This window comes from Lolium rigidum, chromosome 3 (assembly GCF_022539505.1).
Source record: "Lolium rigidum isolate FL_2022 chromosome 3, APGP_CSIRO_Lrig_0.1, whole genome shotgun sequence".
Lineage (NCBI taxonomy): Eukaryota > Viridiplantae > Streptophyta > Magnoliopsida > Poales > Poaceae > Lolium > Lolium rigidum.
The window spans coordinates 2,693,771-2,763,608 of NC_061510.1; the positions used below are offsets into that span (position 1 = coordinate 2,693,771).

The 69,838-nt window shown below is 43.0% G+C and overlaps 1 protein-coding gene and 1 long non-coding RNA gene across 2 annotated transcripts; one reads left to right on the top strand and one right to left on the bottom strand.

The window, feature by feature from the left end:
• Positions 1 to 32,216: 32,216 nt before the first annotated feature.
• LOC124701096 (serine/threonine-protein kinase ATG1a-like) lies at positions 32,217 to 42,686 on the bottom strand. Its single transcript, XM_047233145.1, has 13 exons — positions 42,435 to 42,686; positions 42,181 to 42,310; positions 41,986 to 42,044; positions 41,120 to 41,184; positions 38,992 to 39,085; positions 38,836 to 38,916; positions 38,637 to 38,748; positions 38,399 to 38,453; positions 37,794 to 37,903; positions 37,380 to 37,720; positions 36,450 to 36,741; positions 36,260 to 36,330; positions 32,217 to 32,745 (listed from the first exon to the last, which is right to left on the bottom strand). The coding sequence occupies exons 1-13, from the start codon at positions 42,684 to 42,686 to the stop codon at positions 32,521 to 32,523; spliced, it is 1,887 nt and encodes a 628-aa protein (XP_047089101.1). The 3' UTR covers positions 32,217 to 32,520.
• On the top strand, positions 33,768 to 34,843 carry LOC124701097. Its single transcript, XR_007001917.1, has 3 exons — positions 33,768 to 34,107; positions 34,325 to 34,404; positions 34,730 to 34,843. It is a non-coding gene; the product is annotated as an uncharacterized LOC124701097 (long non-coding RNA).
• Positions 42,687 to 69,838: the final 27,152 nt, after the last annotated feature.

Below are 69,838 nucleotides of genomic sequence, written 5' to 3' on the forward strand. Positions count from 1 at the left end.
TAATGTATATGTGTATTAGATGGACGTTTCAACTAAAGAACTACTCTCTGCCCCCATAAAGTCATGGTAAAATTGTCAAAAAATTATTTCCAGAGGAAACATATAGTTTAAAAACCAACCGGGCCGTCGGTCCGACCGAAACAACCTACATCTAATCGTTTTGATACATTTGAGCTGTTGGGATTTACTCCCTCCATTTCTTTCTATAGTGCCTATAGATTTTTGGCACGGAAATTAGCGCAAGGGTATTTTTTACACAAGACCCCCTAGCTGAACGATTTGAGATCAGACTAAAATTAGGAAAATCGATAACTTCCTAACTTACCGTAACAAATCCCACAAATATGTCTGGTTGACTATCCATATATGTGCAGCCAGGTTTAATTAAGGAATCTAAGCAATCCTTGGGGCCATGCATTAGGAATCTCAATTAATTGTTTCCTATTTTGTATGAAATTTTTTCATGCATGTCATGTGGGAGTTGACCGGTGGAGGGGGCAATTGAAAAAAGCCAAGCTACAACCTTATATTATGAAACATATGCCAAAAATCTATAGGCACTATAGAAAAGTAACGAAGGGAGTAAAATAGGAAAATACTTTTAGAAACTCAAATGCTTATAGCATGCAAAGCTATACCAACAAGTACATGTAGGTGAGTAAGTCATTATAGGAACTATCCCTGAGAGGGATATGCCCTTGGGGACCCATCACCAAACTCACTCGCCAAAGAAGCGAATTCCAGGAAGGAGTCAGTCGGCAGCGACTGGGGTAGGATCTTCAGCGACTAATTCCCATGACTATGCCTTGGAGAGTAGGTTAGGATCCATCCGGTCTCTTAGCTTGTAACCATCTTAGTATTTATCCTTGTAAACACTAGCCGTGGATGCTCATATAAACCCCCTAGGTTCACAAAACACCATAGCTCGCAGCCGCTCTCTGTCGACTCGCCGAGCACGCCCGTTGTAAAAAAAACTTTGTAAATACAAGTATAGCATGACGTAAGCCTTTTACTCTCCGGAGTTGGCCCTAGGTAAAATCGTGCCCTCGTGCAATCTCACTCCGCAGATGGCTTCGCCCTCCTTGCCTCACAACAACAAAGTGCTACACCATGTAGCATCTGTCGTGGTCACATACACGACAATCCCCATGGGATCGAGGAATATAATAACACTATATCAAAAATTAACCCGCTCTCTATAATTTTAAATCATGATGATTAATTATTTAATTTGAATATGAGAAGTCAATATATAGTAGCATAATTTTACTGACATGTTTAAGACATGAACTAGAAATTTGTTTCAAGAGTAGTATAGTGTGATTTATCCATGAAATTTGTATGAGTTTGTTGTTAATAAATTGCATAATCAAGTATTTGCATCATAGTCATTAATTGGAATAACAAAAGATCGGAGAAAATAGAAACGAGTTGTGCTGATTTTTACTTTCAGCCTGTCTAAGTTTCATTCAGTGCTAATAAATTTCATTAGTTTAGCATATGTTGTCATATTTTTCAGGTCACCTTATAGCTAGGTTGTATTTTTAACTATAGTAAACTAATTCTACTCAATTAACTTCCAGTAACATCTAATTACGTACACTTACTCCTAGGAACGGGATGAGAGGCGAAATACATATAGTTCCCTAATGTTTATACTAAACTTTTTTTACTTATTTATTACCTACCTTGGCATATTTTACTAGTCCCATGTTTGGGGTTTACAAGTCCTCTATCAGAAAAAAAAATGATACCAACGCATACTTCATTTTCAAATTAATCACACAAATTTGAATGCATTTAATTAGTTTTTTATCCCAAAAGGGACAAAATACTATAGTAAGAACAGTTAACTATGTAACTATAGCACTTATATTAAGATACAACAGTATGCATTGTAGTCGTGGAATTTGTCGTTATAGATAGACTAACAACATCAGAAATTTATTTTGCAGCACACGTCATTTTCTTAAGTTTTACATTACAAGCGATGGTTAGAAAAATTCTAGTTCGCAATCGAATCTCTCTTAGAGTTAATGAAAACAATAAAGACAAAATCACACTTTGATTAATATGTGTCATTATATGTGGTATGGCGCATTTCATTATGCTTTCACATCCATGTTCGTATTAATATATACCTTGATAGAGTTCTACTTGTAATTGTGTAACAAATATCTCGGTAGATATTCTTAGAGTGAATGGTTGTCTAGGTTATATGTACCTATAGTTATATTAGTATAACATACAATATATTTGAATGTATATTGGTTCCTCCGTCCCAAAAACAATGTGTCAACTTTGTTTAGATTTGGATGTGTTTATACACTAAATCAGGTATATATACATATAATTTTGTTTGCCAAAGTTGACAGATCCTTTGTGAAACGGAGGGAGGATATGAGATGTACTTGTAGTGTCCTTAGATCATCAGCATTGCTAATTTCTTGGTTTTAATTTCCGATAGACCAAATAAGATTATCTTCTTGTAGGGGTTTCATAATGAGTTGTCAAAACGCTGCCAACTCACTATTGCTTGACACTTGGTACCGAACGATCGATTTGAACACCGACGAGGCGACGATGTAACTTGGGTAACAATATATATAGCTTGACTTTCAGACATTTGATACATGATGATAGTTTTGCAGACATCTTTTTCACAACAAAGCTTTGGAACCAACCGGGTGAATGATCGATGGCACGAGACGAAAGAGCCGAGAATGCCAGAATGGTTGAAAGGCGGTGGTTCTGCATGGATGCGACGCTACGCCGCGCGCCGGGTGCACAGGAACAGAAAGGAGAAGACTTTTTGCTGCTTTGCACACGGATGGAGCAAACTGACAGACCAGATGGTGTACGTACGGCGTGCCTGAAGAAGCGGGTGTCCGCCGCCGGAATGGCAACGGGTGTGGCGCTCTCCTTGCGTGCCCTGATCGGACTGATCCTCTTGGATAGTGGCTTTGTCGTGGACGCCGGTTCAAGTACAGGCGTGCTAGCTCGTGGGTCGTGCTATCATGAACCGGCCATGGCAAGCTAACGACAGTTTTAATGATGGATCGGTGGGATCGTGTTTGTCTCAACTCTTAAGACTACTCATAATGGGAGTAAGGCTGCTCATAGTGGGGAGTAACTTAGACTAGTAACATATGTCATGTTACTAGTCTAGGTTACTACCTTTATAGTGGGTAGTAGTAACTTATATGTGGTGTCATGCATTGTGTCATTTATTATGTTGTAGACTCATTTTGCTTTGGGGTGTGTGATGTTACGGTAACATAGTTAGTTACCACTTCCACTCTCTTTCTTCATTTATTCGCATGCCATATCACCAAAATGATTTGAGATGTGTGATGTTACTAGCTATGTTACTCCCACTATGAGCAGTCTAACATAGGTAGTAACATCACATATCTCAAGATATTTTAGTGACATAGCATGATAATAAATGATGAAAGAGAGTGAGGTGGTAACTACTACCTCCATACCGGATTAATGGGCAATTACGCACTTCAAGAAATAAGTTTAACTACTAATTTGGTCAATAAAATATAAGATATACATCACAAAAATTATATTAGTGGAAACATTTTTTGAATACGAATTCAATGGTATAATTTTTGTGGCATATATCTCATATTTTGTTGACTAAATTTGTAGTCAAATTTATTTCTTGAAGTGCGTAATTGCCCATTAATCCGGTATGGAGGGAGTAGCTATGTTATCATAACATCACACTTTTCAAGACAACATGAGTCTACAACATAATAAATATTAGTTTTTATGACACCACATAAATGTTACTCTCCACTATGTGCATGTTACTACTCTATGTTACTCCACACTATGACTAGTCTAACTGAACATGATCCCGTGAGGCTGCGGATTACCTATCCGCAGGAAACCTCCTAGGAGTCCTAGTCCTAGTAACATACTGCCCTTCATTGCAAATTAACTGCAGCAGCTTTGGTTAGATTTAGTTTAGGTAAGCATGTATATGCATTTTAGCACTAGGAGTATGTAGGTTTATTTTTTAGAAAACGAGGGTGAAACAAACCCGTCTAGGCATCAAAATGATCCACGTGAATTATTGAACAGGGCTTTATAAAAATAAAATACAAAGAACAACTTGGAGCCGCCTGCAACCTTCATGAAGGGGGTGGCCATGTTGGGGCATGTGCCCTGATCGCACACACTAGTAGAAAACCTCTCATCCATCTAAACCTTTCGTACCGGTTCCCTTACGAACCGGTACGAAAGGCGTTATTAATACCGGTTCCAGGGGTGGGACATTTATACCGGTTCGTTATGGACCTTTAATACCGGTTCGTAACACGAACCGGTATTAAAGGGTTTCTACCCAGTTTCCAGGCGGTGGTGGGGCCAGGTTTGCACCTTTAGTACCGGTTCGTGTAAGGAACCGGTACTAAAGGGTCTGTGCCCTATATGAGCGCGCGGCAGCGCCCGAGCTCCCTGCATATCTCATTCTCACTTCTCCTCTCACATTTCCAAATATTTTGCACCTCTCACACTCCAATAATCTTTATTTTTCTCCACCATTTTAACAAGATTAACGGCATACATCTATCCAAGGGTTAGCAATATCATCCTTCCTTCCGGCGTTCCTAATTTAGCTCAGTTCTTTGGTAGTTTTAACTCGTACTATTTTTGTAGTGCAAGCAAGGTGTTCGATGAAATGCCTAAGTTAGTGATTTTATTTTTTTATATGCAATTTGAACTGAAATTATGGTATGTTTTGTAGGTTTTAATTAGTATCATCCCCGTCCTTACCGCTGTACCGATCGCCAGCGTCGTCCCCTAGCCGGCACGGTACCACCTCGGTGAGCCCCTCTTCTTTTATAAAAAACAATTAGTTTTATGTGATGAACTTGAATATTAATTAAGTTGGTCACTCATATATCCATGATGTTGTGTATTTAATGATTTTTGATATACATATAAAATGCGAGATGAGTCGACAATGGATGTACGGTGACCAGGTGCCATCCCGAGTTCATTGCGGCATGCATTATTTTCTCAACGTGGCTGAGGCAAACGAGGCGGTCGAATGATTTCATGTATTGTCCATGTAGTTCCTGTAAGAATATGAAGGATTACTCTACCTCGAAGACCCTTCACGTCCACTGTCTGGAGAATGGTTTCATGCCCAGCTATAATTGTTGGACCAAGCACGGAGAAAGAGGGGTTATATTGGAAGACAACGAAGAAGAAGAGGATAGTGACAACTATCCTTTATTCACTGAAGACGGTGGTAGTAGAATGGGGGAAGACGAAGCTGAAGAAGAGCACATTTTCGATGAGCCGATTTTTGATGACCCGGATGACGATTTGGGTCGGGCCATTCTTGATGCAAAGATGAACTGCGGAAATGAAAAGGAGAGGTTGAAGTTGGAGAAAATGTTAGAGGATCACAACAAACTGTTGTACCCAAATTGCGAAAATGGTCGAGAAAAAGCTGGGTACCACGCTGGAATTGCTTTGCGATGGAAGGCGAGAGAATGGTACTTACGACAAGGGATTTGAAAAGTTGCTGAAAATAATAAAGAAGATGCTTCCGGGGAGAACGTGTTGCCCTCTAGCACGTACGAAGCAAAGAAGGTTGTCTGCCCTCTAGGATTAGAGGTGCGGAAGATACATGCATGCATCAATGACTGCATCCTCTACCGCGGGAGTACGAGAATTTGAATGCATGCCCGGTATGTAGTGCATTGAGGTATAAGATCGGGCGAGATGACCTCGGCGATGTTGAGGGTGAGTCCACCCCCGGGAAGAGGGTTCTGCGAAGGTGATGTGGTATGCTCCTATAATACCACGGTTGAAACGTTTGTTCCGGAACAAAGAGCATGCCAAGTTGTTGCGATGGCACAAAGAGGACCGTAAGAAAGATGTGATGCTTTGAGACACCCGCTGACGGGTCGCGGTGGAGAAAAATCGACGAGAGAGTTCAAGTCATTTTCGGATGACGCAAGGAACTTAAGATTTGGTCTAAGTACGAGATGGCTTTAATCCTTTCGGGGAGCGAGCTCCGATCATAGCACTCGGCCGGTGACTCTATGTATCTATAACCTTCCTCCTTGGTTGTGCATGAAGCGGAAGTTCATTATGATGCCAGTGCTCATCCAGGGCCCGAAGCAACCCGGCAACGACATTGATGTGTACCTGAGGCCATTGGTGTAAGAACTTTTAGAGTTGTGGCGTGACGAAGGTGTACCTATGTGGGATGAGCACGAACAAAAGGAATTTAACCTACGAGCGTTGTTATTTGTAACCATCAATGATTGGCCTGCTCTTGGTAACATTTCGGGGCGGTCAAACAAGGGATACAATGCATGCACACACTTGTTTAGGTGAGACTGACAATAATTATTTGGGAAACAAGAATGTGTACCTGGGGCATCGTCGATTTCTTCCAAAACAACATCACGTAAGAAAGAGAGGAAAGCATTTCAGAGGTGAGGCAGATAACCGAACGAAGCCTACCCGCCCTCTATCGGGGAAGTTATATATGATATGGTCAAGGATTTAAAAGTGATCTTTGGAAAGGGTCCCGGCGGACAATCTGTTCCGCATGATGTTGACGGACACGTACCCATGTTGAAGAAGAAGTCGATATTTTGGGAGCTACCCTACTTGGAAATTCTTAGAGGTTCACTCGCAATCGACGTGATGCACGTGACGAAAAATCTTTGCGTGAACCCTGCTAAACTTCTTGGGCGTGTATGGGAAGACAAAAGATACACCGGATGCACGGCGAGGACCAAGCAAAGTATCCACGAAGGAAACAACCTGAATCCGGAGAAGTATCAAGGTCCTGCCGGCTACGCTCTTACCAAAGAGGAGAAGGAGATCTTTTTGAAGTCTCGAGTAGCATCAAGGTCCCGTCCGGCTTCTCGTCGAATATAAAGGGAATAATAAACATGTCGGAGAAAAAGTTTCAAAACCTAAAGTCTCATGACTACCACGTGATTATGACACAATTACTTCCGGTTGCATTGAGGGGGCTTCTGCAGGAAAATGTTCGAGTACCCATTGTGAAGCTATGTGCGTTCCTCAATGCAATTTCTCGGAAGGTGATCAATCCACTTACTCTACAAAATTTACGGAAGGATGTGGTCCAATGTCTAGTCGGCTTCGAGTTGGTGTTCCCACCATCCTTCTTCAATATTATGACACATCTCCTAGTTCACCCGGTCGAAGAGATTGGCGTTCTCGGTCCTGTATTTCTACACAACATGTTCCCCTTTGAGAGATTCATGGGAGTCTTAAAGAAGTACGTTCATAACCGTGCTAGGCCGGAAGGAAGCATCTCCAAGGGCTATGGAACGGAGGAGGTCATTGAGTTTTGTGTTGACTTTATTCCCGACCTTAAGCCGATCGGTGTTCTCGAATCGCACTATGAGGGGAGATCGCATGGAAAAGGCACGCTAGGAAAGAAATCAGCAACGTGTATGGACGGACATTCTTTCACTCAAGCACACTACACGGTTCTACATAATTCCATCTTGGTGGCTCCGTACAAAGAGGAACACAAGGAGATCTTACGCTCTAAATACCCGGAGCAACGTGAAGATTGGATTGATGGAGAACACATGAAGACTTTCGGCGGTTGGTTGCAAACACGTCTCATGAATGTCACCGATGACGAGCAGTTGTACTTGTTGGCCAAGCAACCATCTTCTACTATATCGACTTTTCAAGGGTACGAGATTAATGGGAACACATTTTACACTTTCGCCCAAGACAAAAAGAGCACCAACCAAAACGAGTGGTGTCCGCTTTGATGCGGAAGATGGCAATGGGAACAAGGTCACATATTATGGGTACATAGAGGAGATATGGGAACTTGACTATGGACCTAATTTCAAGGTCCCTTTGTTCCGGTGCAAATGGTTCAACTCTGAAAGACGGGGTACGAGGTAGACCCGCGGTACGGAATGACTACGGTGGATTTCAAGAATCTAGGGTACGACACCGAACCATTCGTCCTAGCCGGTGAAGTGGCTCGGGTTTTTATGTGAAGGATATGTCTAGCAAACCGAAAAAAAGAAAAGAAAGGCAAGAGACACATCATACGATGAGCCAAAGCGACACATAGTTCTTTCAGGAAAAAGAAACATCGTGGGAGTAGAGGACAAGACAAACATGTCAGAAGATTATAATAAGTTTGACGATATTCCACCCTTCAAGGTAAAAATTGACCCAAGCATCATCTTAAACAATGAAGATTGTCCATGGTTGCGTCGCGAGTAAGAAGAAAGGGAAACGGGCGAAGAAAACTCGGAAGACTAGCTAGCTACATATAGGGATCATAACTTGTGTATCTCAATATGGAAATCACTTTTGTGTAATGATGTTACTTGTATGTAAGATATTAACTCTCCATCCATGTTGGCTTGTTGAGCTGCTTCCCATGGTGTATCGATGCTCCTTTTATAGGCGGAGCGTCCTTATCCCGTCGACTGACTTTAGTACCGGTTGCACCCACCAACCGGTACTAAAGGTTACCCACGCGTCCTTATCCCACCGACAGGGCGTCGTGGGCTACATACTTTATCTCATCGAGCAGGGCGTCCTTATCCTGCCGACAGCTTTAGTACCGATTGCAGACACCAACCGGTACTAAAGGTTTGCCTCTGTCTTCCCGCCTATTTTCTTCCCGCGCTTTCCACCGGTTCCCGCCTCTGTCTTCCCGCCTATTTTCTTCCCGCGCTTTCCACCGGTTCCCGCCTCCGTCCTCCCGCCATTTTTTCACTATATATATGTTGGCTTGGCCACCATTTACATATCACATCTAGACTCATATCCGCAAACCTCATCACCGGGTCACATGGCTTCCATCGTATCTCTAACCCTCTGGGAGGCGGAGGCGCTTTGCGCGTCGAACTACCCCTGCCCGCCGGGCTACCGCGTCCCTACCGGCTGGTTGCTGAGCGTCGGAGGCGTACCGGTCCCTCCTCGTCCCTCTAGGTGTGGCGCGCGAGATGGCCATCACGAACCACTACTACTTCGAGCTCACGCCGGAGCGGCGGAGGAATCCCCGGTGGCATCCCGACTACGGCCCGACTTGGGAAAGCTTCTTCATCAATCGGCATGAGAGGGCGCTCGCCGGGCACGAGGAGGGTGGCCCGCCTCCTTCGAACTTCAACGAGGCCGGCCGTCGGGCCGTGGTGGCGCGGCCGGACTCTCCGGGCGTCATGGCCTACCGTGGCCCCCGCCTGCGCTACCCTCGGTCCCGGCCCTCGCATGCTCACCCGCCGACATTCGAGTACCGCGACCCCGATGCCGGCGACGATGATGACGGCGACTACGGCGACTACGGTGGCGACTACTACGGGGCTAGGCACGAGTATGAGCCGAATGACTCCAACGGTCAAATCTGGCCATGTATCTTAATTTTCGGTTGAGCTATGTAATTTTAATTCGAGTTCAATCGTAATAAAATTTTATTCCCGCCCTTTCTTTCTCGCCTTTTTTCTCCCACGCGGCGTCGTGGCGGGAAAGTTTCCGCGCGACGTCGTACGTGGCGGGAAAGTTTCCCGCGCTGACGGCGTCGTGGCGGGAGTAAAGAAAAGAAATAGAAAATATATAGAAAATAAATAGAAAAAGAATTAGAAAAGAAATAGAAAAGAAATATAAAAAGGATATAGAAAAGAAATAGAAAAGAAAACAAACGGAAATAGAAAAAGAAATAGAAAACAAATAGAAAATAAAAAAGAAACAAAAAAGAAACAGAAAAGAAACAGAAAAGAAAAGAAAAAGAAACATAAAAGAAAAAGAAACAGAAAAGAAAGAACAAACAGAAAAGAAAAAAAAAATAGAAAAGAAACAACAAAAGAAAAGAAAACAGTAAAAGAAAAAAGAAAACAAAAAAACCCTTTTGTACCGGTTGGTACCACCAACCGGTACGAAAGGTCTTTCGTACCGGTTCGTATAACCAACCGGTACCAAAGGGGTTCCCTCTGTTTCACTTAGCCGCGCGGGCAAGAATTCCCCAAATCGCACGCATTTCTTCAGACGCACACGCGCGCGCCGTCCGTCGCCGTCGTGCACCACGCCGTCGCCGCCGTCCGTCGTGACCGCCAAGCCGCACCACGCCGTCGCCGCGTCCCCTGCACTCCGTCACCATCACCGGCCGCTCCTCCTCCGCCGGCAACCAGAGAGGTACGTCTCCCGCCTCCTCCGACATCGCCTCCCTTGTCCCCTCCTCCGGCGGCGCCTCCGCCGCGGCGGGCTGTCGCCGCCTTCGCCGCAGCAACCGCCGCCTCGCCTCCCTGGGCTTCAACCGCCGCCTACGCCACGCAGCAACGAAGGACGCGCGCGTCTGCGGGTAGTGGCGCGTGCCGGCGCCCTCTCAACCGCGGCCGCGCACCATGTATTCGACGAAATGCGGCCGTGGTGGAGGACCGCTGCGGCACCACCAAGGGGGTCGGCTCCGGCGACCATGATGGAGCCGGGGTTGCGGGAGCGGCCGGCGCCGTCGCGGCGCGGCTCGTAGCGAGAGCCGCAGGCCGCGCCGTCGTTGAAGAGCGCCATGCTCGGCGCCGCCGTGTTGGTGCCGTAGTCCTCGGCTGTACGGGTTGCCGTACCCGCACGCCCCGCCTGCATGACAAGGTAGTTGGGTTAGGTTTGTAGCGCAGGTGCCATCTACGTTCGCCGGTGGCTGGTGACTTACCCATTGTGCCGGAAGCGTCGCCGCCGCCGTAGAAGGTGGCGTGGGCGCTCTGCCACCCTCCGTAGCCGCCAGCCGCGGCGTGCCGGCGAGGAGGCGAGAGGGAGGAGAGGAGGAAGAAGAGAGCACCGAGCAAGCTGCCATTGCTCGGTCGAGAGCTTCTCGGTGAGCCGTGAGAGGGCGTCCTCGTAGTGTTGCTTGGATCTTCTCGAGGGCGTCTGTGGTGCCCAGCTGCGGCACCACCAAGGTTGATGCTGCTGCGTGCCGGGGAGTCGTCGTGGCGATGTTGAGTTTGTCATCGCCGGCGACCCGCACGTCTTGAACCGCTGGATGTTGTGTTATTGTCGCCGAGCTGTTCTATTGCTGCGATTGAAAAAACCAAATAGTGCATCGATCAGTTCACGGGATTCAGCGAAAAATAGTGAAATAATCCATCAATGTGTTGAAGATCGAACGGGAGCATGCTACTGCATGCCAATTGATGCATATATATTGATTATTTTCAGCATGTATGCATCGTTCATGGTCAATTTCCTTGTCCTTCCGCGTGAATGCATGCCCATTGATGACTTTTTCCGCGCGGGTGAAACCATGATTTCAACAATCTTCGATCGACAAAACTTCGTAGTCTTTTCCCCAATTGCTCGTTGATGGAGAGCAAAGTGCTAATAATGTGTTGTAGTATCAAGAGAAGAGACACAAAGAAGTAACTAAATCCATCAACCTTTTGTGCTCGAAAAAATAGAAAAGAATCCATTGAGAGAAGAGCGAGAGGAGGAGGGGGAACACCGTGTCGCGTGGCCGTGGCGGTCCGTTAGGGTTTTTTTGCTTTCTTCATTTCAATTGTTATCCATCTAGCAATCTGTTATATGATCATGACATGATGAATGAAATACAATTGCTTTCTTAATTTTGTAGTGACATTGAGGTATGGAGGACGGCACCTTCGTCCGAGATGGGGAGGGGGAAGAAGCGGTGCAGAAATTGATCTATGAGAGTGCCCGTGGTCCGGAACCCGACGATGGAGATGACAACGAGTTCCAAGACTTTCTGAATGATTTCGGCGAGGGACTGATACGTCCAATTTGCATCACTATTTTATATCATAATTTGCTGTTATTCATTGATATATTTCATATTGGGACACAATACTTATGTTATTTCATCTATTTTGCATGTTTCATGATTATTTGGAGATTGAGCACCGGAGCCGGGATTCTGTTTGGAAAAAGCACCGTCGGGATGCGATATTTCGGAAGATCAAGCTGTGGAAGGAAGTTTTACGATAAATCCTATTTTTCCGGATGACGGAGGAAGCCGAAGGGGGAGCCAGCTGGACCCAGGGTGGGCCCACACCATAGGGTGGCGCGGCCCATGGCCTGGCCGCGCCACCATGTGGTGTGGGGCCCCCTCGGCCTCTTTCGCCTCCTTTTCTTCGCGAAACCCTTCGTCCCGAAGACCTAAGCCACGAGAGGAATCCTCACGAAGGGTTACGGCCGCCTCTGCGGGGCGGAGAACACCAGAGAGAAAAGAGCTCTCCGGCGGGCAGGAATCCGCGGGGAAATTCCCTCCCGGAGGGGGAATCGACGCCATCGTCACCGCCATCGAGCTGGACATCATCTCCATCACCATCATCATCATCTCCACCATCATCACCGCCATCTCCTCCGCAGCACCTCATCACCGCTGTAGCAATTTGTGTTTGATCTTGATTGTTTGATAGGGAAACTCTCCGGTGCTGATTTCTACTTGTTGTTTATGCTATTGAGTGAAACCATTGAACCAAGGTCTATGTTCAGATTGTTATTCATCATCATATCACCTCCGATCATGTTCCATATGATGTCTCGTGAGTAGTTCGTTTAGTTCTTGAGGACATGGGTGAAGTCTAATTGTTAGTAGTGAACTATGGTTGAGTAATATTCAATGTTATGATATTTAAGTTGTGGTGTTATTCTTCTAGTGGTGTCGTGTGAACGTCGAATACACGACACTTCACCATTTATGGGCCTAGGGGAATGCATCTTGTACTCGTTTGCCAATTGCGGAGTTGCCGGAGTGACAGAAACCTAAACCCCCGTTGGTATATCGATGCAGGAGGGATCGCAGGATCTCGGAGTTTAAGGCTGTGGTTAGATTTATCTTAATTACTTTCTTGTAGTTGCGGATGCTTGCAAGGGGTATAATCACAAGTATGTATTAGTCCTAGGAAGGGCGGTACATTAGCACAGGTTCACCCACACAACACTTATCAAAACAATGAAGATTAATCGAGTTGTATGTAGTGAAAGCACTAGACTAAAATCCCGTGTGTCCTCGAGAACGTTTGGTCATTATAAGTAAACAAACCGGCTTGTCCTTTGTGCTAAAAAGGATTGGGCCACTCGCTGCAATTATTTCTCTCGCATTTTACTTACTCGTACTTTATTTATCTGCTACATCAAAAACCCCCGAATATTTGTCTGTGAGCATTTATAGTGAAACCTTCATCGAAACTGCTTGTCAACACCTTCTGCTCCTCGTTGGGATCGACATTCTTACTTATCGAAGATACTACGATACACCCCCTATACTTGTGGGTCATCAAGACTATTTTACGGCGCCGTTGCCGGGAGTGAAGCGCTATTGGTAAGCGGAATTGGTAAGGAAAACCTTTCTTGTTTGTGCTGATTTTATTTACTGCTCGTTGCTATAAGTCATTATGGAGAGATCTTCTCTTCAATTTCTATTTGGGAAATCTACTACTACTGCAACGGTAGTGGATGAGGCGCCAGGTGAGGAAGTAATACCATATAAAATACCTACGAAAATTATTGAACATGTTATGGATAACCGCTATGAAGGGGATGGAGCTGTCCATCCTGGTGATCATTTCTTGTTTTTGCATGAATTATGCGGGTTATTCAAATGTGCGGGTATTGCTATGAATGAAGTTAGGAAGAAACTATTCTCTATATCATCTGTCCGGTAAGCGGCGCATTGGTATAAATTGCTTGAAGAATGGTGATTCTCTTGATTGGGAGGACATTGTGCCTTTATTCTATTCCAAATTTTATCCTCCAAGTGAAATTCACAAAGATCGGAACCGCATATATAATTTCTGGCCTCATGATGGAGAGAGTATTGCCCAAGCTTGGGGAGATTGAAGTCTTTAATGCTCAAATGCCCCATTCATGAGCTCTATTATTATTGATAATTTCTATGCAAGACTTTCTTTTCAAGACAAGACCTTGCTTGGATACTTCTTGTTACGGATCATTTACACGCAACAAAGAAGAGTTTAAAAGGGACCTTCTTGATCGGATCCAAGAAAATGCTGAAGGTTGGGAGAACGACAAAGATAGAGAATCGGGTATAATTTATGATTATAAATGCATTGAAGCTTTTATGGATACTGATACATTTCGTAATATTAGTGCTACATATGGTCTTGATTCTCAAGTTCTTGCAAACCTTTATAAAGCTTTTGCCTCTCATTATGAATTGCCTAAGAAGAATTTTGATAAGTATCATGAACCAGTATAAAGATAAAATTGATTCATCTATTAATAAATGTGTTGTAGTTGAAGCTGCTGATCGTGTTATTCCTGAAGCTTATATTGAAAAAACTCCTTTTCCTGCTAAAATGAAAGAGTACTCTGTTATAAATAGTGCAGTTCATAAAAGTGAAAAGAAACCTAGAGAACACTGAAGAACAAATAAAAGTTGAACCTCTTTGTTGCAATAGTTAAAGATCTTGTGACTGAAAATGTAGAGGATGGTCATATTATTTTACTGTGAAGATGCTTCTAATATTGTTTCACATCCTAATAAACCCAAACAAGCTAGTGTTCCTATGCTATACTGTTAAAATTGGTGATCATTTCTATTATGGTTTATGTGATATTGGTGCAAGTGTTAGTGCTATACCTTATGAGCTTTACACGGAGATTATGCATGAAATTGATTCTTGTGAACTTGAAGATATTGATGTGGTTATTCAGCTGGCTAATAGAGAAACTATTTCACCAATTGGTATTGTTCGAGATGTGGAAGTTCTATGTGGTAAGATTAAATATCCTGCTGACTTTTTGGTACTTGGTTACTGCTTGCTAGTGATTATTGTCCTATCATTTTTGGTAGACCTTTTCTAAATACTTGTGGAGCTATTATAGATTGCAAGAAAGAGAAAATTTTGACTAAATTTGCTGGTGAATCTTATGAGTTTAACTTCTCTAAATTTACTAAAACTCCTTATAAAGCTGATTTGCCTAGTAATGATTTTAAAATGGAGCGAGTGTGCATCTATTGTTCTTGTTCCTAATAATCCTTTGCGGCAACATTTGGAGGATAGCGAGAGTGAAGTTTTTAGGAAAGAAAGAGATGAGCTTGAGGAGATTTTTCTTCGCCAACCTATTCTCAAGCATGATTTACCGGTGGAAGACTTGGGTACAACACCGCCACCAAAGGAAGATCCTGTTTTTGATTTAAAGCCTTTGCACTGATAATCTTAAATATGCTCATATTGATGATAAGAAAATATATCCTGTTATTATTAGTTCTAAGCTTACGAGTTTGAAGAAGAAAGATTATTGCAAATATTGAAGAAACACCGAAGTGCTATTGGCTATACTCTTGATGACTTGAAGGGGATTTCTCCCTCTATTTGCCAACACGCCATTAATATGGAAGATGATGCGAAGCTTGTTGTTGAACCTCGGCGTCGTCTAATTCCCAAGATGAAGGATGTGGTAAGAAATGAGGTATTACGACTTCTTGAAGCTGGTATTATATATCCTATTGTCGATAGTAGATGGGTTAGTCCTGTGCATTGCGTTCCTAAGAAAGGAGGAATGATTGTTGTGCCTAATGATAATGATGAGCTCATACCTCAAAGAGTAGTTGTAGGTTATAGAATGTGCATTGATTTTCGAAAAGTTAATAAAGTTACTAAGAAAGATCATTACCCTTTACCATTTATTGATCAAATGCTAGAAAGGTTATCTAAAAATACTCATTTTTGCTTTCTTGATGGTTATTCCGGGTTTTCACAAATTGCTTGTTAAAGCTAAAGATCAAGAGAAAACCACTTTTACTTGTCCCTATGGAACTTATGCTTATAGGCGTATGCCTTTTGGTTTATGTAATGCTCCTGCTACTTTTTAAAGATGCATGTCTGCTATTTTTCATGGTTTTTGTGAGAGTATTGTGGAAGTATTCATGGATGATTTTTCTGTCTACGGGAATTCTTTTGATAGTTGCTTGCGAAACCTTGATAAAGTTTTGCAGAGATGTGAAGAAACTAACCTTGTTCTTAATTGGGAGAAATGTCACTTTATGGTTAATGAAGGAATTGTATTGGGACATAAAATTTCTGAAAGAGGTATTGAACTTGATAGAGCTAAAGTTGAAGCCATTGAGAAGATGCCCTACCCAAGGGATGTTAAAGGTATTCGTAGTGTTCTTGGTCATGCTTGGGTTTTATAGGAGATTTATTAAAGACTTCTCCAAGATTTCAAAGCCTCTTACTAATCTTCTTCAAAAAGATGTACCTTTTGTTTTTGATGATGATTGTAAGGAAGCTTTTGAAACTCTAAAGAAAGCCTTAACAAGCTTGCTCCTATAGTTGAACCTCCTGATTGGAATTTACCTTTTGAAATTATGTGTGATGCTAGTGATTTTCTTTGTAGGTATTGTTCTTGGACAGCGAGTAGATAAAAAATTAAATGTTATTCATTATGCTAGCAAGACTCTTGATCTTGCTCAAAGAAATTATGCTACTACTGAAAAAGAATTGTTAGGCTGTAGTCTTTGCTTGTGATAAATTTAGATCTTATATTGTTGATTCAAAAGTTACAATTCATACTTGATCATGCTTGCAATTAGATACCTTATGACAAAGAAAGATGCTAAGCCGAGGCTTATTAGATGGGTACTTCTTTTGCAAGAATTTGATTTACATATTGTAGATAGGAAAGGTGCTTGATAATCCTGTTGTTGATAATTTGTCTAGATTGGAAAATATTGCTTATGATCCATGTTCTGTTAATGATAGTTTTCCAAATGAACAATTAGGCTGTAATAAAGGTGAGCTCGCGAGACAGGTCCTTGGTATGCTTGATTATGCTAACTTTATTGTTTCCAAGTACTTGCCTCCAACCTTTACGGCTCAGCGAGAGGAGGAAATTCTTTTATGACTTGAGGCATTATTTACGGGATGACCCACACTTATATAAAGAAGGAGTGGATGGTATTATGCGAAGGTGTGTTCCCGAATATGAACAACAAGAGATATTGAGTAAATGTCATGGCGGTGCTTATGGAGGACATCACGCGGAGATAGAACCGCGCAAAAGGTTCTACAATCAGGTTTTTATTGGCCAACTCTCTTCAAAGATGCAAGGAAGTTTATTTTATCTTGTGATGAATGTCAAAGGGTTGGTAATATCTCCGGACGCAATGAAATGCCTATGAATTATACTCTTGTTATTGAACCGTTTGATTGTTGGGGATTTGACTTCATGGGACCTTTTCCCTCTTCAAAAGGTAACACTCATATACTTGTTGCTTGTTGATTACGTTACTAAATGGGTGGAAGCTATACCTACAAAAAGTGCTTGATGGTGAGACCTCTTTAAAAATGCTTTTAGATATTATTTTTCCTAGATTTGGAGTACCTAGATATATTATGAGTGATGGAGGTTCTCATTTTATTCATGGAGGTTTTAGAAAAACTCTTGCTAAGTATGGTATTAATCATAGAATTGCTTCCGCTTATCACCCTCAAAGTAGTGGTCAAGTAGAACTATCAAATAGAGAAATTAAATCTATCTTGCGAGAAAACCGTTAATAAATCTAGAAAGAATTGGGCTAGTAAATTGAAAGACGCACTATAGGCTTATAGAACTGCTTATAAAAACCCCATGGGAATGTCACCTTATAAAATGGTTTATGGAAAAGCTTGTCATTTACCTTTAGAACTAGAACACAAAGCTTATCGAGTCTGTTAGAGAATTAAATAAAGATCCTAAACTTGCCGGTGATAAGAGGTTGCTACAATTAAGTTCTCTAGATGAATGGAGAAGTGAAGCTTATGAAAATGCTAAACTCTTTAAAGAAAAAGTTAAAAAGTGGCATGATAGAAGGATCATCAAAAGAGAGTTTAATATTGGGGATAAAGTCCTATTGTATCGGTCTCGTCTTAGATTCTTTGCAGGGAAATTACTCTCGAAATGGGAAGGACCATATGTTGTTGAGGAGGTGTATCGTTCGGGAGCAATTAAAATTAGCTCTCTCCAAGGCAATGCTACGCAAGTGGTGAATGGACAAAGACTCAAGCATTATATCTCGGGTGATTCTTACAATGTTGATGTTGATATTATTCGAGTGGAAACACCGGAGGCTTTCATCAAAGGACAAATTGACGATCCGCGGAACTCGACTTTGAATAGGTAACGATACTTGGTAATGAAAAGTTCGCGATTTACTTTCCGAACATTATTTTTGTTGTTTTTGGAAAATATGAAAAATTACGAGTTCGAAACGGAGTGGAAAGGACGCACGAGGGCGTGCCACCACAGGCCGGCGCGGCCTGGCTCAGGCCGCGCCGCCCTGTGGTCCGGCCGCCTCGTTACCCCTTTCGGACTACGGTTCGATCCGGTACTTTCCGTTTGTTCGAAAATTTTTACTATAAAATCCCCCGGACCCCGGAGGTCCGTATATCGTTTTCTCGACGTGTTTTGTTTCGAGCTGTTTACGCCAGGATCTGTTTTCAGTTTAGAGGCACCATGGTCTCCAAGAACAAGGGCAAGGGGCTTTCGGAGGAAGAAGTGAAAGAGGTGCCATCAAGACAAGATCAGCAAGCCGGAGGGAGCAAGCAAATCTTGGTGGGATCTGTTGACACTCAACGTTCTTTTTCTCATAATTTGCAGGGACCTCTACCACCCACTCTTAGCCTCGACTCCTTCCCCATGATGGAAGAAGTTCTACGGATTGCCTGATGAGTTTTGTGATCAATATCGGGCTCTAAGAAGAGAAGTGGAGATACTCCGGGAGGAGAATTGCCGTCTCAGAAGAATGATCGAATACCACTCGATCCGCATCACAAGGTCGTCATCGCCAATCTCGGATAACAATGAATCTCTTCGAATCTTAGTGCGAGAATTGTCAAGCTGAGAGCTGAAGTTGAAGGAGTTTATTAAGGAGCGCGGGAAGAGTTCATCACCACCATCGCCAAAGGAGTAATCCATCATCGGTATTGGCATCCCCTTGGTTTGTTCCAAGCTTGGGGGAGCGCCGCGGTATCACATTATCATTACCTTTTACTTTTTACTATCAAGTAGTGTCATATCATGAGTAGGGAAGTTATCGTATGAGATGGGTTGCAGTATGGAAGTATCTCTCCTTTAGTTTGTCTATGTATCCCTTGGTGTGAGTCATCGTTATGGAATATTAATGAGAAGTCTTATCATTTACATATTGCACATCTTATTTTAGTTTGCAATTTCTGCTATATGATTGATCTTGATTTTAGTATTGGTACCACTTTGGGAGCATTGAGTTAATCTATTTGGTTTTGGCAAACTTAGCAATGGTCAATAGCAACAACACTTTGAGTTTTAGAAGAATAGAGGAAACAAATGTAGAAGATGTTATTATCTTTCTTATCAGTTCTTAGCTTAGTATTCTAAAAGTTAAAATTGTTTGTGCTTACAAGTAAGATGCATGAATGTTTCTATCACATGTATATTTGTTTGTTTCCCTCAACTCTTATGCTTGCTAGTTAACCTTGCTAGCCAAAGACCTGTACTGAGAGGGAATACTTCTCGTGCATCCAAACCTGAACCTAAACCTATGCCATTTGTGTCCACCATATCTACCTACTGCATGGTATTTTCTGCCATTCCAAGTAAATACTTCATGTGCTACCTTTAAACAATTCAAAACTTATTACTTCTTATTTGTGTCAATGTTTTATAGCTCATGAGGAAGTATGTGGTGTTTTATCTTTCGGTCTTGTTAGGCAGCCTCCACTAAAGGACTAGTGGCTTCATCCACTTATCCTATAATTTTGCAATAAGAGCTGGCAACGGGGTTCCCAGCCCCAATTAATCAACTTTCATTAATAATCCTCTTCACATGTTTTGCCACTGATTCATCGGTAAGCAACTTAATTTTGCAATAGACACTCCTCCATGGTATGAGATTGTTGGAAGGCACCCGAGGATTCGGTTAGCCATGGCTTGTGTAAGCAAAGGTTGGGGGAGTGTCACCCTTAAATAAACTAAAATACATGTGTAAACAAAGAGAAGAGGGATGATCTACCTTCTTGGTAGAGATAACGTCCTTCATGGGAGCCGCTCTTTGGTGGTTTGTTTGGCAAGGGGTTAGAGTACCCGCTACCGGTCGTTGACAACAACAAACACCTCTCAAAACTTTACTTTTATTCTCTTTATATGATTTCAAAGCTGAAAAAGCTCTAGAACATGATTTAATCTCTGCTTCCCTCTGCGAAGGGCCTGTCTTTTACTTTATGTTGAGTCAGTAAACCTATTTCCCTCCATCTCAAGCAAGCATTTGAGTTGTTGTGATTAAACTATTATATTGTGATTTGTTTCATCATGTCTTTACTCTTTCTTGTTTAGTACAGGTTTTACCTTGAATGAATAGAGCTTTGAAGTCATCAATGATTAATATGATTGAGTATGCAAGTCTACCATAAGTTTTTAATATGAGAGCGCTGCTCAATAAATGAATATAACTTGTTAAATGTTCTCTGACCAAGAACAAAGTTTGCCATCACCAATTATGATTCCTTATGCACCTTTATTTGTGACTACCTTATACTTGTTTCAAGATTGAATTATATGAGGAAGTTGTTTACTATAATGTCTTGTGTGAATGAATATGATGCTTCTTGTCCGTATTTTATTTATCGACTCTTCACTCCATAAACATGTGGACCTGTTTACAAGTTCGGTTTCGCTTGGGGACAAGCGAAGTCTAAGCTTGGGGGAGTTGATACGTCCAATTTGCATCACTATTTTATATCATAATTTGCTGTTATTCATTGATATATTTCATATTGGGACACAATACTTATGTTATTTCATATATTTTGCATGTTTTATGATTATTTGGAGATTGAGCACCGGAGCCGGGATTCTGCTGGAAAAAGCACCGTCGAGGATGCGATATTTCGGAAGATCAAGCTGTGGAAGGAAGTTTTACAGAAAATCCTATTTTTCCGGATGACGGAGGAAGCCGGAAGGAGGAGCCGAGCTGGACCCGGGGTGGGCCCACACCATAGGGTGGCGCGGCCCATGGCTCCGGCCGCGCCACCATGTGGTGTGGGGCCCCTCGGCCTCTTTCGCCTCCTTTTCTTCACGAAACCCTTCGTCCCGAAGACCTAAGCCACGAGAGGAATCCTCACGAAGGGTTACGGCCGCCTGCGCGGGGCGGAGAACACCGAGAGAGAAAGAGCTCTCCGGCGGGCGGGAATCCGCCGGGAAATTCCCTCCGGAGGGGGAAATCGACGCCATCGTCACCGCCATCGAGCTGGACATCATCTCCATCACCATCATCATCATCTCCACCATCATCACCGCCATCTCCTCCGCAGCACCTCATCACCGCTGTAGCAATTTGGGTTTGATCTTGATTGTTTGATAGGGGAAACTCTCCCGATGCTCGATTTCTACTTGTTGTTTATGCTATTGAGTGAAACCATTGAACCAAGGTCTATGTTCAGATTGTTATTCATCATCATATCACCTCTGATCATGTTCCATATGATGTCTCGTGAGTAGTTCGTTTAGTTCTTGAGGACATGGGTGAAGTCTAATTGTTAGTAGTGAACTATGGTTGAGTAATATTCAATGTTATGATATTTAAGTTGTGGTGTTATTCTTCTAGTGGTGTCGTGTGAACGTCGACTACACGACACTTCACCATTTATGGGCCTAGGGGAATGCATCTTGTACTCGTTTGCCAATTGCGGGGTTGCCGGAGTGACGAAACCTAAACCCCGTTGGTATATCGATGCGGGAGGGATCGCAGGATCTCGAGTTTAAGGCTGTGGTTAGATTTATCTTAATTACTTTCTTGTAGTTGCGGATGCTTGCAAGGGGTATAATCACAAGTATGTATTAGTCCTAGGAAGGGCGGTACATTAGCACGAGTTCACCCACACAACACTTATCAAAACAATGAAGATTAATCAGTCTGTATGTAGCGAAAGCACTAGACTAAAATCCCGTGTGTCCTCGAGAACGTTTGGTCATTATAAGTAAACAAACCGGCTTGTCCTTTGTGCTAAAAAGGATTGGGCCACTCGCTGCAATTATTTCTCTCGCATTTTACTTACTCGTACTTTATTTATCCGCTACATCAAAACCCCCGAATATTTGTCTGTGAGCATTTACAGTGAAACCTTCATCGAAACTGCTTGTCAACACCTTCTGCTCCTCGTTGGGATCGACATTCTTACTTATCGAAGATACTACGATACACCCCCTATACTTGTGGGTCATCAGGGACTTGAGTCTGAACAAGTTAGAAAAGACAACGAAGTGTCCATCACAAACTCCGGCGAGCTGTATATCTATGTATCAATTAGTCTATGTTCATCCCTAGATGCATTCATTTATTTGTATTGCACTTATTAACGAATAATTTTTTTCTTTTAGCCTTCTGGATCATCGAGCAAGTCTGTTAGAACAAAACGAGGCCCGACGCGGGTGCTAAAGTGTGAGGGCAGGTTAGCCCTCACGGCATTCAAGGCTAATGGTGAACCAGAGCATCCCAAAGAGTTTTGCCGCAAATTTACAAGTCAAGCCGGAGTTCTTGTTAGGGATCATGTAGCGATCAGCATTCAAGAGTGGCATAAGCCGAAGAACTCGGAGAGTGGTGCTAGTTATGTCAACGAGACGATGAAAACATTTCTTTGGGACACGCTATCGACAAAGTTCAGCCTACCGGAAGACATGACGGAAGGCCGGAAGAAAAAAGTCAAGGAATGGACATTGAAGAAGATGGCCATACAATTCCGGACACTGGAAGAAAAATCTATGGGACAAATATAAGAATGAAGATCCAGTATTCGATGATAATCTAGTGAAGATAAAAGCTCACTGGCCCGCATTTAAGGAGTATAAGCAATCGTCTACTTTTCTGTCCCGATCGAAGAAAAATATCGAAAATGCTTCAAAGAAGAAACTTCCGCATCATTTGGGGTCAGGTGGCTACAAGAGTGCCATTCCGAAGTGGACAACGTTTGAGAATAAACTGACGAATGATGGAATCACTCCACAGACATGGGACTGACCCGAACGGTCCAAGTTCTGGTTGTTCGCTCATGGGGCAGGGTTGGACCCAAAGACAGGGCTGATCGTTGCGAAGGGAAAATGGAAGGAAAAAATTGAGTCAATTGTACCGAAGCTTGTAGATGCAATTAATAAGGTCGAAAGGGAGAGTACATTCCCGATCGAGAGAATGACGAGCTGACACTCGCTCTGGGGAACCCTGAACACGTTGGATGGGTACGAGCTCGCCCAGGTCTCACCATGAAGGAAGCGTGGCCGGACAGCGCTGACACTTATAGAAGCCGTTCGTGAAAGAAGAAGAAGGACACCGACATTGTAACGGAATTGTTAACTAGGGTGAAGGCTCTTGAGAGAAATCAGAGGGCACATGATCAGCCGCTGTTTCTACAAGATCCACATGGCGATGCTGCCCCATCTCAGCGAAGAAGCAGTGTCGGTTCCTCGCATCTTGACGGGTGTGGAGGAAGCTACCCCGTGGATTATGTCACGGAGAAGACAGATTGCGAGCTACATATGTTATTCGGGACCGCGTCCGTTAAGGTGGCGGTCGGCTATGTGTACCCAAGTGAAGATGGAGCAATGCACCATCATATGCCCATTCCACCTGGTTGTGTTCGTGTCGGGGTGGATGAAGTGGTTTCGGGTTTTGAAACAGTGGAGCTTGATATTCCTCGAGGTGAAGATGAGAGGACACTGGCCGATGTCAAGCACGGTTTCGCCCTATGGCCGAAGAAGTACGTCGTCCTTTTGCAAAGGCCACCGACTCCTACACATGAGCGAGCAAATGCCATCGACTCCTCCTCGGTGGCGGTCCTGGTGAGCAGCCAAGTTCACACCTACCCGAGAGGGACCCCGGCGTGAGTCCACCATCTCGAGATCCTCCGCGTAAGACGGCGTCCGTTAAGCGGAACGGTACGCCGCCTAGGAAGAAAGCTAGAAAGGAGAAACAACGGCCGCCTGCGAGAAGTTACCTTGGGAAAAAACTCCGGAGGAAAACGCGGAGGCCGTTCGGGCCGAGGTGAAGAAATTTTTTGCACCGAAAGTGCCAGAGATACCTTTCGAGAAGACACTAGATCGGGTGAAAGTTGTGCGTACCGTTGACAATCTATATGACCCTGTACCATCGCCGCCATCTGACTATGCGCGTTCTATTGAAAGGTCGTATGACAAGATGATCGAGGCGACAAAACCCGTTAAATCGGGTATCAGGGAGATAAAAGGGATACACCAAGTCTACCAGCTCGGACAACAACCCGTTCAATCGGTCGACCCTCTCAAGGTATTTGACGGGAAGACCGTTCAAAGTTCTCGACAAGACGCAACTGATTACGCCTTCGCTGAACGAGCATATCAATTTTTTCAAGGGAAAGATTTGGTCGAGAATCTCAGGAAGGTACCAACATGTATGCGTAACTTTCATTCGTGGTACCTTAATGCCTCAAAGGAAGGGATCGAGACTATCATGGTGCGAGTTAGGGAAGAGCACTACTTTCAGGAGTACTGTGTGAACGTTGACTTCGCCGAACTCTTTCAGTTATACAATCTCCGGGCCCTCGACAAATCAATCATCGGTTGCTATTGTACGTAAGTGATTTATTTATTTAATTTGAGAAGTCCTTAGCTCAGCTCGTTCATTGTCCGCAGATTATAATCTTTTGTGCGCTATATTATGCGGATCGAAGATGCTCAAATGCAAAAGGGACGAAATCACGGACATTGGGTTCATTGACCCGCACACAATGCATGTCAAAACCATAGAGAATCCCCTCTATAACAAGGATACACCGCAGACTTTGCTAAGGTTTTTGAAGCGACAACGTGACAAAAAGCTAATAATTTGGCCTTACAACTTCGAGTGAGTCTTACTTGTCTTATAACACATTATATTTTGCTCACCGTATGTCAAAATTTTAACTAATGACTTATATATATGACACTACATATTGAAACGTGCGTAGGTTTCACTTTATTCTTCTCGTCATCAATATGCAAATTGGAGAAGTTGAAGTCTTTGACTCACTAAGCAAAAAATCGGAACTATACTTGTCTTGTTATTTAATGGTCAAAAGGTAATTTTAATTCTTATCGGTTTGTTTCGTTAATTTCCTGCTATGAACTAATTGATAACTCTTTTATGCATTTTCTTTTGTCGGGCAACGTGTGGGAAACTTTCATCAAGGAAGATAAGTCCCATGAATGGCCACCGAAGCTGCGATGGAAGGCGAAAGTAAGTAGTACTACCTAGGTCCACACACCTTTAATTATCATACTTGACTATTGTTTGATTGAATTATATTCTTGTAAAGAAATGCCCGCAACAACCACAAGGGACCGATCTCTGTGGATTCTTCGTTTGCGAGTACATCCGCAGAATTGTCGACGAGAGAACGAATAATGAAAGAAATAAAGAGGTACAAAAACAATCTTCACAAATTTGTTTTCTTATCATAAGTTGTGCTGAGTTTCAGTAATAGTTGATTCATGTATTCATTTGTATCTTATTCTTTTATAATTGGCAAGAAAGCGGAACAAGCTCTCAATCGATGACCGCTTCATAGCAATAGGCGAGGAATTGGCGGGATTTTTCCTTCGGGACGTCATACCACCATTCGCGAGTACCACTATGAATGAAGATGTACATGTTACATATATAGTTGACTCGAAGAGTACCACTATGCTACATGTAATAGACATATATAGAGTACGCCTCGGAGAGTACCACTATGCATGAAGATCGATCTTCATGCATAGTGCTACTTAATTTGCGATCTTATGCAATTACATGTGTGTTATATTATATGCACCAACTTGCTATGCATCATCTTGATCTTCATGTACTACCTAAACCCAAACGCATTTCGGTGCATCGACGCGATATAAAACAAACCGATATCCCTAAACCCCTCCAAAAACCCTAAAAATCCAATTCTCGCCGCGGCGAAGATTTGGGCAAATTCCTCGCCGCGGGTGGGAACCTTTGGTACCGGTTCGTATAACCAACCGGTACCAAAGCTCCTTGGCCCTGAGCTCTCCTGGTGGCCCACGTGGAGGCCCCTTTTATACCGGTTCGTAAGCAACCGGTACGAAAGGGGGGGACCTTTAGTGCCGGATAATTAATACCGGTTGCTCAACCGGTACTAATGCTCCTATGGAACCGGTACAGATGAGCGTTTTTCTACCAGTGACACTAACACACATCAAACTCGGATGCCTCTCCAAACCGAGCACAAACCGGTCCATGCGACCCTTATCGCGCATCATGGCACATAATTGAAACGTCATCGTCGTCAACTCGTCATCTTTCGCCGACCCATATTTGAGACAGGGATCAGTGCATTGATCTTGGTAGATATATCGTCGACCCCGCCACGGCACTAGATAGCGCCACCGCCCTACGCGCATCTATAGCGTTGTTCCGCTTATGTTGGAAAAAGAAAGTTGTGCAACTTGAAATGTGGGGTTCTTTTTTATGAGATTAAGCTATTAAGGTTCAGCATCTTTAGAGATCACACTCGCAAACTGATGCTGAGATCAAAATTCATATTCCAAAAAATAGGTAACTGAATTAATTCTAACTGAAAATCTCACTTTCTAAATGTTAAAGATCTGGCTGCATAGCATGCGGGTTCAGAAGGCGCACACGCCCGAACGTGACATGACACGTCCCACCTAGTACGTGCAGGGTAGTAATGACAAAGATCTCCGGGGCCCGAGCCCACGCAGGCGGCGATACGGCGGCCTCGGCGAAGTGACGCGATGCCTCAGTCTAGCCATTCTAGCTACCAGTAGTAGGTCGGGCCTGATGACTGCCTCGGCGTCCGTGCTCCGGACAACAAGACGTCGGAGCAACCGTGCAGCCGTGATTACGAGATGAGTGGAGTGTACGTTGACGGACGCGCATGAATCTTCTTCCAAGACAACCGAGCACTTTACTTTTACTCCCTCGCAAGCTTTTCTTTGCTCTATTTCTCGGTTTTCACTTTTGCACGATTGATCGAGGTGCGTTTCATTTCCTCACTTCCCCTCCAGCACCCAAGAAAATATCCGGTGAAAACCAACTTTTGATGGAAGCCGGTGAAAACCATGTAAAAAAATATGACTAAAAATTTTTAAAAAAATCTAAAGAATAATGCACTATGTTGGGAAGATAGAGTTCTACAGAGACGTTGATGTTTAAGATGAAACTCAAAATTGTTTATAAGCTATGAAAATGCCAAATTGAGCAATAAATATTACAAAACAGTGTGAAATAAATATCGGGCCGGGCTTGGGCTTGATTTTTTTAGCCCAAACATCGGGCCGGGCCGCGCTCGGGCTTACAGTTTTTGCGATTTAGGCAAGGTTTGGGTCGGGTTTTTGCCAATTCGGACCGGGTTCGAGCTCGATTTATAGCCCCGACGGTCAGGCCGGGCCGGGTTCTGACATTTTAGCTTCGGGCTTTTTGGGCTTGGCCCGAAACCTGGCTCGGCCCGAGTTTTGCCCAGGTGTATACACTAGTATCATGCACATGATACTAGTTTATGATACTACTCCCACAATTCATAATATTATAAGATAGTATCATAGTATCATTATATTTAATATTTTGTAGAATCTAAATGCAAATTTGTGTACATGATGTGTTTGCCATTAAGTTTTCTAATTTTACGTGCTATGATACGGTATCATATTATGATATCACTCTCATCTCTCACATCATTAATTGGTGCGCCACATCAGATTTTTGCCAACATGGTATGCATGATACTACTTATGATACTCCCATTATGGCTAGTCTCAAAGGGTGTCAGGCGGTGAGCTATAGAGATGGTTTTGAAGACCGCCGAACAAAAATAAAGAAATTGACAAACAGTAAAGTGGCATGCCACTAGTGGGAGCCTCCAAATGATGTCCGTCAGCTGTTTTTGATATTAAAGGTTTGGCTGGGCTTACACCTGGGTATGGGCAGCCCAGCCCGGACGACCTGACCCGGCCCGAAAATCCTGAGCCACGCCGGGCTTGCACTTCGGGCTAGGTCCGGGCTTGATTTTTGAGCCCGAACATCGGGCTGGGCTCGGGCTTACACTTTTTTGCGATTTAGGCAAGGTTCGGCCCAGGCTTCTTGGGTTGGGCTAGGCTTTTACTAGTTCGGGCTTGATTTATAGGTCCGGACTTAACATTTTAGCTTCAGGATTTTTCGGGCCTGGCCCGAAACCCGGCCCAAGTTTTGCCCAGGTGTAGCTAGGCTGCACATGCAGCCTCATGTCGGAGATAAAATTTGTGTCCAACGTCCTAGGATAACCCCAGTGCACTAGGGATGGGTTGGGGATGCTGGACAAAATATAGAGAGGGCCCAGACATGATTTTCGTTTGAAGGACGTTGTTGGGAACGAATTTTATCTGGTGCGTCCCAAAATCCTTTGAAAGCTCCTTTGGAGCAAACGGGCTGGGATGCTCTAAGTAGTAACAGTACCAGCACAAGAAGAGTAGGTGTAGAAGTACCTATGACGATAAATATATTTTAAAATATTAAGGAAAACTCAATGTAGCTCATAAAAATTTTGCAGCAAAAATGTATTTTGTGTGTTCTATGTAAAAAACATAAAATGAAATATCTCGTGAAAAACTATTTGGAGCACTGGAAATTGTATATTTTCGCACAGGCCATAAAAGATACTACCTCCATCCCAAGATTTAAGTCCCATATTTTTTTTCATAAAGTCAAACTATGTTAAGTTTGACTAAGTTTTTATAAAAAATTATTAACATGTGAAATACAAAATTAATATTATTAGATATATAATTAAATATATTTTCATGTGCTATCTACAAAATATCATATTTATTGACAGATTATTCTAAAATTTTAGTCAAACTTTATTTGCTTTGACTTTTCCAAAAAAATATAAACCTTAAGCTTTGGAATGGAGGTAGTAATATTTTTTCTTGAAACTTCCTGTGCAGAGCATACAATGTCTGAAAGTGCACCCCGTTTTGTTTTCGGAATTTTTAGATATTTTAAAATACATATTGTCGACGGATGGGTGCATGTACACTTCGAGTCATAATGGATTTCCGAAGACTGAGCTGCTACACCTACACGCTTCCGGCTGTATCACCACATCCCCCGTTTCAAGTAACCTCCAATCTTTTCGCTGTGATAAATCAGAAGTGGTAAATTCTACAATTTGGCTGTATAGAACCACAACAGCAGTGTAGCGCCACCGCCAGTTTTTTTTGGCGAGTTGGCTAAGCATCCAAAATGATGTCGGGTACGGACTACTAGATGACATCTTTCACAACTATGGCTGTACTAGATAGAATTCTTTCACTTTGTGTGATTTGCCATTTGGTAAGACCGTAAAGGGGAAGCTCGTAAAGGCCACGACCGATTACAGTACAGTACAGACGACGGCGACGGTGCCATTACTCTCAGCTCCAGTCAATGACGCCCCGATGTGTACAGATTTCTCAAGGTTCAGTCAATGCCACCAGCAGGCCTACACCTCTACTCCAACCTTTCTAGTCATGGTACAAGTACGGAACAAAACAAATACAGCAGATGATGACAGCCCGTGCATACATTATATACATACAGACTATTGCAGTAGACTACGTATGACACACGGGTAGAACATCAGTTCCGATGAAGTATAGAAGAAGAAGAAGAAGCAACACGGCCGCCCGCGTTTTCAGAGTTTCAGTTTTACAGAAACCCTGCCATCGGTGGCCGTCCTGGACCGATGCAGAGAGGTTCAGAGGTAACGACGGCCAGAGGTAAAAAAATCGTTGGCAGTGCTGTCGCGGCTGGCCATATGCTATGCAGTATCCACCCCTACCGCACATGGATCTACATTCATAGTTTTCGTCCACAATTTACATAGCTTTCGACTTGCTCTCCCAGCTGCCGCTACACCACCTTAGAAATGTAGGAAGCGCCCCAATATGTACAAGAATGTCTTTCGAATTTATTGGGACATATAAAAATGTATTAAATGCTTGAAATAGTCTACATTCTGGACTTAAAATTTATTCTGAATTATTCTACCTTCTAACTTTTAGTCAACAACACTGAAAACAAAATTGTTTAGCTCTCTTTTCTGGGCGTTGTTATTTTCAATGTAGCTTAGATTGGTTATTCACGTATCTTCTAGAATGTAGACTATAAATCAAAATGGAGGAAGTATACCGATGGCTCGAAAAGTTTATACACATTAGGAACATTTTTTGGATGTGCTTCCAAAAAGTTATTTGGACACTTTTGGTATATGCCCCAAAAAGTTATTATGGCTAATCTAAAATGTGCCCGCGAAAATTTCTTAGGCCACATTCAAAATGTGCCCTGAAAATATTTTAGAAAAGTTATTAGGACACATCCAAAATGTGTCCCAAAATCTTTCTAGGGGACATCCAAAATTCACTTTACGGTAGTTACATTACACATAACCCCCCGTAGCTCACACAGCCTAGGTACACATATCGCATTTCAAAATTCAGTTCGGAAGTCATAAAATCATTCAAAATACAGCGTTCACACAACCTCGGTACACCTATAGCATTTCAAATTTTATGTGGCACACAGTACATATAATCGCAGTACGGATAACATGTAGCTCACATGATCAAAATTCAGAGTTACCTATGCATTACACACCGAAGAGCAACAGTCACAGGGCGCTCCCGGCCAGCAGCGTAAACGGCAAGCAGACACGGAGTCAAAAGGCTGGAGGCTGCAGCAGGAGCAGGGTTGAGCTCTACTAGCTAGTTGTCATGGCTGCATCGTGCATTCGTGCAGGGTATGATGCAATGGCCCGGGAAATAATTGGGGAGATTTTGTCTCTGGACGACCCGTGTGCAATGCATACTGAAGGGTACACACGTACTGCTCGGTTTTAATTGGGGCTGGTCCGGCAAAATCCCCTGGCGTATGCAGACGGTACTGGACAAGATCTCTCCGACGCTCACTTACCCAAAGCTGGTCCTTTGCATCGTGCAACCCCAGCTTAACGCCCGGAGCTAGTAAAACACAAGGGGAAAAACCATTTCCAACTAGTACGGCCACCACGGAATAAACGCAGGAGCTAAACCCCAATTAGCGGACAAATGCCTCCAACGGGATACATACACGGAAGAAAAGCGTAGCCCCATCTTTTTTCGTTTCGCCCGACGGCAGGGCATTGCCGGTGGTACCACTGCGATCCATGGCTGCTACCGTGTTGTGTTTTCGCGCCAAAACACGCTCGTCATCCTGCAGCGGTGGTCGGTAGACTGCCATCCACGGCCGCTCCACTGCAGCCACAAGCTGGTGATTGAGATTTTTCACTACTCATGTAACTCATCTGTGGATCAGAACAAGTAACTGTGAACATGTCAAGTATGCAACAAGAGTAAATGGACATATTAGCGCGCCGGTTGCTGAGTTTACCCCTTTGTTAAGGGAGGGACAGATTCAGCACATTCCAAACCAAATTAAGAACCTGTCCAAACTCTTCATCAATATAGGAAACAAAAAGAAAATGAGTATAAATCATCTCCTGCAACTTTGAGTTAATCCGATCTATGGAAGCTCTTGTGTTTTTGCGACAAAACACGTTTGACATCCTGCAGCGGTGGTCAGTAGACTAGGACCTGACCTCATCGATCCATGCCTGCTCCAGTGCAGCCACAAGCGCTGCCACCGGGGATTGAGATTTTTCCAGTTCTCATTCATGGATCAGAGCTAGCCGTGGACATCTCAAATCGGTGTGTGCAACAAAAATTCGCGGATGCCACGTTTCACATAAATGGATAGTAATGCAAACCGGTACTACCTGAGTTTGACACATGGGGTCTCCCATCCCCTTTGCTAACTGTAACACTCTACACAATTCAAAGCAAAATTAAGAACCTGCAAATACAGAAAAAAAGATAAGCACTATCAGCTACTGCAACACAAGTTACAATGGAAAGAAGTTCGTGTCCAAGCATTGACCCGAGGCTCTAGAGTTCCTTGATCACATACCTTGAGATGTGTTGCCAAAAATATTTGTTCCTGCTCACCATTATGAAAGAGGTAAGCTCAATGTCAGTAAAGCTAAAAAAATGACTTAACATGTGAAGTGATGTACTACGTCATTGCCCTGTGATGAAGAAATTTCGCCTGTTATTCTTAGACAACGCTTCTCACACAACACGTCAGTGACAACAAAACTCACTTGTGTTCCCTTCTACATTCAACTACTGATAGCAAAGAGGGGCAAATACAGTGGAAGAACGATCTGGAATTCTTTTCCAATTTACAGGCTTCACGTTTTATGTTTATATACAACTCCAAGTAGTCATTTCAACTTAACTGGAAATAACTGTACAGCTCAGAAGTGTTATATACAAAAGACAGAGCACATGAACCATGTGTTCTGCAAATATAAACATCACAATTTCACGCTAGCAGAAGTTCTCCAATGCATCTGACGCCTCCTAGACAAAAAGGTTGGAGGGGAAAGACTAATGCTCTGACTGCCATGGATATAATCCTCCAAATCTCGTGAAATCATGTTTCACGTGAATAAGTTAGTTCTTGATGGACCTCTGCTGTTGCCCGGTCAATTGAGCACTGCAGAGATGACTCCTCAAATTAGCTATGTACCTATGGAGACGCTGCTGGTTGAATGGTGATAGGGAGAAGACTGGATTTAGCGGCAAGGAAGCTGCTTCCTGCAATATAAACGTGAGCAGGATGATTGCTTTTGAGTACAGTGCAATTGATCTGCTTTGGCATCCCAAAAGTTCCTTTGCCTGAAAAAGAATGTGGAATAGTCAATAATTAAAACATTAATTGTAACCACTACACAAATAACACATTAAGAACGTATTTAGAAGCAGAGTTTACAGGACAAGGGAAAACAATGCAACCCAACAGGTCCAATCGTATCAGATAAGATTCCCATTTAAAAGAAAACTGTGCTCAGATATCAGGGCTAGCTGAAGGAAACTACGAAACTGTAGTTTTGAGACTGAACCATAAAAACAAAAGTACCACTATCCTAAAACTGAAGAGAGAAGGGTGCCTGTGTAGCACATCTCAGGGCAGCCATGCACAGTGCAGCTCGAAGGGTCAAACTTGGAGAAGTTTGACTTGGGGAAAAACTACAACTTCCATCAATTTGGAATGATACGAGTATTGCTTAGCCGCAACCATGAGTTCCGGCAAATAACCACAAAATAAATGTGTCCTAGAGCTAAGTGTTTCATCCAACTACAGTGTGCAGGACATCTTTCACAAAAGTAGATAACAGGGTATTCTCAAAAGTAGTATCGTGACTGCTAGGAAATTAGCATTTTTGCTTGTATCATTGTTTCTAAAGAACGCTTTCTTTTCTTTTTCTTCTTTGAAATATAAAAACTCACTCCTTTCTTCCCCTCGCTTTGTACATCATTTCCTACTACAGACATTAATTAATAGGCACATGATAGGACAACCAACTGTCTGGACAGCCAATGAAATAACCTGAGCATCAACCAACTGTCTGTTTTAATTGACGCGAGCATACAGCATACACATGCAGGCAATCTTCACAAGTTGGTGTCAATTTAATCTGACCAGATGTAGTACATTTGAACGATTTCCTGATTAATATTAACTGAATTATTTTTACAAAGGTTACATCAAGGCATTTGTGGCTATCGGTGGTGAGTATCTCATACTGTTCGGTTAGCCCCAACCCGCCCGGTATTGGGCCAGAATCCGCGTGGATACACCGGTGTTGGGCCCCAGGGGTTAAAATCCGTTCGGTTAAATCAGGTCTGTTTTTTAACCCGCCCGGTTTTGCCCGAAATCCCTCGGTTCAACCGGGTTTTAGAAACACTGCTCTGGACCCGTGGATTGCATCCCGAGAAGGCGAGCGACGCGTGCGACCCATCTTTCTCCCTCTCGCGACAGCGGCGGCGCCGGCGGCGATTCGAACGGACGGGACGTCGGCGGAGACTCGGTCGTGGCCGGCTGGAGGAGAGGAGCTCCTCTAAGATGATGCCGCCCTTCCTCGACGCTGACGCCGACGGTGGCCGGCTGGAGGAGAGGAGGCCGACCGTAGACCTCCGAGGAAGCTCCAGATCTCCTGCATCTCCGCCTTCCCCGACTCCGACGCCGGCTGTCACTTGGTAAGATCCTCTCCTTCTCGTCCTCCCCTTCCCCTTTGTGACCTGATCGACATGGATCGGTCTGACAACCATCGACCTGCTATGGTTCTTGCTCGTTCCTGGACGGCTATCGTGCCCAGCATTTAGGATCAGGGGCAGCTGCTGGAGGTTGCTAATTATTTCTGCATTAGTTGCCCGCAGCTTGTGCTAATGCATGGTAAGAATTTGGTATCTGCAGGAGCACCACATTGCCCTTACCTATTCGATTCTGGGCTGACTATTCCCTGCAACTTCAAGTCACTTGATCACTAGCTGAAGGTGAGTCTTGATACTTCTCATTTTTAGATTTGGTTGCTGATACCTGATCAAATTGGTTGTTTTTCTAAAGAAATCAGTGATTTTACAGTAGAAAATAGAGAGATCGGCTACAGCTTGTTTGATGTGTAATACCTTCTGCTGATTTGTCTTGACTATCTGTACCAACAAGGCTTTTCCGTTTTTTACCTTCTGCTGAAAATAGAGATATGCTACTCTGATTTAAGATGTCACTTCCATTATTTATGCTCACACTTTGTAGTCTCCTGCCCAACATGTATACCATTTTTTTAAGCCTTGTGCTTACATTTTCTGCTGCGAATTGTAGGTATATGATGGAGCACTAGAGTTGTACATGAAGAAGCTCTAGAAGATGGGCATGGGTGAAGATGGGCATGTGTTTAATCACAATCTTGTGAATAAAAGATGTCCAGCTTATTGGTGCATAGTTTACTACAATTTCACCTGTCTGTCCATTTTCTTGTGAATAAAAGTTGTTGTTGAGTATCCTTTAACATGACTCCATGAATTAAGTTGAGTATCCTTTAATATTGCTTGCTATTGACTGCTTATCTTTACCATAGAAAAATATCTTGATATGCTTTGCTTTTCTTTTTCTAACGAGTTGTATCCCTGTTAGTGCCTGTGATATTTGTGTCTAGCTAGGTGTATGCCCAATGCGTTTGTGTTCAGTAAGATGTCTCTTGAATAGCATTAGTAGTACCAAATTTTCAATACTAACTTGTCACTTCACATGTATAATTCTCATATTTTTTCTGCGGAATGTGCCTCAGTGAGATACACCAAGTATGGTAAGAACCTCGAAGCTAAACTGTCATAATCATGTTTTTCCATGGTGTACTTGACCTCTTTCCTTCTAACACAGCACATATTCTGCAGGAACACCACATTGCCCTTACCTATTCGATGCTGGGCTGAGTATTCACTGCAACTTCAAGTCACTTGATCACGAGCTGAACGTGAGTCTTGATACTTCTCATTTTAAGTATTGGTTGCTGGTCCTGCTGTATCCCTACCTATGTTTGGAAGTAGTCAGAGTTATCTCTGTATCCCTACCTATGTTTGAAGTACTCAGAGTTATCTATTTATCCTTGTGGGTTTTAATACATACTACGGAGGACCAGTGGCGCCACTATGCATGGAGGAGGTCGACGATGACGGCGAGCTTTAGCGCGGTGTCACGACCAGGCCAGCGGCGAGACCGCGCGGAGTATATAGCAGGGACGAGGTCGATCACGATGGGGCCAGGTGATCCCAGATCGAGCTCTGTGTTTTCTGGCTTCGCCCCTGTCCTGCTTGCTGATCAATCGATGACAACGACAGCGTCCAGGATAGAAGATTCGTGTTTGAGATTCGGATTGGAACACCAATTTGAAGCATTTGGACGTTTTGAGGTTTTTATTTATTTATTTTTTGTAAAAAAGTGTACTAAGCCTCCGACATGTTTTCCTGGACGTTGGGAGTATTATGTTAATTCAAAGTTGATGTTTTTATTCTGGTTGATGCTTTGTAAGCATGCTGCTGTAGCCTGTTAACTGCTACTTATCCCATGCGATGCCTGCTACTGGTTATTCCGTGCGCTGACTACTGCTGCTTGGGTGCGCTGACTGCTGCTGCTTGTGGGATGGAGCAGAGGTACGGGGAGAGAGAGGTTAGTGGGGATTCGGGTGCTGGTTGGGGTTCACCCAATCTCTCTCCGGGTTTGATCCACTAGTGTATTTAAACCCCCACAACCGAACGAGGCCTACAGGTGATGCATATCCTGTTTTCCCAATGATGTGCATAGAGAAATGAAATCTAAATCAACCATTTACGGAACATAGATTGTGATACTTACAGCACCGCCTCTCCCATATACTAAAGCATTTTGGAATATGATTTCCATCGCATCGGGCATCTCAGTGTTATCTGGAAACAGACAATGTTTGTAGTAAGAGTCTCAGCGTAATCTAAAAACAGATAGCGGTTACAATAAGAGCTAATATTATAGTACTAGAAAGAAGATATGTCGATATGAATGTTCTAACCATTGTTCTCCCGCAACCTATGTGATATCTTCTCTGCGCGGTCATATGCCTTGATAAACCCACTTTCAGCCCAGTAACAAACAGAAGCCAACCTAGTGAAATCCAATCCTTGTGCTACATTTGGTGATAGACGATCCTCACTCTTTGGCAGGAAATTCTTGTCTGCAGATGTTGAAAATTGTCCATCATCTGAAGCATCCACCAATAAGCTAGATGCATTAAGTGCCTCTTTCCAGACAGCAAGTATTACAAGTTCAAGTGACAGAGCCTCCAGGTCAAGCCCTTTAAGAAGCTGCATGTAGCACAGAAAAAGCAGATGTAGGTGATGTTAAGATGAATTTGGAAATATCGATTCTAAGCTATAACATAAATTATCATAGCTATGACCATCAAAAAGATGTCTGCGAAGACAATACAGACTTGTAAGCAAACTCTATGAAACAAACTTGAAAAAAGCTGCCAGCAACACCATGAATTGCTGGAACTTTGACAGATTGACGTTAGATGAAAACACGCTAAGCCTAAATATGACTTGTATAGGCCAAATTACTCGTGAACTTCAAAAGGGCTGATAAGATATGTAAGACTAGAGAAAGCTTGGCAATCCAATTAGTTGCTCCCAATTCTACTCTGAATGCATCCGTATCATGCATGTAGTAGCCAAATATGCATTAAAAAAATTGAAGTAAACCATGTGACTGAGGTAACAGCAGAGTTTAAAGAAGAACCAAAATCTACACTGTTACATATTGGAAAAATAAAATATAAACTGCTAGTTCAAGCTGTTCTCAAAATAAATAAATAATGTCTGAGTGACCGTGACAAAAATATAGAGCAAAGAAGTTCCAGTTTGTATACCAGACAAAATGAAGATGGAACCTACTGTTCAATGGACATGGTACTAGTTTGGCACTATAGCAGTAATAGTACCTTCTCCTGAGCAAGTTCTGTAAGAATAACAATATACTGATTCAGTAGCTGAAGCCTTGTATAACAATCAAGTGGCCTCCCTCGCAGATTTTCCATAGAAATTGACTCATGCGAAGTGGACTGTGGAGTACATCCATGGTTTTTCATAGTAACCACTCTACAGAGGGAGCTTCTGTTTTGGTTCTGAACAGACTCTTTGCAAGTCGACCTGTCATCACCGCGGGATCTTGCTCCTGTGAAATCTTTCATTGACTTCTCAAGTAAAGATAGCATTTCCACAGAAGTGGTGTTCGCGTGAACTAGTACATATTCTCGTTCAATCCACTCCCATGAATCAAATACTGCAAAATACACAAAATTAGCGCCTAAGCAGATGCATACAATATGTGAAGTTTCAGACAGGGCACAGCGTACCTTTCGGATCCGCGGTTTCAGAATTTACTTTGATGATAGCAGTAGAGACAGTCTGGCATGTATCCTTCAAATCAAGATCATGATGGGACTCGCTGATAATTTCACTTTCCCTGAAGAGTCATAATAAGCAAGATTACGAACAAGGAGATATGACACGATTAAACCAGATACAGAGTGGCATGTTTTTGTAACTATTGCTAAAATGCGAAAACGAGATCTAGAAAAAAAAACTGCAGGATTGCTGCACATAGATTTGCTATTCCAATAGATGAAACGCGCAAAAAGGAGTCAATGATGCACTACATGTGATGTGCACACCTGAAAACTCCAAGCTCAATTCAGATGTAGGTGCAAGAAATAAAAAAAACAATCACAGCTTGCATATTTTAGTTCGCGATTACAGAATTTGACCATTCACCATGGTTTTATATACTTTTTTTTGTGGTGCATGTGTGGGAAGCTTCCCATGTGGGCACCCGGTATGTTTGCTAAGTTCAAGTTACATGACCTTATACGGGATTGTTTTCTGAAAACAAAGCAGATTACTCAACACTGCCTGATGGACTGGTGCTTTTCAAACACTGCCACCAGGGTAAGAGGAATACCTTGATGTTGCCAAAAACTTGTGATTAAAGAATTCCTCAAAAGGCATTCTCTCCGCTGCGTGATTAAAAGCAAATGTTAATGTGATTCTGTAACTGATAACTTAAACTTGTATAATGAAAGTTAAGATAAAATAGCCCAAATCGAAGTTGAACAAATATTACTGCAAATAATAAATTAGTTATGACACGTCTGATTTGTAGAGACCAAATGAAGTGAAAATACTAATAGCAGACCCACCTGGATCAAGGCATATGAGTCTTCTGCACAGGTCAATGAAATCAGGATGTAAATCAGCCTCCATATCTGGGGGGAAACTAAGGCCATTGGATGTCAGGACTTTTTCACGCAGCTGGATAAATAATAAATTAGTTAGGTTATATGATTTATTGTGATTGTACTAATACTGTATCTAGTTGTACAAACAATAGGAGCAAACCTGGACTCTGTTTTCCCCAAGAAATGGTAACTCCCCTGTTACTAGCTGGAATAGTATGACTCCAACACTCCATAGATCTGCCTGCAAAGTTTTTCTGGTGGAGATTATTGCCTGTAATTTTAACATCCATGAATTTAAAGCAGGTTGGTACCGGACCTTTGCATCATATTTATCCCCCCGCCAGATTTCTGGGGCCATATAATATGGAGAGCCACAAAATGTGGCAGCCAAATTTTCATGCATCAGAGATCTGAACCAGAAGAAAAAACATTCAGCTGTACATTTTCTATACCTAATAATAAAGGGAGAAGCGTTTCCTCGGTTTGGTCCGTATGATCTAAGGTTTCTGCCAAAAAGTTTCGTCAACGCTTTTTTTTGACCGTTTTACCCTCCCACCAAAACCCATATTACTGCCAAACGTCATTGTACCGGTTCGTTTTTATTTTACCCAGCCCTAACAAACCCGGACGCCACAACTTATCCCCATCCCCGTACGGCGCCTTTGAGCTGCCCAGACGACCTGACTATGGCGGCGAGCCGGCGACGATGGGAGTCTTTCGAGTTGCCCGGACCTACGGTGCAACGTGCGGCTGCGACGGTGGTCTGGCTATGTCGGCTACGAGAGCCACGCGAATCTCCACGGTGCGACTACTACTCATCTCCCGCCTCCGAATCTGGGGGGGGCGCGAGCTCTGAGTGGTGCCGTGGTCCAGCACAGGCTCACCCCCTAACGACGAGCTATCTATCCCATCGACCGTCCGTCCGTGTGGAGGTGGTTTCCCTGCCGGTGCGCCCGCTGGCTGGTGCCGTCCTAATTTAATCTGATGGCAGCCGGCCATGAGTGTGCTCCACTCCTTTGCCTTGCTCCCAGCGGGATGCCCGCGAGAATCCAAGATGGTTCGTACGATTTGGAGCAACGCGGGTCAAGATCTGCGCCTCTCGCGAAAATCAAGAGAGACAGCCGGCCGCCGACCAATCCCGAACCGCTTGGAGGGAAGAGGATTTCCTGCTTCTCCTGCAAGATCCAGTCCATCTACCCCCCATCCCAACTGTCCGGCTGATTCGAGCTGCATCATCGCCTAGATGTGAAGCTGTTGCATGCTCTAACTCGGTCACCGCAACGCTTGCTAGATGCATTGAAGTCTGATGTTCACGGCAATCCATTCGGAGAAAATGATCTACTGGTGAAGCTAATTAACCACCATAGGGACGACAAATATGCATGGCCAAAGCTGCTGGCAACTGCCATCTGACGGGAGCGTGCGGTGCGGTGGTCATCCTCATCCATAGCACTGCTGGAGCTTGAGAAGGTACCCGATTACTTCTATCAGTATTGATTTCTTTCTCTTGTGTTTGATTCCTGTTAGAGCTAGCAACCACGCTGAGTAGTAGCAACCTGATGGAAGAAAAATTATCAGCTAGCTAGGTTGTTTAGGTACACGGACGTGATGCGATGATGATTTGCTTCGGCCAAAAACCTGTTGGGGCATTGCGATTCATATTGCAGTGACGTCCAACGGGTTCTAGGATGCATGCATTCCTGAATACTATTCTGTCAGTTCAAGGTATACCTGTGTTCAAAGTCTAAATAATAATATGTCTATTTCTAAATGTAGATATGAATGCATTTTAATTGCTTTACATATAGACGCATTACCATATATTGGAGATGATTTCCATGTAAATTATGATTTCTATGTGAATCGAAGGTGTTCTTCTATAAATTAATAATTGATGCATGTTACGTGTTCCATATTTATATTTCACAATTCACATCGCATTTGTACTTTTTTAACTGATGCAACATTAGAAATGATAATTTTCTTGCAAACAACAAGTTGTGACGGCATGCTGAGGAAGGCGTCAATGCCCAGGACATTGACGACAAGTACCCAAGCTAGGCAACGAGTGGGGGAATTTTAAAAGTTTCACATTTTTGCTAGGGAGAAAAAATTTAAGAGTAAAATTGAAGGAAGATGATTTTCAGTTTTTTTTATTTGCATATTTTCTCTCCCGGTGCAACGCACGGGCCTTTTTCCTAGTCACTTATAAAAGCTCGTTCGCACCAGAAGAAACTCAAAATGAGTGCACTTTTTTGGAAACAATATGCACATAGAAAATTTCAGAATGAATATGACAAAGATATCATGCATTATGGATACATATATAACTTGGAGACATATAACATTTCCAAATATATTTTGTGTTGTTCTCCATGTCCCCAGTAAATAAAGGGGAAACAAGACTAGTCCTGCAAGTGCAACAGTGAGAATGAAGCTCTCACCTAGCAAACCCGAAATCGCCAATTTTCAGTGTAATGGCATCTCCATTAGTTGACAGCAGAAGGTTCTGCATGATTCACAGCTTGATCAGTAGAGAGAGAACAGTATATCTCGAAATGATACTGGATGGATCAAGCAACCAAGCAAGAGTAATAACTATCCACATTTTACTAGATGTGTAACTTGTTAATGTGACTGAAGTAAACACCGGCATTAAGTTGAGAGAAAGATCCTCTATGTAGTTTGGCATTTAATTTAATGGTAAACATAGGTTGGTTGGGGCTATAGATGTGAGTTGAAATGTTCACAATTAATACAAGTTCAGTTGATAACCATGGAATGCCACGTAACTTTGAATCCCACTGGCCCTTAGTTTGGGCCTTGGTTCTGCATGATTCATTCATTCTTCATCAGCACAGAGACTCCAAATGATACCGGGTGAATCAAGCAACCAAGCAAGAGTACTAAATATACACATTTTACTAGATATGTAAGTTGTTAAATGTGAGTGAAGTAAATACAAGCATGAAGTGGAGAGAATGATCCTCTATGTAGTTCAGCATTTAATGGTTAACAGAGGCTGGTTGGGGCAGTAGATGCGAGTTCAGATGTCAACACATAAGTTTAGTTGATGATTATGGAATGCTATAAGAAAAAGAAGAACCATGGAATGCTATAAGTAGGAACTTTGAATCCCAAATACCCTTCCTTTAGTTTGGGCCTTGGTACCCAAACACAAACATCAGAAATGACTGATCAAACCCGATTAGCAGCAGATTCCAGCCATGGACATGAAAATGCCCGATGGATGGACGCCCAAACAAGCCCTAAACCCTAACATATGGAATAAACATCCGTAAGATCCAACCTGTGGTTTGAGGTCCCGGTGCACGATCCTCTGGCCCCGAAGCACCTTGAGCCCCTCGGCTGCTCATCCAAACAAACAGAGCAGTGACAAGGTTGTCAAAAGATAGTCCTAGTAATACTAGTACAGTAGTAGCAGTAATAATTAATAAAGAGGAAAAGTGCTACTAGAAGGCTGGACTGGGAACAACATACATACCGAGCTGGCGGGTGAAGTCCCTGGCGACGGCCTCCGGCAGCCGGTTGCGCGCGCCGCCGTGCGCCTGCCTGTAGGCCTCTAGGTCTCCCCCGTCGCAGTACTCCAGTACGAGTAACAGCTTCTCCCCCGTCTGCGCGCGGGGCGAAAATCGCGAAAGCATTTGTTACGAATGGCACGAGAAGGGGTTCGATCGAGGCTAGTAGGCGTGGCCGGGGACGGAGGGGGGATTTGGGGGTTTATTTACTGCTACTTGCCTCGATGGTGTCGACGAGCCGGAGGATGTTGGGGTGGGATAGGCTGCCGAGGATGGCCATCTCCTGCAGTATGCCGCGGCGCACGTAGTCGTCGACGCGGCGGCGGTCGATCTCCTTGACGGCGACGCGCGCGCCGGTGGGGCGGTGCGCGGCGCGGAAGACCTCGGCGAAGGTGCCCTTGCCCACCATCTCCTGCAGCTCGTACTCCCCCACGACCCGCGGGGGCAGCGGAGGGTCCTTCTCCGCCTCCATCACGCGGGGGGGGCGAGTTTCCTAGTCGCCGGCGGCGAGTTCGTCGGCGAGGGAGCGTGTAGTAGCGCCGGCGGTGGTAGTTCGTTTGGATTACGGGGCCCGCGGTGGTGGTGGCCTGGTCAGTTGGGGAAAGGATATTTGCGTGCGGGCCGTGGCGGTCAATCTATCTATAGGGGCCCCGCATGTCAGTGACGCGTGGGTGGGAGAGAGATCGTTATCCCTCGGTTAAAACTACTCGGGTTCATACCTCACGTAGACTGACGCGGTGGACGTTGGTGTGGTAGGGTCCGGTTGTCAGCGGGTGTGGGGAGCGATGTACTATCCGGCTTTTCATGGGCACAAAAAGTTGGGCCTAGCCGTGGTTAAAAGCGACGTGGGGTACGTGCCCTTTTTAAAATACGGTTTGCTGTGCGGAGGGGTTTCGTGTGGTACAAGGTGTGTTGCTTCCGCGCAGGGTAGTGTGGCGAACGTGACAGGTGTCGTGTGCGATGCGGCAATCCTGCCCGTGCTACTAGAAGTCCATTTCAAACCCTGAATTTGTAGAGGTTCGGTGGATCAAACCCTGAAATCGAAATCCCTGTCGTTTACACCCTAAACTTACTAATCCTGGTCTAAATCAAACCCTGAAGCTGTTTGGAGCATCGGGAATGTACCGATCCCGATTGGGATTACAAGCTACTCTCACTGACAGTGGGATCCAACTACCATACCTCTGGTTCCTTTCTTTTATTTATCCTCAAAATCAATCCCAATTTCTGTAAAAAAAATCAATCTCAATCTTCTATCAAAAAAAAAATCAATCCCCATCTACCGGCAGCGTCCATATGTGAAAGCTAGAGACATGACCTGATTGATTTCTCTGGCCACTTACATATTAATGTTGTCAAGATCAAATTGTTATGGCCGTATGGGTTTGGGTAGTACAAACGGACACATCGCATGTCGGAATACGGTATTCCGTGGAGCTCCAAGGAACCAGGTCGACACCATCACGGCCGCTGTTCGGAATTAATCTGGCAATTACCGCTCTAATAGTAGTTCCTGGTAAATATGGCAACTACCACTAATTAATCTGTTAATTACTCCTAATTAACCTTGCAATTAGCACTAAATTAACTAGTCTTCAGCCCGTGCGCAACGCACGACTCACTATATAAAGGTAAATGGATAGGTGGAGGGTTCAAAGCATTTCATGTGATGATTCTGCATGTAAACTTAAGAATAAATGTTGGGGACTAACCTTTACCCGTGGAATATGGCCTTGAACAGCCTATAATTGAGTTCAACACCATACCTCATACTTACATCCTTACATATGGATATAAATTAGCTCAGGTATATTACAACGGAGCACCCAGGTGTAGGTGTATGATGTCTACGGGTGCGTCTATTCTTGTAGACAGTGTTGGGCCTCCAAGAGCAGAGGTTTGTAGAACAGCAGCAAGTTTCCCTTAAGTGGATTACCCAAGGTTTATCGAACTCAGGGAGGAAGAGGTCAAAGATATCCCTCTCATGCAACCCCGCAACCACAAAGCAAGAAGTCTCTTGTGTCCCCAACACACCTAATAGGTGCACTAGTTCGGCGAAGAGATAGTGAAATACAGGTGGTATAAATAAGTATGAGCAAGTAGTACGGCGCCGGAAAATAGCTCGCTGGCGTGCGGCTGATGGTAGTAATATTGCAGGAAGTAAACATGCAGTAGTAACGCAATGAAAACAAGTAAACAAGCAAGCGATAGCGATATTTAGGAACAAGGCCTAGGGATTAGACTTTCACTAGTGGACACTCTCAACATTGATCACATAACAGAATAGATAAATGCATACTCTACACTCTCTTGTTGGATGATGAACACATTGCGTAGGATTACACGAACCCTCAATGCCGGAGTTAACAAGCTCCACAATCAGATGTTCATATTTAAATAACCTTAAAGTGCAAGAAAGATCAATACGACTAAACCAAGTACTAACATAGCATGCACACTGTCACCTTCATGCTTATGTAGGAGGAATAATACACATCAATACTATCATAGCAATAGTTAACTTCATAATCTACAAGAGATCATAATCATAGCCTACGCCAAGTACTCACACGGTGCACACACTGTCACCTTTACACACGTGGAGGAGGAATAGAGTACTTTAATAACATCACTAGAGTAGCACATAGATGAATAGTGATACAACACTCATATGAATCTCAATCATGTAAGGCAGCTCATGAGATCATTGTATTGAAGTACATAGGAGAGAGATTAACCACATAGCTACCGGTACAGCCCCGAGCCTCAATGGAGAACTACTCCTCTTCATGGGAGCAAGCAGCGTTGATGAAGATGGCGGTGGAGATGGCAGCGGTGTCGATGGAGAAGCCTTCCGGGGGCACTTCCCCGCTCCGGCAGGGTGCCGGAACAGAGACTCCTGTCCCCCAGATCTTGGCTTCGCGATGGCGGCAGCTCTGGAAGGTTTCGCGTACCGTGGCTTTCTCCGTAAGGGTTTTCGACGCAGGGGCTTTATATAGGCGAAAGGGCAGCCTCGGAGGGGGCCTGGGGCCACCACACCATAGGCTGGCGCGGCCAGGGCCCGGGCCGCGCCACCCTATCATCTGGGGCCCACAGGGCCCCCCTTTGGCGGCTCTCGGGTGTTCTGGATGCTTCCGGGCAAAATAGGAACCTGGGCGTTGATTTCGTCCAATTCCGAGAATATTTCGTTACTAGGATTTCTGAAACCAAAAACAGCAGAAAACAGGAACTGGCACTTCGGCATCTTGTTAATAGGTTAGTTGCAGAAAATGCACGAATATGACATAAAGTGTGCATAAAACATGTAGGTATCATCAATAAAGTAGCATGGAACATAAGAAACTATCGATACGTCGGAGACGTATCGACATCCCCAAGCTTAGTTTCGCTCGTCCCGAGCGAGTAAAACGATAACAAAGATAATTTCTGAAGTGACATGCCATCATAATCTTGATCATACTATTTGTAAATATATGTAATGAATGCAGCGATCAAAACAATGGTAATGACATGAGTAAACAAATGAATCATAAAGCAAAGACTTTTCATGAATAGCACTATCAAGACAGGCATCAATAAGTCTTGCATAAGAGTTAACTCATAAAGCAATAATTTAAAGTATAGACATTGAAGCAACACAATGGAAGATTAAGTTTCAGCAGTTGCTTTCAACTTATAACATGTATATCTCATGGATATTGTCAATATAAAGTAATATAACAAGTGCAATATGCAAGTATGTAGGAATCAATGCACGAGCTCACACAAGTGTTTGCTTCTTAAGGTGGAGAGAGATAGGTAAACCGACTCAACAATAAAAGTAAAAGAAAGGTCCTTCAAAGAGGAAAGCATCGATTGCTATATTTGTGCTAGAGCTTTTATTTTGAAAACATAAAGAGAGCATAAAAGTAAAGTTTTGAGAGGTGTTTGTTGTTGTCAACGAATGGTAGTGGGCACTCTAACTCCCTTGCCAGACAAACCTTCAAAGAGCGGCTCCCATTTTATTTTATTTTTGGGTGGCACTCCTTCCAACCTTTCTTTCACAAACCATGGCTAACCGAATCTTCGGTGCCTCGCCAACAATCTCATACCATGAAGGAGTGCCTTTTATTTTAGTTTTATTATGATGACACTCCTCCCCACCTTTGCTTTCTCAAGCCATGGCTAACCGAATCATTCGGGTGCCGTCCAACAATCACATACCATGGAGGAGTGTCTATTTTTGTTAATTAATTTGGGACTCGGGAATCCCATTGCCGACTCTTTTTGCAAAATTATTGGATAAGCTGGATGAAGCCACTAGTCCATTGGTGAAAGTTGCCCAACAAGATTGAAAGATAAACACCACATACTTCCTCATGAGCTATAAAACATTGACACAAATAAGAGGTAATAACTTTTGAATTGTTTAAAGGTAGCACTCAAGCAATTTACTTTGGAATGGCGGAGAAATACCATGTAGTAGGTAGGTATGGTGGACACAAATGGCATAGTGGTTGGCTCAAGGATTTGGATGCATGAGAAGTATTCCCTCTCAATGCAAGGTTTAGGCTAGCAAGGTTATTTGAAGCAAACTCAAGGATGAACCGGTGCAGCAAAACTCACATAAAAGACATATTGTAAACATTATAAGACTTTACACCGTCTTCCTTGTTGTTCAAAGCTCAATACTAGAAATTATCTAGACCTTAGAGAGACCAATTATGCAAACCAGATTTTAGCAAGCTCTATGTATTTCTTCATTTAATGGGTGCAAAGTATATGATGCAAGAGCTTAAACATGAGCACAACAATTGCCAAGTATCACATTATCCAAGACATTTTACCAATTACTACATGTAGCATTTTTCCAATTCCAACCATATAACAATATAACGAAGAGGAAACTTCGCCATGAATATTATGAGCTAAGAACACATGTGTTCATACGAACCAGCGGAGCGTGTCTCTCTCCCACACAAGGATGAACTTATTCAGAGAACTAAGATAACAAAACAAAAATAAAAGCACAAACAGACGCTCCAAGTAAAGTACATAAGATGTGACCGAATAAAAATATAGTCTCAAGAGAAGGAACCTGATACTTTGTCGATGAAGAAGGGGATGCCTTGGGCATCCCCAAGCTTAGACGCTTGAGTCTTCTTAGAATATGCAGGGGTGAACCACCGGGGCATCCCCAAGCTTAGAGCTTTCACTCCTCTTGATCATAGTATATCATACTCCTCTCTTTACCCTTGAAAACTTCCTTCACACCAAACTTCAAGCAAACTCATTAGAGGGTTAGTGCATAATCAAAAATTCACATGTTCAGAGGTGACACAATCATTCTTAACACTTCTGGACATTGCACAAACTTCTGAAAGTTAATGGAACAAAGAAACTCATTCAACTTAACAAAAGCGGCAATGCGAAATAAAAGGCAGAATCTGTCAAAAACAGAACAGTCCGTAAAGACGAATTTTAAAATGGCACCAGACTTGCTCAAACGGAAAAACTCAAAATTAATGAAAGTTGCGTACATATCTGAGGATCACGCTCCTAAATTGGCAGATTTTTCCGAATTTTCTGCAGAGACTTGTGCCCAGATTCGTGACAGACAGCAATGCTATTTCTGCGCAGCGATCCCAAATATAACCTCAACTTTGACATAGAAACTTTACTTGGCACAAAAACATGATAAGGAGAGGTTGCTACAGTAGTAAACAACTTCCAAGACTCAACAAAACAAAAATTGCTGTAGTAAAATAAACACATGGGTTATCTCCCAAGAAGTTCTTTCTTTATAGCCATTAAGATGGGCTCAGCAGTTTTAATGATGCACTCGCAAGAAATAGAAGTTGAAGCAAAAGAGAGCATCAAGAGGCAAATTCAAAACATATTTAAGTCTAACATGCTTCCTATGCATAGGAATCTTGTAAATAAACAAGTTCATGAAGAGCAAAGTAACAAGCATAGGAAGATAAAACAAGTGTAGCTTCAAAAATTTCAGCACATAGAGAGGCATTTTAGTAACATGAAAATTTCTACAACCATATTTTCCTCTCTCATAATAACTTTCAGTAGCATCATGAGCAAACTCAACAATATAACTATCACATAAAGCATTCTTATCATGAGTCTCATGCATAAAATAATTACTACTCCCAACATAAGCATAATCAATTTTATTAGTTGTAGTGGGAGCAAATTCAACAAAGTAGCTATCATTATTATTCTCATCATCAAATATAGGAGGCAAAGTATCATCAAAGTAATTTTTCTCCTCAATGCTTGGGGGACTAAAAATATCATGCTCATCAAAGTCAGCTTCCCCAAGCTTAGAATTTTCCATAGCATTAGCAACAATGGTGTTCAAAGCATTCATATTAATATGTTCCATGGGTTTTTTAATTTTCGCATCAAACCATCCATGTCTTAAATCAGGAAATAGAATAAAAAGGTCATTGTTGTCCATTATGCCTAACTAGTGTAAACAAGAAACCAAATGTCGCAATTGCAGAGTCTAAAGGAAATAGCTTCGAGCACACACACAATGGCGCCGGAAAAGTATCGTTACACGGAACCGGAGTATGAGTGCCTTTTACCTTTCCTCCCCGGCAACGGCGCCAGAAAAGTGCTTGATGTCTACGGGTGCGTCTATTCTTGTAGACAGTGTTGGGCCTCCAAGAGCAGAGGTTTGTAGAACAGCAGCAAGTTTCCCTTAAGTGGATTACCCAAGGTTTATCGAACTCAGGGAGGAAGAGGTCAAAGATATCCCTCTCATGCAACCCTGCAACCACAAAGCAAGAAGTCTCTTGTGTCCCCAACACACCTAATAGGTGCACTAGTTCGGCGAAGAGATAGTGAAATACAGGTGGTATAAATAAGTATGAGCAGAGTAGTACGGCGCCGTAAAATAGCTCGCCGGCGTGCGATTGATGGTAGTAATATTGCGAGAAGTAAACATGCGAGTAGTAACGCAAGCAGTAGTAACGCAAGTAAAACAAGTAAACAAGCAACGATAGCAGATATTTAGGAACAAGGCCTAGGGATTAGACTTTCACTAGTGGACACTCTCAACATTGATCACATAACGAATAGATAAATGCATACTCTACACTCTCTTGTTGGATGATGAACACATTGCGTAGGATTACACGAACCCTCAATGCCGGAGTTAACAAGCTCCACAATTAGATGTTCATATTTAAATAACCTTAGAGTGCAAGAAAGATCAATACGACTAAACCAAGTACTAACATAGCATGCACACTGTCACCTTCATGCTTATGTAGGAGGAATAATACACATCAATACTATCATAGCAATAGTTAACTTCATAATCTACAAGAGATCATAATCATAGCCTACGCCAAGTACTCACACGGTGCACACACTGTCACCTTTACACACGTGGAGGAGGAATAGAGTACTTTAATAACATCAATAGAGTAGCACATAGATGAATAGTGATACAACACTCATATGAATCTCAATCATGTAAGGCAGCTCATGAGATCATTGTATTGAAGTACATAGGAGAGAGATTAACCACATAGCTACCGGTACAGCCCCGAGCCTCAATGGAGAACTACTCCCTCTTCATGGGAGCAGCAGCGTTGATGAAGATGGCGGTGGAGATGGCAGCGGTGTCGATGGAGAAGCCTTCCGGGGCACTTCCCCGCTCCGGCAGGGTGCCGGAACGCAGACTCCTGTCCCCCGCATCTTGGCTTCGCGATGGCGGCAGCTCTGGAAGGTTTCGCGTACCGTGGCTTTCTCCGTAAGGGTTTTCGACGCAGGGGCTTTATATAGGCGAAAGGGCAGCCTCGGAGGGGGCCTGGGGCCACCACACCATAGGCCGGCGCGGCCAGGGCCCAGGCCGCGCCACCCTATCATCTGGGGCCCACAGGGCCCCCCTCTGGCGGCTCTCGGGTGTTCTGGATGCTTCCGGGCAAAATAGGAACCTGGGCGTTGATTTCGTCCAATTCCGAGAATATTTCGTTACTAGGATTTCTGAAACCAAAAACAGCAGAAAACGGGAACTGGCACTTCGGCATCTTGTTAATAGGTTAGTTGCAGAAAATGCACGAATATGACATAAAGTGTGCATAAAACATGTAGGTATCATCAATAAAGTAGCATGGAACATAAGAAATTATCGATACGTCGGAGACGTATCAGTGTACGTGTGCCCTATTTTAAAATAATCAAATAACTATATTTGCATGTTTTAGAAAATTTAAAATAATTCACGCACGAACATGTCACCTTGATACATGTGCAAATTCTTAAGCAAAAATACGACCTTATATGACCTACAGAAAAAAGAAATCGGAACTCTGTTATAGTGTGATTAGTATACGAAAAGTGTATTTGGCACATGAGCACTAGTGCTCCTGATTTCTAAAAATCATATTGTTTGGATTTTAAAAAATATGAAATTAAATAACCACATACATATAAATATTTTGAAGGTACGGTAAAAAAATTGGAGAAAAATATGTTATATTTTAAGCTATACAAAAAAGACAAATTTCTGACAAATATATACCTCTATACGTAGCCACAAATTTGTTTTTTTCTTGTAGCTCAAAATACAATGTATATTTTACCGAAATTTTGCATGAATATTCAGAAATGTGTTTGTATTCATGGAATAAATGTGATGATTTTTTGGAACGTAGAAATACAATTTTTAAATATTTTAAAAACTGAGAGCACTAGTGCTCATGTGCACCAAATTTGCTTCCGATTAGTATACGCCTACTTCTTATATTGTGAATAATATATTTTGTCTTCTTTGTGTAGATTACATACTTATATGTTCTAGATTCAAACTTTTTATGCACATACATTTATACATTATCAACCCGCATGATGTATGACACATTGTTGAAAATGGGTCTATGCATACCCGGGTGCAAAAAACTCATGTCAAGTATATGTCGTTTTTTTCTGAAAAGCTAAAAGAACCTTAAAAAAATAGTGTTTCAAATACCGCTACCATGACCAATCTTTTATGTATACTGACAACATAATATTGTGCAAATCAGATCGTTAGCTTCTACAAATAAGCTTAGAATTTAGTATATCATAACTTAGTCTCCTAGAATATAGGGTTCTTGAAAAAATCATTTTTAATTGTAAGGAATATATATCACATCTATCAAATAGTTTACCGTAATCTGAATGAGCATAAATTTTGTGTACTGTGAGAGTAGGTTCTAATCCCGGCCGGGATTGGTCGCTCCAAACGGCTCCAGGGTTTGATTTAGACCGGGATTAGTAAGTTTAGGGTGCAAACGACAGGGATTTCGACTTCAGGGTTTGATCCGCCGAACCTGTACAAATTCAGGGTTTGAAATGGACTTTTTCCACTAGCTTTTTGGTGCTGCGGTCGGTGCCTCGGTGGGGCGTATGCGGCCGGGCTCGGCAGCATCGGTGGAGAACCCGTGAAAAGGGCATCTTTTTCAGGAGGTGCTCGGGCTGTCAAAATACCGGTGCAGGGGGCTAGCCTTTTCTTATTTTTCCAAAATGAGGAATAAAATCCTGGCTTCTGCATTATGATAATGCACACGTTCTTTTATCAATAAGTTACGAGTCCAGAGTTTAAATCATTTCACGCATCGTCCAGAACTGATACAAGAATCAACCAGCGAAAGAAATAAAGTATGACTACACATCGACGTAGCAGCCTATTATGCCGCCAGCCAGCCTGCAACAAGATATCCTGAACAACCATCTAGATCCGTATGCATCCAGAAGCCATAGCATCCCAATGTGACACCATATGGATAACCTGCAAAAAGTGAAAAGATTGTTTTTGTTAAAAAATAATATCATTCCTCATCCTCCATATAGATCAACATAAGACAGAAACCCCAACACGGATGAATGCCTTAGATTGTCAACTCCATTTGTTACCCACCAACAGCCGTCTGAAAATGATATAGAGGTGTTTGAGCTAACACATGAGCTACTATTATATTCTTGTGATGCACAATATTATATAAAGATGGATATTGATGGGCTAACAGTATTTTTGCTAACCAAGTGTCTTCCCAAAAACGAGTAGACGCTCCATTACCAATTTTGAAAAATCCTCTAGTAAAGAAGTCGTCCCTAACCCCCATCAATCCCTTCCAGAAGGGAGAGTCTGTAGGCTTAGCTTTCATCTCAGATAAGGTCTTTTATCTTAGATATTTATTATGTAGCAATTCTTGCCACAATTTGTTCTCATTAAGAAGTTTATAAAGCCACTTACTCAATAAACATCTATTTTTGAGTTCGAGAACCTCAATACCTAAGCCCCCTTGATCTTTGGGTCGGCAGACAATATTCCATTTTGCAATTCTATATTTTTCTCCTATTTTCATTGGACTGCCAAAAAAATCTAAACCTATAGAAATCCAGTTGTTTCCTTACCCCAACAGGTATCTCGAGAAAGGACAGCATAAACATAGGTAAGCTTGTTAAAACTGAATTGATAAGAACAAGCATATCCCCATAGGACAGTAACTTGCCTTTCCAGCATCCCAATTTACTTTCAAATCGGGTCTCCACTAGATACCAATCAGAATTCTTGAGTTTTCCGTAATGGATAGGAATACCTAAGTACCTAAAGGGTAAGGAACCAGCGTCGCATCCAAATATGTACTTGTACTGATCAACCTCATCCTTTGCCTTACCAAAACAAAAAAATCTCACTTTTGTGGAAGTTAATCTTAAGTCCCGAGAGCTCTTCAAACAAACATAGAATTAGTTTCATATTAACAGCTTTCAAGAGGTCATGCTCCAAAAAAGGATTGTATCATCCGCATATTGTAGTATAGAGATACCACCCTCAACAAGATGAGGAATAAGTCCCCCAAGTTGACCATCATCTTTTGCTCGTTCAATTATGATGGCTAGCATATCAACTACAATATCAAAAAGCTTTGGAGACAACGGATCTCCCTGCCTCAAACCTTTTTTGTCTAAAAATAATGACCAATTTCATCATTTACCTTTACTCCGACACTTCGCCCTTGAACAAATTGTTGAACCACTCTACACCATTCTGGAGCAAAGCCCTTCATTCTCAAAGTCTGTTGTTAAAATGGTCATTTCACTTTATCGTATGCCTTTTCAAAATCAATCTTAAACAAAATCTCATCCATTTTCTTACTATGTAACTCATGAATGGTTTCATCAAGAATGACCACCCCTTCTAAAATATTTCTACCTGGCATAAAAGCTAACTGTGTTGGTTTTATAACTCTTGGGCAATCCCCGTTATACAATTTGTACCCGCTTTAGTAAAAAAATTGAAACACACATTAAGTAAATAAATTGGTCTATATTGCTGAATTTGAACCGCATCCTCTTTCTTGGGTAATAATGTGATTACGCCAAAATTCAGTTTATAAAGAAGTGATTCCCCATTAGTGAACTGATGAAAAAGCGCCATCAAGTCGTCTTTTATTACCACCCAAATTTTTTGATAAAACTCCGCCGGGAAACCGTCAGGCCCGGGGGCTCTATTATGTTCCATCTGTGAGATTGCCTCATATATCTCTTCCTCAGAAAAAGGAGCTGTCAAAATCTCATTCTCAACAGCTGAGATCTGTGGAATGTCCTGCACCTCCTCCTCTACTAAAGAAATATTGTTTGGCGCCGGTGCCCCAAACAATTTCTTATAGAATTCAGTAATATAGACCTTCAAATTATCTTCACCAACAATGGTTCCTTCTTGTTGCTCTAACTGGAAAATTTTATTTTTTCGATGCTTCCCATTTGCAATCAAGTGGAAGTATTTCGTATTTTCCCCCTTCTTGAATATGATTAACTTTCGCTCTTTGAGCCCATTTAGACTCCTCTTCTTAACTTATTTAGATTATCATTTGCATTTTTTAGAATTTCACTTTCCGATAAAGTCAAGTTATTTGTTTCAGCTTTCACATCTAAATGATCAATAATACCTAGTAGTCTCTTTTTCTCTTTTTTATACTTTCCACTTTGATTTTTTGCCCATTCTTTAAGAAATTTTCTTATGTGTCTTAACTTATTCAACCAAATATCCATCGGATTCAAACCCACCATAACTGATTTCCACTCTTTTTCAATCATATCAAAAAAAACATCTTGTCGCAACCAATGCAACTCAAAAGAGAATTTTGGCTTAGTACCCAAGTGTGCTTTCACCCCTGAATCAATAAGAATCGGTGTATGATCGGAATCCGCCCTTGTCAATGCACGAACAGTGACTAAGGGAAAAAATCCCAAAAAATGGAAGCTAGAACTCTATCTAGCTTCTCATAAGTTGGTTCCTCTCGACGACTCGCCCACGTAAAATGTCTCCCCGATAGAGCAATTTTACGCAAGTTCAAATGTTCAATAATTGCATTAAAGACAAAAGGCCAATGAGCCTTGAAATTATCATTATAATTTTCTTCTCTCTTACGTATAATATTGAAATCACCACCTACCAACATAGGTAATGTTTCAGCCTCACATGTTCGCACTAATTCCGCCAAATAATTCAGCTTTATGCGCTTCTTGGGCAGCTCCATAGACCGGCACTAGAATCCATTCGAATCCATCTCTTTTACACTTAATATGGAGCTTTACACAAAAATCTCCAGTACTGACCTTTAACACCTCGAGAGTATCTAAATTTATTCCAACTAAAATACCTCCAGATCTACCATGAGGTGGTAAACAGAACCAAGAGTAATTGTACCCCGCAGCCAATGGACGAAGTACCACCTAATGTAATTGTTCTGGTTGCCAGCGAGTTAATTGAGTCAGTCTAATGGAATATATGTGTTCCATATCAAAAAAAGAGTAATTGTACCCCGCAGCCACTGGATTCAAAAAAGGAATAGAGAAATTAGATCTTCTAGTCTCCAACAAGGCTACAAAGTCTAATTTGTGCTACCTAATTGCCTATTTGACAAACAAATGCTTAGCAGTATCACCAAAACCACCAGGATTCCAATTTATTTCTTTTATATTATGCATTATGAGAACTATTTTTTAAATCTTCTCCTAGTACTTTTCCAATATTATTAGTATCATAAACCTTTCTAGTCCTAGTTTTCTTTTCCTTGACTACCGGCTTTAGATTCCCAAATGATCATCTAAATCCAGTGGGATGCCATCATCCTCAATCAAATCCTCACACAAAGTAGATACTTTTGATATCACAAGAGACGAAGGACCTTCTTCCTTATTCACATTCTCATCCACATTCTTTTGCAGAATCGTTAAAATTCGGTCCTCTTCAAACAATTTAATTCCTTTAATAGATTTTACTACCTCCCCTTTGGATTGGCCTAAAGATATATGCCTAAACGATCCGCCCTATGAATAATATCAGAATCTGATATATTAACAATAGAATATTTTGGAGGTAAAGGCTTACCTGCACTAGATGAACCATCCCTCAATTGTGCATTCATCATACCCGTCTCCATCTGGTGCATATCCACTCCAGGTTGGCATCCCAACCTATTACTAGTCAAGTGTGTCGAGGTCAAGTGTAGAGAGGATCGAATTCACCTTATCATGTAGCGCTTTGACTCGAGCTCGTGTCGTCGGTCCACTTGGGGGACTAGTTGGACTTGGTGTAGTGTCGACCTTGGGCGGGGCTACATCAAAGGCGATGCAATCTACACTAGGAAAACTGTAAAATCTCACCAAGCAACCTGAAATCTGATACCACTTGATAGGGCAAAGGTGTCCGATCTTTCGATGAGATGATGATAACGTCGATTTGTTGGTGGAGTTCGTGCTTGACAATCCGACTACACGTGCAAAGCTCATGCGCCAATGCAATCGCTAGGACAATCCAAGACTACACACCCCGCCACAAGGGCACACCCAACCACCCTGGCTACCCACAAAAGCTAAGAAGCTCAAGCCGGCCTATGCCAAACAGATGACTCTTCGAAGAGAGACCGGCAGCTCCGCTTCTGGCGATGAGCCTCGGAGAGGAGATGCGCAAGACAAGCGTCGAATAGGACCATCACCGGACCGCCCCTCGAAGGTCATCGTACACCGCCCGAGGGTGGCTTCGACTTCACAGCAAGAAGAGACCACCGCGAAGACATTCGAACACGCCGGAACGGAGCCGACTAACATGACCTTGCCGCAACCAGACCTTGGTCACCACCATCATCGTTAACTCTCAAGTCTCCACCCGGAACACCCGCATCTCCGGTTAACCTCCTGCCAACCCAAATGCCCTATGTGTCGAGGCCGCAGGAGGGCGCGAAGGCGATCATCAACTTCAAGACGACGCCCTCAAGAAGGGACACGACGAAGAATTGACGCCGTCATCCGATCCCGCGGGATCTAGGCTTTCGCCCGAAGATGTGAACCCGAGACAGCGAAGGTCGTAAAGCTCCACGACCGCCCTCCAAGAAGGACAGCGACATCCACAAACGCCGCGCGGTCAGACTTTCGCCCGGAGCAAACGAGCCACCACGCCCTCACGCGACCGACGCTCCTTGAGCTAGCTGGGGCGTAGCGGCGTGGCCGCTGGGCGATGGCGACCTAGCATCTGAGATTTTAGATCTATCGAGGAGAGTAGGCAGTCTCGGTTCTGCAATCGAGCCGACCAGTTGCGCTCGATCGCTGATGTATATTCCTTCTCATGGCTGGGTTGCATCGATCCTTACACCAGGATGCTCTCCAGACGATGTTGTTTCTTGCCCGATCGCTATGGATATGGAGCCTACCGTAGATGTTGCTGTATACTCAGGCCATGGCCTTGTTTGTTCCGTACTTTGCCGTCCCCAGATCGTCAAGGCTCTCACAACCGTCGTCGACCTCATCGGACGTTTTGTAGAGACCTTTGTAGGTCAAGGCAGAACGCTTCCATCTCCATATATTATCCACCCGACGGAGCCACACCTATCAAACGATTGGGATCTACAACTCCTGAGTCGTTTAAAATCTGGAAAGGTGAGTGGATGAACCGGCGCCAAGATGGGCTAAGCAATACTGATATCGCGAAGTTGTTGAGAAAAGGTGGAGATTGTCTTCTTTATTGTTGTATGCATGCAGGTAGTAGTTTCCTTATCTATCTTTTAAACGGTTGTATGTGTATTTTACGTCTCCGGTTAAACAGGTCATTCGTTAATATCGTGCGCTTACTTGTTTTTGCAGGAACTTTTGTTAATCTACGGCGTTCGTTTCTTCTCTCTCATCTATACTTAATCTAAGCCATTCATTATTTGTTGTTTTAATAATATAAAAGATAGATACTCGTTTTTTATTTAGATTTAGTGGAAACTCATTGTATATATTAATTGTTTGTATGAATGAGAATGTAAATATATTTTCCTATGTCATAATAATATTTTGTATATGTATTATGTTATTGAATCTTGATATTATCTATTTTTTAGAGAGCAAACATCTTGACCTTAGGAAAGACATAAAAGAATGCCTCTAGGATGTCCGTCCCTCTCGAACCATACCAAGATGGATCTACATGGACTATATTAATGCCTTAAAAATAACAAGAATGTCATAATAAGGTGCCTCTACATATTTGAAAGAGACAATATGTATGTCTCTACACAATGCCCATATATTTCTAGCGACAGGATAATATATGCCTTGGTGAAATGTCTCTACACATTTCTATACAGGGGCGGAGCCAGGATTTCGGTATAGGGGGGGCGAGGCAATGGCACAGACAAAAAAAAGTTCGGTGTTCATATAAATTACACGAGTTTCTTTTCTTAAATAATATTTAGATTAGCCCTTAAACGACTATTTACGCCTAATGCATAAGTTTACTACCTCTTACGGATGGAGGAAGTATCAAAATTTTTTTTACTGATTATAGATAAAAATAATGTTGAAATTTTTACTAGCCTTGAACGGCAAATTGTTGCTGATCTGCCAAGCTACTAGATTTGATAGTTGTACACACGAGTGCTCAAAGAAAACTAGAACACTATTTACCATCGTTACCTCCAGATTTAAGTGTTGGATGGGTACGACTTTGGAGGTACTAGACGATGGTGCGGCAGTTGGCATGAACAACATCGCTCGACTCCGTGCCCTGTTCTCATAGCGGCTGACGCTTCGTGTAGTTTATGAGCGGCGGTATCGACCGGAGAACATCAGATCTATTTTATCAGGGAAAGGAGACGATTGGAATATTTACGAGATGAAGACGATTAGATTTAGAGGAGCTGCCGGAAGGGAAGACGATTAGTAGATGAACGTTTCACAGCTCGGCTCGGCAAAGAAAGAGAGGAAATCACGGAGAATTAATCGAGCACCAAATGGATGGAGTAATTGGCCTGCATGCTGGGCTTCGCTAAGTTGCATGGGCCTTAGGTACAGATGGTGCGATTATCTGCTTCAATTAGCACGTACAGAGTACTCTGGTTGTACTAATACGTAGACTGAATCATTAGGGGGGCGAACCCATGGGGGGGGGGGGGTCTGACCCCTGCTCGCCCCCCTCCCTCCGCCCCTGCTCATAGCGGCTGACGCTTCGTGTAGTTTACGAGCGGCGGTATCGACCAGAGAACATCAGATCTATTTTATCAGGGAAAGGAGACGATTGGAATATTTACGAGATGAAGACGATTAGATTTAGAGGAGCTGCCAGAAGGGAAGACGATTAGTAGATGAACGTTTCACAGCTCGGCTCGGCAAAGAAAGAGAGGAAATCACGGAGAATTAATCGAGCACCAAATGGATGGAGTAATTGGCCTGCATGCTGGGCTTCGCTAAGTTGCATGGGCCTTAGGTACAGATGGTGCGATTATCTGCTTCAATTAGCACGTACAGAGTACTCTGACTGTACTAATACGTAGACTGAATCATTAGGGGGGGCGAACCCATGGGGGGGGATCTGACCCCTGCTCGCCCCCCCCCCCCTCCCTCCGCCCCTGTTTCTATAGCTTGATACAATGCCACACCAAAATGTTTCTGTTGATGTTAGAGACAAGCTAAAATGCCGCAACAAGTGCCTCTATACCAATACATACACATTCTAAGTCTATATCTTTGAAGTGTCTCTATGTGTGTAGATACAAAATCTGGTGTCTTTACAAAGTGACCATATGCGGATATAGGCATTATCCAAAATGACCCTATGGTATAAGACACACTGCACGTAGTGACACTTATGAGGCAATGTGGAAAATGCCTCTACAACAATGTAAAGGCAATATTAGTGTCTCTACGTGACCAAAATAGTACCTCTACAGTCCATATCTCTTGTAGTGCATGCTTATTTATAATAAACTTTTTAACTTTGTTAGAACAAATCAATATGTGTGCTACGCTTAATAATTATATATAAAATGGCAGTGCCACTCGTACTGAAATTAATTTACATTACAATTTCAAATCCTCCGTTAATAGATACATTTGCTCACTAAAACCATTTTTTGCATCAAAACATATTTTAAAATCATGTCAAGAAAATGCTAAAAAGTATCATGTTCAACCTAATCTCTCTTAGAGTTAGGCCAAATTCAAGTTTTTCCATGTATCACTAGATGCGTTTATGGTGTCTTTATATGTGGTGCACCCATTTTTGTGTACCTTGGTAGAGAGGTCTAGGTGTACTACTAGATAGATATTTAGATATTTTGACGGTGAACAATTTAGGGCAATTGTGTATAACAACTCCCGTCGAATGCAGTTGTGGGTCAGGTTTCATTGCACTGTTGAAAGGTTAACGAAACAATAGGTAATGACTTCAATATAAGAGCATGTACAACGGGACGCTAATTTACAGACGCTAGGAAAGGAATTCCAGATATTTTGACGGTTTTCACAAAATTCCGAGCCATTTATTAAGCATCGATGTATCAAGAGGAGTTCGGCGCTTGAGAATTTCCTACAAAATCCAGCTCCTAGCGCTAGACGCTAGCGCTCGTCCAAATTTTAACTTTTTAAGCGCTCACACAAGCGCTCTGCAATGTACATGCTCTAAAGCGGATGCTCTGCGGATCGAATGCATTGGGACTCCGAAGTTCACAATTTTTACTTCGAGAGTCCCAAGTTGTCAAATGTGTAAGTTGTTATACACATACGATCAAAATGTTGAGTGAGATAACTTTTAAAAGCCCAACTCATTCGCTTCATGTGCTTTAAAATCCGAATTTTCCCTTAATACAGTACTACAAACTTTTACACAAAGCCGCGGAAAGTCCATTGACTCGGAACGATCGAAGCGAATCAGCAAGTACAGTGTCCCTTGAAGGCAGAGAGCAACGCAACAGTCAATCATCGTACAGGATTCCCGGGCAGGGAGATGCCGCTGTCGGAACGCCCCCGTAAATATCTTTGCACCTCCTGCTCACTCACCTCACCTCGCTTCACTTTTTTTGTTTTTTTTGTGAAACACAATACAATTACAGACCTTACATATACGTATACACATTCATCCCCTATAAACACACATGCTACTGGTAGAATGTGTATACCTGTATTGTACGTATATGTACTAGGTCGGTTAGGTTTCTTGTATACCAAGATAGATCTCACCTACCGTCATGTATATCTTGTAACTCAAGGCTATTAGCCTATATATATATGAACACGCCGGCCCTCATTAGGAGCTGTGCGATCCAATCTATTTCATCTACTTCCTAATTCGTTCATGGTATCAGAGCTACAATCCTAGGCAAATCGCTTCCGCATCCTCCTCATCGCCGGCATGACTTCTCCGGCCTCCTCCCCCGCTGACACCTCAAGCGCGATCGTCAACGCCTCGTCCGCGGGAACCGACGGATCTTCAGCACGGTCGATCATGGCTGGCCTCTCTGGCTCACCATCGCTCATGGCGGGACTCGCCTCCTCATCAGCTGGCGCCGGCATCATCTCCCCACGCGACCTCGCTGCCTCCATCACCATCAAGCTTACCGGTGAGAATTACCTGTATTGGCATGCGCAGGTTGCTCCTCTCCTCCGAAGCTTTGGGCTCATGGGCTACGTCGACGGATCCGAGGCCCTGCCCCGCCGACATGATCACGGTGGACGTCTCCGGCAAGCCCGTGCAGCAGCTCAACCCCGACGCCCAGAGGTGGGCCAAGCAAGATCAAGCCATCCTCTCCGCCTTTGTGTCATCCATGACGGGGGGGGGGGTGGTCGGCATGGTCCTGTTCGCCGCCACCGCTCATGAGGCATGGGACACGCTCGGCGGCGCCTTCGTGTCCACGTCGATCGCTCGCGCCAATGGGATTCGCACTCAGATGCAAGATCTCAAGAAGAAGGACATGCCCGTGAGCACTGATACGTCTCAAACGTATCTATAATTTCTTATGTTCCATGCTACTTTATTGATGATATCTACATGTTTTATACACATTATATGTCATATTTATGCGTTTTTCGGAACTAACCTATTGACGAGATGCCGAAGGGCCAGTTCTCGTTTTCTGCTGTTTTTGGTTTCAGAAATCCTAGTAAGGAAATATTCTCGGAATTGGACGAAATCAACGCCCAGGGTCCTATTTTACCACGAAGCTTCCAGAAGTCCGAAGGGGAAACGAAGTGGGGCCACGAGGTGGGGACACAGTAGGGCGGTGCAGCCCAAGCCCTGGCCGCGCCGGCCTAGTGTGTGGCCCCACCAGGACTCCACCGACCTTGCCCTTCCGCCTACTTAAAGTCTCCGTTGCGAAAACCCTACCACGTTCGACGAAACCAGAGAAAACCTTCCGAGCCGCCGCCATCGCGAAGCCAAGATCCGGGGACAGGAGTCTCCGTTCCGGCACGCCGCCGGACGGGGAATTGCCCCCGGAAGGCTCCTCCATCGACACCACCGCCATCTTCATCAACGATGTTGTCTCCCATGAGGAGGGAGTAGTTCTCCATCGAGGCTCGGGGCTGTACCGGTAGCTATGTGGTTCATCTCTCTCCTATGTACTTCAATACAATAATCTCATGAGCTGCCTTACATGATTGAGATTCATATGATGATGCTTGTAATCTAGATGTCATTATGCTAGTCAAGTGGGTTTTACTTATGTGATCTCCGGAGACTCCTTGTCCCACGTGTGTAAAGGTGACGGTGTGTGCACCGTGTGGGTCTCTTAGGCTATATTTCACGAATACTTATTCACCGTTATGAATGGCATAGTGAAGTGCTTATTTATATCTCTTTATGATTGCAATGTGTTTTGTATCACAATTTATATGTGTGCTACTCTAGTGATGTTATTAAAGTAGTTTATTCCTCCCGCACGGTGTAATGGTGACAAGTGTGTGCATCGTGTAGTACTTGGCGTAGGCTATGATTGTGATCTCTTGTAGATTATGAAGTTAACTATTGCTATGATAGTATTGATGTGATCTATTCCTCCTTCATAGTGTGATGGTGACAAGTGTGCATGCTATGTTAGTACTTGGTTTGGTTATGTTGATCCGTTATGCACTCTAAGGTTATTTAAATATGAACATTGAATATTGTGGAGCTTGTTAACTTCGGCATTGAGGGTTCGTGTAATCCTACACGAGTTAGTGGTGTTCATCATCCAACAAGAGGGTGTAGAGTCTAGCATCTATCTATTTATTCTGTTATATGATCAATGTTGAGAGTGTCCACTAGTGAAAGTATGATCCCTAGGCCTTGTTCCTAAATACTGTTATCGCTGCTTGTTTACTGTTCTACTGCATGTTTACTTCCTGCAATATTACTACCATCAACTGCACGCCAGCAAGCTATTTTCTGGCGCCGTACTACTGCTCATATTCATTCATACCACTTGTATTTCACTATCTCTTCGCCGAACTAGTGCACCTATTAGGTGTGTTGGGGACACATGAGACTTCTTGCTTTGTGGTTGCAGGGTTGCTTGAGAGGGATATCTTTGACCTCTTCCTCCCTGAGTTCGATAAACCTTGGGTAATCCACTTAAGGGAAACTTGCTGCTGTTCTACAAACCTCTGCTCTTGGAGGCCCAACACTGTCTACAAGAATAGAAGCACCCGTAGACATCAAGCACTTTTCTGGCGCCGTTGCCGGGGAGGAAAGGTAAAAGGCTCTCATACTCCGGTCCCGGGTAATAAGTACTTTTCTGGCGCCGTTGTGTGTGTGCTCGAAGCTATTTCCTTTAGATCCTGCAATTGCATCTTTTTGTTTCTTGTTTACACTAGTTAGGCATAATGGACAACCATGAGCTTCTTATTCTATTTCCTGATTTAAGACATGGATGGTTTGATGCGAAAATTAAAAAACCTATGGAACACATTAGTATGAACGCTTTGAACACCATTGTTGCTAATGATATGGAAAATTCTAAGCTTGGGGAAGCTGGTTTTGATAACCATGATATTTTTAGTCCCCCAAGCATTGAGGAGAAAATTTTTTTGATACTTTGCCCCTATTTATGATGATTATACTTTGGTCGCTCCTATGGAGGATAATTTATGATGATTATAATATGCCTCCTACACTTAATGAGAATAATAATGATAGCTACTTTGTTGAATTTGCTCCCACTACAACTAATAAGAATGACTATGCTTATGTTGGGAGTAGTAATTATTTTATGCATGAGAATAAGAATGCTTCATGTGATACTTATATTGTTGAGTTTGTTCATGATGCCTCTGAAAATTATTATGAGAGAGGAAAATATGGTTGTAGAAATTTTCATGTTACTAAAACACCTCTCTATATGCTGAAATTTTTGAAGTTACACTGGTTTTATCTTCCTATGCTTGTTACTTTGCTCTTCATGAACTTGTTTATTTACAAGATTCCTATGCATAGGAAGCATGTTAGGCTTAAATGTATTTTGAATTTCCTTCTTTATGCTCTCTTTTGCTTCAACTCTTATTTCTTGCGCGAGCATCATTAAAACTGCTGAGCCCATCTTAATGGCTATAAAGAAAGAACTTCTTGGGAGATAACCCATGTGTTTATTTTACTACAGCAATTTTTTATTTTGTTGAGTCTTGGAAGTTGTTTACTACTGTAGCAACCTCTCCTTATCATGTTTTTGTGCCAAGTAAAGTCTCTGTGGTAAAGTTGATGCTAGATTTGGATTGCTGCGCAGAAACAGCATTGCTGTCTGTCACGAATTCGCGCAGAAGTCTCTGTAAAAAAATCGAAAAAATCTGCAAATTTACGTGCGTGATCCTCAGATATGTACGCAACTTTCATTAGTTTTGAGTTTTTCCATCTGAGCAAGTTAAGTGCCCCTTCCAGGTTCGTCTTTACGGACTGTTCTGTTTTTGACAGATTCTGCCTTTTATTTCGCATTGCCGCTTTTGTTAAGTTGAATGAGTTTATTTGTTCCATTAACTTTTAGAAGTTTTGTGCAATGTCCAGAAGTGTTAAGAATAATTGTGTCACCTCTGAACATGTGAATTTTTGATTGTGCACTAACCCTCTAATGAGTTTGCTTAAAGTTTGGTGTGGAAGAAGTTTTCAAGGGTCGAGAGAGGAGGATGATATAATATGATCAAGAAGAGTGAAAAGTCTAAGCTTGGGGATGCCCCCGTGGTTCATCCCTGCATATTTCAAGAAGACTCAAGCATCTAAGCTTGGGGATGCCCAAGGCATCCCCTTCTTCATCGACAACTTATCGGGTTTCTTCTCTTGAAACTATATTTTTATTCGGTCACATCTTATGTACTTTACTTGGAGCGTACTGTTGCTTGTTTTTCGTTTTGTTATATTAGTTGTTTGAATAAGTTCATCCTTGTGTGGGAGAGAGACACGCTCCGCTGGTTCGTATGAACACATGTGTTCTTAGCTTTTAATGTTCATGGCGAAGGTTGAAACTGCTTCGTTAATTGTTATATGGTTGGAAACGGGAAATGCTACATGTAGTAATTGATAAAATGTCTTGGATAATTTGATACTTGGCAATTGTTGTGCTCATGTTTAAGCTCTTGCATCATATACTTTGCACCCATTAATGAAGAAATACATAGAGCTTGCTAAAATTTGGTTTGCATAATTGGGCTCTCTAAGGTCTAGATAATTTCTAGTAAAGAGTTTGAACAACAAGGAAGACGGTGTAGAGTCTTATAATGTTTACAATATGTCTTTTATGTGAGTTTTGCTGCACCGGTTCATCCTCGTGTTTGTTTCAAATAACCTTGCTAGCCTAAACCTTGTATCGAGAGGGAATACTTCTCATGCATCCAAAATCCTTGAGCCAACCACTATGCCATTTGTGTCCACCATATCTACCTACTACATGGTATTTCTCCGCCATTCCAAAGTAAATTGCTTGAGTGCTACCTTTAAAATTTCTATCCTTTACCTTTGCAATATATAGCTCATGGGACAAATAGCTTAAAAACTATTGTGGTATTGAATATGTACTTATGCACTTTATCTCTTATTAAGTTGTTTGTTGTGCGATAATCATGTTCCTGGGGACGCCATCAACTACTCTTTGTTGAATATCATGTGAGTTGCTATGCATGTTCGTCTTGTCTGAAGTAAGGGCGGTTTTCACAATCAAATGGTTTGACTATGCATACTGTTAGAGAAGAACATTGGGCCGCTAACTAAAGCCATGAATCATGGTGGAAGTTTCAGTTTGGACATAAAACCTCAATCTCTTATGAGAATATTAACTGTTGTTGAATGCTTAAGCATTAAAAGAGGAGTCCATTATACTGTTGTCTATGTTGTCCCGGTATGGGTGTCTAAGTTGAAGAATGATCAAAAGCGAGAAATCCAATGCGAACTTTCTCCTTAGACCCTTGTACGAGGCGGCATAGAGGTACCCCTTTGTGACACTTGGTTGAAACATATGTTATGCAATGATAATCCGTGTTAACCCAAGCTAATTAGGACAAGGTGCGGGCACTATTAGTATACTATGCATGAGGCTTGCAACTTGTAAGATATAATTTACATAACACATATGCTTTATTACTACCGTTGACAAAATTGTTTCTTGTTTTCAAAACCAAAGATCTAACACAAATATAGCAATCGATGCTTCCCTCTGCGAAGGGCCTTTCTTTTACTTTTATGTTGAGTCAGTTCACCTATCTCTCTCCACCTCAAGAAGCAAACACTTGTGTGAACTGTGCATTGATTCCTACATACTTGCATATTGCACTTGTTATATTACTTTACATTGACAATATCCATAAGATATACATGTTATAAGTTGAAAGCAACCGCTGAAACTTAATCTTCCTTTGTGTTGCTTCAATACCTCTACTTTGAATTATTGCTTTATGAGTTAACTCTTATGCAAGACTTATTGATGCTTGTCTTGAAGTACTATTCATGAAAAGTCTTTGCTTTATGATTCATTTGTTTACTCATGTCATTACCATTGTTTTGATCGCTGCATTCATCTCATATGCTTACAATAGTATGATCAAGGTTATGATGGCATGTCACTTAAGAAATTATCATTGTTATCGTTTACCTACTCGAGGGCAAGTAGGAACTAAGCTTGGGGATGCTTGATACGTCTCAAACGTATCTATAATTTCTTATGTTCCATGCTACTTTATTGATGATATCTACATGTTTTATACACATTATATGTCATATTTATGCGTTTTCCGGAACTAACCTATTGACGAGATGCCGAAGGGCCAGTTCCTGTTTTCTGCTGTTTTTGGTTTCAGAAGTCCTAGTAAGGAAATATTCTCGGAATTGGACGAAATCAACGCCCAGGGTCCTATTTTACCACGAAGCTTCCAGAAGTCTGAAGGGGAAACGAAGTGGGGCCACGAGGTGGGGACACAGTAGGGCGGCGCGGCCCAAGCCTGGCCGCGCCGGCCCTAGTGTGTGGTCGCCTCGTGGACTCCACCGATCTTGCCCTTCCGCCTACTTAAAGTCTCCGTTGCGAAAACCCTACCACGTTCGACAAAGCCACGGACGAGAAACCTTCCAGAGCCGCCGCCATCGCGAAGCCAAGATCCGGGGGACGGGAGTCTGCTGTTCCGGCACGCCGCCGGGATGGGAAGTGCCCCCGGAAGGCTCCTCCATCGACACCACCGCCATCTTCATCAACGCTGCTGTCTCCCATGAGGAGGGAGTAGTTCTCCATCGAGGCTCGGGGCTGTACCGGTAGCTATGTGGTTCATCTCTCTCCTATGTACTTCAATACAATAATCTCATGAGCTGCCTTACATGATTGAGATTCATATGATGATGCTTGTAATCTAGATGTCATTATGCTAGTCAAGTGGGTTTTACTTATGTGATCTCCGGAGACTCCTTGTCCCACGTGTGTAAAGGTGACGAGTGTGTGCACCGTGTGGGTCTCTTAGGCTATATTTCACGGAATACTTATTCACTTGTTATGAATGGCATAGTGAAGTGCTTATTTATATCTCTTTATGATTGCAATGTGTTTTGTATCACAATTTATCCGTGTGCTACTCTAGTGATGTTATTAAAGTAGTTTATTCCTCCTGCACGGTGTAATGGTGACAGTGTGTGCATCGTGTAGTACTTGGCGTAGGCTATGATTGTGATCTCTTGTAGATTATGAAGTTAACTATTGCTATGATAGTATTGATGTGATCTATTCCTCCTTCATAGTGTGATGGTGACAGTGTGCATGCTATGTTAGTACTTGGTTTGGTTATGTTGATCTGTTATGCACTCTAAGGTTATTTAAATATGAACATTGAATATTGTGGAGCTTGTTAACTCCGGCATTGAGGGTTCGTGTAATCCTACGCGGTTAGTGGTGTTCATCATCCAACAAGAGGGTGTAGAGTCTAGCATCTATCTATTTATTCTGTTATGTGATCAATGTTGAGAGTTTCCACTAGTGAAAGTATGATCCCTAGGCCTTGTTCCTAAATACTGCTATCGCTGCTTGTTTACTGTTCTACTGCATGTTTACTTCCTGCAATATTACTACCATCAAGCTGCACGCCGAGCAAGCTACTTTTACGGCGCCGTACTACTGCTCATATTCATTCATACCACTTGTATTTCACTATCTCTTCGCCGAACTAGTGCACCTATTAGGTGTGTTGGGGACACAAGAGACTTCTTGCTTTGTGGTTGCGGGGTTGCTTGAGAGGGATATCTTTGACCTCTTCCTCCCTGAGTTCGATAAACCTTGGGTAATCCACTTAAGGGAAACTTGTTGCTGTTCTACAAACCTCTGCTCTTGGAGGCCCAACACTGTCTACAAGAATAGAAGCACCCGTAGACATCAAGCACCTACTTCCATCGCATGAAGACCCTCGCCGACACGCTTGCCTCCATCTGGCAGCCTCTTCGGAACGAGGAGTTCGTCTCCTACATCCTCTTCGGGCTCGACAGCGACTACGATGCGCTGTACGAGGTCGTCAACGCTAGGACGACGCCGATCTCCATCAGGGATCTCTACGCTCAGCTTCAGTCCATTGAGCATCGCAACACCGCTCGTCGGGCGGAGAACATCGCCAACAACTACTCCGCCCACGCTACTGCCTTTGGCCGTGGGGGTCGCGGCGGTTTCCGCCCTCCTGCTCCCTCGCCCTTTGCCTAGACCACGGCAGTGCACGCCTCCCTTCTCAGCCGGGGCAGCAACACTGGTAGTGGCGGGCGCGGCAACGGTGGTGGTCATGGCAACGGTGGCGGCCGTGGTGGCCCGCCCAGGAACGGCGGCGGCTATTCTGGAAACAACGGCAACAACGGTGGAGGTCGCCTCATGTGCCAGCTGTGTGGCGCAGCGGGTCCTGCTTGCATCCCACTTGCTACAAGCTCTTCATGCGCGACTTCCTTGGCGTCAACAATGATGGCGCGGGCACGGAAAGCGGCTCGCCATGGCCATGGCGGCCTCTCAAGGTGGACACGGTGAAACCACGTCCTATCGGTGGACCCGCTTGGTATGCTGACTCGGGTGCGACACATCATCTCAGCTGCCTAGAGCTCGAGAAGCTCACCACCAAGGAACCCTATCAAGGCCACGATCAAGTTCATGCCGCCAATGGCATAGGTATGAATATCCATAATATTGGTCATGCATCGATTCCTACTTCCGCATCTAGGCCATTGCATTTAAATCATTTGCTTCATGTTCCACAAGTCACTCGTAACTTACTTTCAATGAGTAAACTTACCCTTGATAATCCTGTTTTCGTGGAACTTCACCCATATGATCTTTTTGTAAAGGACCAAGTCACGCGGGAAAATCTTCTTAGAGGTCGGTGCCGTGGTGGTCTCTACTCCATTAATGTTCCCATCATCAAGCAAGCTCTCAGCGCCATCCGAGGGTCCAAGGACAAGTGGCATTGTCGTCTAGGCCATCATGCATTACAAGTCGTTCAGCACATCCTCCATAAGCATGAGTTGCCATTAGAGTCTAGTTCCAATAAATCAGTGTGTGATGCCTGTCAACAAGGCAAAAGTCATCAATTACCGTTTTCTTTATCCACTCTGTAATCAAAGCTCCTTTAGAGCTTATTCATTCAGATGTTTGGGGTCCTGCTAAAACCTATATTAGTGGTCATAAATTCTATGTGAGCTTTATTGATGCCTATAGTCGATTTACTTGGCTTTATCTTCTTAAACATAAGTCTGAGGTGTTTGATGTGTTTCTTCAGTTTCAAAAACATGTTGAACGTCTCCTTGATCGCAAGATTATTCATGTTCAAACTGATTGGGGAGGTGGGTATGAAAAACTCCATCCTTTCTTTTAGAACCTAGGCATCTCACGTCGTGTTTCATGCCCTCATACACATCAA

Coding starts and splice junctions, on each gene's coding strand:
- LOC124701096 (XM_047233145.1), bottom strand. CDS start 42,686: ATGGAGGCGGAGAAGGACCCTCCGCTGCCCCCGCGGGTCGTGGGGGAG. Junction 37,721..37,793: donor TGAAACCGCGGATCCGAAAG/GTACGCTGTGCC, acceptor TGTATTTTGCAG/TATTTGATTCATGGGAGTGG. Junction 32,746..36,259: donor TATATGGGAGAGGCGGTGCT/GTAAGTATCACA, acceptor ATTCTTTTTCAG/GCAAAGGAACTTTTGGGATG.